The sequence below is a fragment of the Salmo trutta genome, chromosome 22 (genome assembly GCF_901001165.1).
Source record: "Salmo trutta chromosome 22, fSalTru1.1, whole genome shotgun sequence".
In the NCBI taxonomy this organism is placed as follows: domain Eukaryota; kingdom Metazoa; phylum Chordata; class Actinopteri; order Salmoniformes; family Salmonidae; genus Salmo; species Salmo trutta.
This window is the reverse complement of record NC_042978.1, coordinates 46788058-46855496: the sequence shown is the minus strand read 5'-3', so window position 1 is coordinate 46855496 and position 67439 is coordinate 46788058. Positions and strand designations below refer to the sequence as shown.

Below are 67439 nucleotides of genomic sequence, written 5' to 3'. Positions count from 1 at the left end.
ACTCTGCTATATCTACTTTTGGAGCTAACTAGTGCTCTCAAATCATATCGACAGCAGATGGGAGATGTATTCATAACATTTCCAACTTAGCTAGCTAACATACATTTTGAGAACAAGTTATTGTGAAGACAGACGCTGGGAGACGAGAAGCAAGTACAGGGAGTGAACATTTCATAAATAAACGACATGAAGGACAGACATAAAGGGGCAATCAACAACTGAAGGAGTCCAGGTGAGTCCAATGAGCACTGATGCGCGTAATGATGGTGACAGGTGTGCGTAATGACGGGCCGGCTGAGGCGTGGGAGCCCAACGAGCCAGCTGAGGTGTCGGAGCACGTCGAGTCGGCTGAGGCGTGGGAGCCCGACGATCCTGCTGAGGCGTGGGAGCCCAACGAGCCGGCTGAGGCGTGGGAGCCCGACGAGCCGGGTGAGGTGTGGGAGCCCGACGATCCTGCTGAGGCGTGGGAGCCCAACGAGTCGGCTGAGGCGTGGGAGCCCGACGAGCCGGCTGAGGCGTGGGAGCCCAACGAGCCAGCTGAGGCGTGGGAGCCCAACGAGCCGGCTGAGGCGTGGGAGCCCAACGAGCCAGCTGAGGCGTGGGAGCCCAACGAGTCGGCTGAGGCGTGGGAGCCTGACGAGCCGGCTGAGGCGTGGGAGCCCTACGAGCCAGCTGAGGCGTGGGAGCCCAACGAGCCGGCTGAGGCGTGGGAGCCCAACGAGCCAGCAAAGGCGTGGGAGCCCGACGAGCCGGCTGAGGCGTGGGAGCCCAACGAGTCGGCTGAGGTGTGGGAGCCCGACGAGCCGGCTGAGGCGTGGGAGCCCGACGATCCTGCTGAGGCGTGGGAGCCCGACGAGCCGGCTGAGGCATGACGTTGGATGGGAGCCTGCCGAGCCAACCGAGACAAGGAAACTTTTGGAGAGAAAAGAAAGAAGGGATACTGGTCTGTAGTTGTTGACATCGGAGGGATTGAGTGTAGGTTTTTTTAGAAGGGGTGCAACTCTCGCTCTCTTGAAGACGGAAGGGACGTAGCCAGCAGTAAAGGATGAGTTGATGAGCGAGGTGAGGTAAGGGAGAAGGTCTCCGGAAATGGTCTGGAGAAGAGAGGAGGGGATAGGGTCAAGCGGGCAGGTTGTTGGGCGGCCGGCCGTCACAAGACGCGAGATTTCATCTGGAGAGAGAGGGGAGAAAGAGGTCAAAGCACAGGGTAGGGCAGTGTGAGCAGGACCAGCGGTGTCGTTTGAGGATCGGATGTCGTCGACCTTCTTTTCAAAATGGTTGACGAAGTCATCCGCAGAGAGGGAGGGAGGGAGGATTCAGGAGAGAGGAGAAGGTGGCAAAGAGCTTCCTAGGGTTAGAGGCAGATGCTTGGAATTTAGAGTGGTAGAAAGTGGCTTTAGCAGCAGAAACAGAAGAGGAAAATGTAGAGAGGAGGGAGTGAAAGAATGCCAGGTCCGCAGGGAGGCGAGTTTTCCTCCATTTCCGCTTGGCTGCCCGGAGCCCTGTTCTGTGAGCTCGCAATGAGTCGTCGAGCCACGGAGCAGGAGGGGAGGACCGAGCCGGCCTGGAGGATAGGGGACATAGAGAGTCAAAGGATGCAGAAAGGGAGGAGAGGAGGGTTGAGGATCATCAAAGGTTAGTGCTGCATTTAGAGTGTTAGTGTCACGGAATTCGTCGTGGTGTTGAAGGGAAGACCAAAATGCAGCGGGTATGTGGATACTCATTCTTTTAATGGAAAAATGAGAAGCATCCACAGGAAAAACAAAACAATAAACAGTACTCACGACTAGACAGTGTAGCAGGCTCAATAAACGCAGTGCTCACAAACAATTACCCACAAACACATAGACAAACACACCCTACTAATATAGGACTCCCAATCAAAGGCAACTCAACACACCTGCCTTCAATTGGGAGTCCAATCCCAATTAACTCTACATAGAAAACAAACCTAGAACCTATACCCACAACTAATTAACTAAACCTAGAAATACATAAACACAGAGCAGTGCCCAAAACCCCCGGAATACATAAATAAAACAACCTACTAACTACACCACCACCCCAAACCATATAAAACAAATACCCTCTGCCACATCCTGACCAAACTCCAACAACAAATAACCCTTAACTGGTCAGGATGTGACAGTTAGAGTGTTTAGAGTGTTTTCTATCCAAATCTACTAATTATATGCATATTCTAGTTTCTGGCCAGGAGTAGAAACCAGATTAAATTGGGTACGTTTTTTATCCGGCCGTGAAAATACTGCCCCCTATCCCAAAGAAGTTAAAAGGCAGTAAATAACTATGGCAATAGGGGACGAAAACAAGCAGATATGAGGCAATCCGGGTAATTTCGATTAGGATATTAATGTGCTAGCTTGGACGGACGTAACGTTAGTCAATATAACTCCAGCGGACGGCCGCTGGAGACTCCGGACTGCGGACCGCCGCTGGAGACTCTGGACTGCGGACCGCCGCTGGAGGCTCCGGACTGGGGAATGTCGCTGGAGGCTCCGGACTGGGGAACGTCGCTGGAGGCTCCGGACTGCGAACCGCCGCTGGAGACTCCGGACTGCGGACTGCAGACCGCCGCTGGAGACTCCGGACTGCGGACTGCCGCTGGAGACTCCGGACTGCGGACCGCCGCTGGAGGCTCCGGACTGTGGGCCGTCTCAGGAGGTTCCGGACTGTGGGCCGTCTCAGGAGGTTCCGGACTGTGGGCCGTCTCAGAAGGTTCCGGACTGTGGGCCGTCTCAGGAGGTTCCGGACTGTGGGCCGTCTCAGGAGGTTCCGGACTGTGGGCCGTCTCAGGAGGTTCCGGACTGTGGGCCGTCTCAGGAGGTTCCGGACTGTGAAACGTCGCCGGAAGCTCTGGACTGGGAACTGTCGCCGGAAGCTCTGGACTGGGAACTGCCGCCGGAAGCTCTGGACTGGGAAGGCGCACTGGAGGCCTGATGCGTGGGGCTGGCACAGGTGACACCAGACTGGTAACACGCACCTCAGGGTGAGTACGGAGAGCAGGAACAGGACACACCGGACTGGGCAGGCGCACTGAAGGCCTAGTGCGTGGAGCCGGGACAGGTGGCACCAGACTGGTGACACGCATTTCAGGGTGAATGCGAGGAGCAGGCACAGGACGTACTGGGCTGTTGAGGCGTACTGGAGACCTGGTGCGTATAGCCGGTATCAATTGTTCCGGAACTTCAACACACTTCTCAGGATGAGTTCGGGGAGCTGACTCAGGTGGCACCAAACTGACAACACGTTCCATTGGGAAAAATTCGTGCATCATCCACCAACTCAACAACTCTCCCATTTCTCTCTTCTACCGGATTGGCTCTGGTTCACTCCTCGGCTCCGCCGACTGCTCCATGTGCCCCCCCCCCAATATTTTCTTGGGGTTTCTGTGGCCTTCCTTCATGACTTCGTAGCTGTCTCTCCTTCGCAGCTTCCGCCTGCTTCCCTGGCAGGCTCTTTTCTCCTGCCACTATTTCATCCCAAGCCCCGGATATACTCCTCCTAATCTCCTCATAAGACCAGGATGCCATTTCCTCCTGGGTAAACTGCTTGGTCCTGTGTTGGTGGGTAGTTCTGTCATGGCGTTCGTCAGAAGGAGTGGACCAAAGCGAAGCGTGGTAAGTGCTCATGATTTATTAAACAAAGAAACACTCAAACAAAAAATAACAAAACGAAAAGCCAACAGTTCCGTCAGGTACAAAAACAAAACAGAAAACAACTACCCACAAACACAGGTGGGAAAAAGGCTGCCTAAGTATGATTCCCAATCAGAGACAACGATAGACAGCTGCCTCTGATTGGAAGCCATACTCGGCCAAAACAAAGAAATAGAATGCATAGAATGCCCACCCCACACCCTGACCTAACCAAATAGAGAAAAAACACGGCTCTCTAAGGTCAGGGCGTGACATTATTAGAGTGAGTCACAGGAAGTCACATTGAGATTAAAATATATTTTACAATAGAGCCCTGTACACATTACAATAAAAACAGAATATTAAAACAACATACACATGTGTATAAAATAATATAATTCAGCACAATAAAAAATAAACATTTAATAAAAGCAATCAACTGCAACTACGTAGAGGTCCTCAAACAATAATTAAACTGCCTGAGTGACATCAGAACATCTAACTGCAGTGAACTCTGCAGATTGTTCCACAAATTAGGGGCAAAAAAACAAAACACAGATGTTCCCAAATCTGTGTTTTATCCATTCCTGTGAATGGTTTATCCATTCCTGTGAACGGGTTTGATAACTTATGATTCTTAACTTTATTAATGATGTTACATATGGATGGAGTTTCTGTCAGATTGCTTTGTAAATAAATTAAAGAGAATGCATGCAGCTCATCATTTATGCAGCAGCATACAATACATTTTTGGACTCACCTTGTTGTGCTGTGCTCACTTGAACAGGAAGGTGGCGCAGCGGTCCTTCGTGGGCAAATTTTGTCATCAAAGTCTGGCATTCTCTGGATTTATGGTGCTTTCAAAACAACTGGAGGCCGGACTTGCAATCCCAAGTTGGATGACCGTTCGAAATGTATTTTCCAAGTTGGAGCTCGTTTATTCCCGACTTCCCAGTTGTCTTGAACTCACTGACGTCAAAGTTTTCGCAGTTCCGAGTTAAGTTATTTTGACAGCATGGCCAATGTTGAATGTTTATCATTTTATACTTGGAAAAGAGCTCCTTAATGGCAGATTTGGGAACCACACAGCCACTGTCACTGATTCCTTCCAAACCACTCGTTGAATTTGCGATTTCCAACTTGTTGTGTAATGTTTATGTCCAATGGCCGATGAGCACCGATACATTTAATCTATCATTTCTCTTCATTATTTCTCTTGACAAGGATAAAAAACCTTTATTAAAAAAGGATTAATTACCTTTGTCAGTAGATTGTCAACTTGATTCATGATGACTGCTAGCTAAAATGTTGAAAGTATGATGTTAACATGATCAGTCCAATCAAAGCTACGGTAGATATAACGTGAAATGATGTCATTTTATCTGTGGCGAATGATCTTGAGCCTTCTTGGATGGGCACTTCTAATGTAACTCTATGGCAGCACCCAAAGGTCTAGAAATTTCGAGGTCTCCTCTTAGACTTTGCCTTGACGTAGTGTCCCCATGAGTGACAGAACACTGAGCCAATCACGGCGCAACGGTCCATATTTTCTGCTGGCTTGCCCCACCACCACAGAAAGCACTGAGCTGGGCTGAAACACCTGCATTTTGGAGCTGCCTTACTCAAGAAAAAATAAAAGAGCCCATGTTTGTATGCGGCTTTATTAACTCAATGATATATATCATTTTTATATTGCCCTTTTTTTTAAGGTATCTGTGACCAACAGATGCATGTCTGTATTCCCAGTCCATAGATTAAGGCCTCAATTGACTGATTTCCTTGTATGAACTGTAAAATCTTTGAAATTGTTGCATGTTGTGTTTATATTTTTCGTCAGTGTAAATGATACAGTATCTGTCACCTCCTCAGTCACACCTGGACTTCATTACTACCTTGATTACTTACCCTAACCCTTTCATTCTAGCCTGAGCGCTAACCCTCATTCTGGCTTTCACCAGCCGTCTTTCATACTAGCCTGAGAGCTAACCCTCATTCTGGCTTTCACCAGCCGCCTTTCATACTAGCCTGAGAGCTAACCCTGAATGTGGCTTTCACTAGCTGTCTTTCATTCTAGCCTGAGCGCTAACCCTCATTCTGGCTTTCACCAGCTGTCTTTCATTCTAGCCTGAGAGCTAACCCTCATTCTGGCTTTCACCAGCCACCTTTCATACTAGCCTGAGAGCTAACCCTCATTCTGGCTTTCACCAGCCACCTTTCATACTAGCCTGAGAGCTAACCCTCATTCTGGCTTTCACCAGCCACCTTTCATACTAGCCTGAGAGCTAACCCTCATTCTGGCTTTCACCAGCCACCTTTCATACTAGCCTGAGAGCTAACCCTCATTCTGGCCTTCACCAGCAGCCTTTCATACTAGCCTTATCAAGAATTCATCAGACGCCATGTTGAAGTTTCCTCACCAACAGTATTTATGTTTGGGCCTCAGGAATGGGGGACTTTCTAGGGGTCAACAAAAGAGTTCTGCTGTGGTAGATGTTCAGAGTGTAAGTGAGTCCGGTCAGGAAGGATGTGAGCCATGGTAGTCAGTGCAGGCAGCCAACAGGCGTCTATAGTGTTGTTTCCAGTCACACAGACAGACAACCTGTCTGTCTCCCTCTATCCTCATGACAACCTGTCTGTCTCCCTCTATCTTCATGACAACCTGTCTGTCTCCCTCTATCCTCATGACAACCTGTCTGTCTCCCTGTATCCTCATGACAACCTGTCTGTCCCCCTGTATCTTCATGACAACCTGTCTGTCTCCTTGTATCCTCATGACAACCTGTCTGTCTCACTGTATCCTCATGACAACCTGTCTGTCTCCCTGTATCCTCATGACAACCTGTCTGTCCCCCTGTATCTTCATGACAACCTGTCTGTCTCCCTGTATACTCATGACAACCTGTCTGTCTCCCTGTATCCTCATGACAACATGTCTGTCTCTCTGTATCCTCATGACAACCTGTCTGTCTCCCTGTATCCTAATGACAACCTGTCTGTCTCCCTCTATCCTCATGACAACCTGTCTGTCTCCCTCTATCCTCATGACAACCTGTCTGTCTCCCTCTATCCTCATGACAACATGTCTGTCTCTCTGTATCCTCATGACAACCTGTCTGTCTCTCTGTATCCTCATGACAACCTGTCTGTCTCCCTGTATCCTCATGACAACCTGTCTGTCTCCCTGTTTCTTCATGACAACCTGTCTGTCTCCCTGTATCCTCTCAAGCTGTGCATATCCTTTAATACAATTACAGAAACACAGTAGTGGGTTAGTCAAATTCTACACACTGTTATAACAAAACCCAACTCAATGAAATGCACTTGAAATAGAGGTCGACTTGACATAGTACATTTGTCAACTGTTAGCTTACAATATTATGACTAATTCATAGATTATGCACCCCACTATTCATGACAACAAATGCTTGATGTGGTGTTAGCCAGACATTTCAAAGGAGTGAAATAAACATTTCAACACCAGCTCAGTATCTGTGAGTCTCTGCCCAGGGCAGAGGCTGTTATTAATGTGAGCTTCCTGCTACCTCATTCTTTGTTTCCTGTTGCAGCCCGGGCTTTGGGCTCTGGCCCCTGCTCATAGACACCCTTATCTGTCTGACCGACACAATAGGATAGAGTCCAGATATCTAAAAGAGGGAGGGAGGGAGAGAGAGGGAGAAAGTTTCCAATTTGGAAATCCCAGAGTAGCCTATTCATGCCCAGGCAGTGTCATAACGATGAATTCCGGTCTTTGGCCGTTGTTGTAGCGTGGGTTGGTGTATATATATATGCACAGAGTACCAGAGAGCAGTATCATTTCATCCACTGGATAAGACTAGAAACATATCCTTTGGAGATTTACCTGCAAAAGAGCATCACATTTTAAACTTACAATGGTAAGTACTGTTGAGAGAATTGGTTTATGCCTTAAAATAATGATGCACCAGTTAGTTTATAGCCAATGCATTTCTCAGTCTGTAAAGTATGGCTTGATGTTGTCTCCACAGGACATCTGCTCTGCATCACAACAAGCCAGAAGCCCCAGCTCATGGATCACCCTCTTCCTCCTGTACTCAAGTAAGAAACACATTTCAGAAGATCTATGCATTTCTAAAATCCCACTCATGTAAACTCATTCATGTGTCAATATTGACCTTTTTTCTATATGTCATTCCTCAGTTGTCACCATGTGCACTAGAGTAGAGGGCTGGTCCTACCATCACTCCAACAAAACTATGAACTGGGACACTGCTAGAAAGTGGTGCACGGAGCACTACACTGACATGGTGGCCATCCAGAACCGTGAAGAGATCTCCCACCTTAACAGCATCCTGCCCAGGCAGACCAACTATTACTGGATAGGGATCCGTAAGGTGGACGACGTGTGGACCTGGGTGGGGACCAATAAGACCCTGACTAAAGAGGCAGAAAACTGGGCAGACGGGGAACCCAACAACGGGGGGAACAACGAGGATTGTGTGGAGATGTACATCCAGAGAGAGGCGGACAAAGGGAAGTGGAACGATGAGTCGTGTATGAAGAAGAAGACGGCTCTGTGCTTCACAGCCTCGTGTCAGAGCGACTCATGTTACCATGGAGAGTGTGTGGAGACCATCAACAGCCACTGCTGTAAATGCTTTGAGGGCTTCTACGGAGAACAGTGTGAACACGGTAAGCAAGCCCAGGACGATATAGTCCAATAATCTAATACAGGCAGTATGAAACCATCTGTATTGTGCTATCACATTCAAAGTTCTCTTAATTGTAACTCTTTACCTGTTTTCCTTTGTCGACAGTTGTTGAATGTAAGATGGAGGAGGTCCCTGCTAAAGCCAGTGTCAGTTGCTCTCACCCCAATGGGAATTTCTCCTTTGACTCGACGTGTCAGTATTCCTGTGAAGAGGGGTACCGGCTGAGCAGCTCCGGGCCTGTGAGATGCACAGCCTCAGAATCATGGTCAGAACAGCCTCCCACCTGTGAATGTAAGTATATCCTCTCATAAACCTTATAAATAAGGTGTTCTTGAAGGACTAATAAGAGAATAGAATAACAGCTACCATTTGTTGTAAACTTTTCATTTGTACTTTCTTTGAATTACTTCAGTGTCTTGCTGTTGATCTTCATACCAGTATGACAGCTTAGACCTCCTGTAATTCAGTTGTTGTGTATCTTGAGTAATTTCTTCATCGTGACACATTTAGTCATGTATTGCGATCTGCCCTCTCCTCCTCAGTGGTCTTATGTAGTGAGCTGAATGAACCTGGGAAGGGTTCATTCAGCTCACTACATAAAAGGACAAACTTTTTTGCATTTTTAAAATAGACCTGAATTAAACCATTGTCTATATTGACAAGAGTTATTAAACCAATGTCTTTATTGACAAGATAGACATATGACCACTCTAACAATGGAAATACATGTCCTCGAAGATGCAAGGCAGGCGGGAGGAGGCGAGAATGTTGAAGTATTACATTTTCTCCTTCTTCATTGGCAGATTGCTCCCAACTCATAGAATCCCACCCAGGTGACTACTTGGAACTGGTGGAGGCCTTCAATGGCAATCCCCCTGCTAAAAGGGCTATATGCATGACGAGTCCCCCATCTATTTCTATGACAACAACAGGCACAACTCCAATATTAAGTCATTTTTCTCAAAGTTGCTGAAATGCGACGTGCGTCCACTTATATCAGTGCATCCGTAAAACAACATGAATTTATTTTACTAGGCAAGTCAGTTAAGAACAATTTCTTATTTACAATGACGGCCTACAACCGGACAACACTGGGCCAGTTGTGTGCCGCCCAGGGACTGCAGTGATGGCTCTTGCACTGAGATGCAGTGCCTTAGACCACGGAACCACTCGGGAGCCCCGGACTACCAGGGCCATAAACATAACAATTACGAAACTTCTATTCTATCAAATAAGCCTCACGTAGCAAATTAGCAATGACATTTTTTTGTTGACCAAATTCGACACCATCTCATTGACCTTCATACATAAATTCAGGGGCTTATTTTCACGGACAGATTTTGGGCTGAGCAAAACCTCTCACTTCGCCTCTTCTTCTCTGTTTCAACTCAGTCAATTTACACATTTACACACGATATTAAAACAGTATAGACTGAGTTTAAATGGAAAGAGGTGAAGTGAGAGGTTTTACTCAGCCCGAGTGCACAAAATATTAAGAACACCTGTTCTTTCCTTGACAAAGACTGACCAGGTGAATCCAGGTGAAAGCTATGATCACTTATTGATGTCACTTGTTAAATCAACTTCAATCAGTGTAGATGAAGGGGAGGAGACAGATTAAATAAGGATTTTTAAGGCTTAAGACAACTGGATTGTGTCTGTGTGCCATTCAGAGGGTGAATGGGCAAGACAAAATATTTAAGTGCCTTTGAATGGGGTATGGTAGTGGGTGCCGGGCGCACCGGTTTGAATGTGTCAAGAACTGCAATGCTGCTGGGTTTTTCACACTCAACAGTTTCCCGTGTATCAAGAATGGTCCACCACCCAAAGGACATCCAGCCAACTTGACACAATTATGGGAAGCATTGGAGTCAACATGAGCCAGCATCCCTGTGGAATGCTTTCAACACCTTGTAGAGTCCATGTCTGACGAAATGAGTCTGTTCCTAATGAAACCTCTGGGGGGGTAACTCAATATGTGAATATATATATATATATATATTTATATACCATTTAGCAGATGCTTTAATCCAAAGCGAGTTGCAGTCATGCGGGTATCCATTTTACCTATAGGTCTTATCTCCTTATGGATGTCCGCCACACACATGAGCATTTTCATGATTTCCTTCACAACTGTTTGTTACCTTTTGTGGTATTTTTATATACTAACCACTGTGTGTCCTTCTCTCAGCTGTCCAGTGCCCCTCTCCTGTGGTTCCTCTGCGGGGTCAGGTCAGCTGTGAGGCCCCCTCACATCCTTGGGGCTCTGTCTGCAACTTCAGCTGTGATGAGGGTTATGATCACCAGGGGGCCCAAAACATGCAGTGTTCACGGTCAGGGAAGTGGAGCGCTGACACACCTACCTGCACAGGTATGTTATAACCTCTGTTACTCTCTCTGTGAGACACAATCAAACTGAATATTCTGTGAGACAACCAAACTGGATATTCGCTGCTCATCAGGACAAAGTATGTCTTATGTAGCGGTTATAAAGGCTTTATGAATGCATAATGAATGCATATCCTACATAAGGGGGCTACCAAAATACAAATATTTTTGAGAGGGTAGTAGTCAGTGATGTGACCGATCAGTTGATTCAGATTGTTTGACTGTTTTCCTCTGTTGTTTCTTGTTTCCTCCAGCCACACCTGAGCCTCCATTGAACCCCACTATCCTAGGCCTGGCAGCAGGGGGCGCTGTGTCATTATCTGTCCTGTCTCTGGCCGCATGGCTCCTCAAACGAATCAGACAGAAAGGTAAACACAGAAGTCCCTTATCTTCTCCACTCACAGTCATTTGCTAGGAATAAGAAAGTCATAAGAAATTCAAAAATATCCCTGTTTCATACCACAGATTTGATTCATAATTACTATTTCTTACTTGATAATACTCATCAATGTGCTCTTCATTGCCTCCTTCCAGCTAACAAGTTTGATCTGAACAGCACCTCAGACATTGAGGAATTTTTACAGACCTACAGGAACAGCATCGACAGCCTCATATAGAGACCAACAACAATAACAGCAGGAACAACAGCAGGAACAACTGCAGGAACAGGCTGGCTCTGTTTTCAAAGAAGATCTGCTGGTCACGCCTGGATCACAGTTCCTCAGTATTGTAATGTAGTAGGTTAGATAGCCTTGAATCGTCTGACTGGGAGAGAGGTGCTACGTTGAGTATACAGAATCATCTGTTCTCATGATGGTCCTACAGAAAATGTCTTTTTTCTCCCTAAGGGAGTTTTGTATTGAACAGATTGTTCACCACTGGCTGGTAGATGACCACAAGCGGACCAATTTCTTATGATACTGATTTTGACAGCTACTTTATACAAACTACAAAAAGTTGTATATTGTATTCCCCTGTATAATTATTTGTATTATCATAAATGTATTTTTATGATTTTACAAAACTGTGAAATCAATGCCTTTCAGTATTTAAGTTATATTTATTTTTAAATCACAGTCTGTGTGTTACAGAATTACATTTGATGTTGAAAAAGTGTATTTTTAAATATAATAAACGCTTCAAACATTGTCAATAATGTTCTTATTTTTTCCATTATTTTCTTTCCGGTGCTTTTTATAATAGCTGCAAATAAATAGTCCATGGCTTTCTGAGTTCAAATGTACCAACAGAGAGCAAAATTACTTCAAATACACCAGTAGAATAAGAATAGGTAGAGAGGGCTTCGCTAAGCCCCGCGCCCCCCTTGGTTACTTTAGCAACCTCTGACATTTTCCCAGGAAGCCCAAATCCCCATTCAACCACTGGAAAAATCCCCTCAGAATGATCTATATCTGTGTTTCTAATAAGCAATAAAATAAACACAGACTACCCCTTGCGAATCAGGAAACTCTTGGCTATGTTGTGTTAGACTTTGCTAAGCTCACCGCCCCACTTGGTTACTTTAGCAACCTCTGACATATTCCCAGGAAGCCCAAATCCTCATTCAACCACTGGAAAAATCCCCTCAGAATGACCTCAATCTATGTTTCTAATAAACAATAAAATAACACAGACTAACCTTTGCAAATCAGGAAACTCTTGAGTATGTTGTGTCAGACTGTCATTACAATTGCTTCACAGAAACCTGGTAAAATGATGTTTGTAGTGTAGCTAGCCACTAAATGGCTCTGAATTCACCTTCAGCATGCAGTGAAAGCTGTAACCACACAGAGCACAGTACGAAGATAGGCAGAAACTGCTTCTGCTATAGAAATACCTGATAACACTCATAGGCGATGTCATGGCAATGTTGGCTAGCTAAGCTCATACGTAGAAACACATCATCGGGTCTAACGGTCTTCGCGCCAGTGGTGGAAAAAGTATTTGTCATACTTGAGTAAAAGTAAAGATACCTTAATAGAAAATGACTCAAGTAAAAGTGAAAGTCACCGAGTAAATTACTTGTAAATGTCTAACAGTATTTGGTTTTAAATATACTTAAGTATCAAAAGTATTAATGTAATTGCTAAAATACACTGTATCAAAGTAAAAGTACAAGTATAAATCATTTAAAATTCCTTATATTAAGCAAAGCAGACAAACACATTTTCTTATTTACAGACAGCCAGGGGCTCAATCCAACACTCAGACATCCTTTACAAAGGAAGCATGTGCTTAGCGAGTCCACCAGATCAGAGGCAGTAGGGATGACCAGGGATGTTCTCTGTTTAGCGAGTCTGCCAGATCAGAGGCAGTAGGGATGACCAGGGATGTTCTCTGTTTAGTGAGTCTGCCAGATCAGAGGCAGTAGGGATGACCAGGGATGTTCTCTGTTTAGTGAGTCCGCCAGATCAGAGGCAGTAGGGATGATCAGGGATGTTCTCTGTTTAGTGAGTCCGCCAGATCAGAGGCAGTAGGGATGACCAGGGATGTTCTCTGTTTAGTGAGTCCGCCAGATCAGAGGCAGTAGGGATGATCAGGGATGTTCTCTGTTTAGTGAGTCCGCCAGATCAGAGGCAGTAGGGATGACCAGGGATGTTCTCTGTTTAGTGAGTCCACCAGATCAGAGGCAGTAGGGATGACCAGGGTTGTTCTCTTGATAAGTCTGTGAATTGGACCATTTTCTGTCCTGCTAAGCATTCAAAATGTAACGAGTACTTTTGGGTGTCAGGGAAAATGTATGGAGTAATAAGTACAACATTTTCTTTAGGAATGTAGTGGAGTAAAAGTCAAAGTTGTCAAAAATATAAATAGTAAAGTAAAGTACAGATACCACAAAAAACTACTTAAGTACTTGAAAGTATTTTTGCTTAAGTACTTTACACGACTGCTTCTCGCATCGAACTGAGCATGTGTAGGCCATCAAAATCAAAGGCGCTTCTTCAATATAAAGTTGTTTTTGATGAAAATGAAAACGTCAGTTTGTAACTTTTCACAAGGTTGGAGTAATAACATCATCATCTACTTATTTTTAAGTCTCTCATTGACTTTTCAAACTCCGGTCTGGTCTGCTTAGTCTGTTTCGCAAGCGTTCCTGGAAGTCTCGCGATGTTGCGCCTCTGGGTTTAGAAACTCTGTGCTATAACCACTTTTGGAGCTAACTTGTGCTCTCAAATCATTTCCTGATGTTGACAGCAGATGGGAGTTGTATTCATAACATTGCTAACTTAGCTAGCTAACATACATTTTGAGAACAAGTTATATTATATTAATTGGCTAGCTAGCGTTAGCAACGTTTGGTGGTCAATGAGACTGAGAGCTAGGAAACCAGCAGATAATGTAACAAAAGTATAATTTAGGATTTGAAAAAAATACTCCATCAACAGGCTCTGCGTTTCAGGAATCACAGTATCAAGTACTCCTGCTGCACTGTTCAGTTATTTAGCCATTTAAACATGATTTCTTTTAAATAAAAATAGCCCTAACTGGCTTTCATGGGATTTAAACTTGAGCTCAACTTGTCTGAGGTGTTGGACTCAATGACATTTCTTATCCATTGGAGTGCTGCAATTGGTTACCCCAAATTCATAACGTTTCAGGCAAAGGGCCCAGCGTTCTGTAGCTTCGTACAAACCATCCTGATCTCGCGAACTTACAACCAAATGTAAGCTCATGAGGTCTGGATGGTTCATACAAGGCTAAGGGTTCCGGTCTGGAAGCACAGTTTAGACTGCTCCTAAAGTTTTGCTTCGGTACTGCAGTTTAACTGACGCTCGGCCCAGAAAGAATTTCCATAGACGGCCACACAGAGAAGTCAGATTTTAAAATTGCTAATAAGACACTAGTCATCACCTTTATGCACAAAACATCCAATGAATTAATCAAATAATTGTCGCTGAGACCGATTTGTTTTTCATCACTCACAGCCAAAGATGAATATAAAATGTTATATTCATCCAATGTCTGCCATGTTTTTGGATGATGTCGTTGCTTGCGCTGCTCCCTGTGCGCTCTGAATGCAGGTGCGCATGTGATACTGGTCCATATAATTCGGATGCAACCCGGATATAGACTGTCCATGAATCACCATATGTGAACATGAGTAGATTACCTTGAAAATAACAGTTGGACATCTTGGATGCATTCTCCAGTCCTTATTATGCCTCAGAGGCTTCAGGTTGTCAAGGGCTCGCCTTTTTTTAATTCTTGACATTTTTTATTTAACCAGGCATGTCAGCTATGAACAAATTCTTATTTACGACGACGGCCTTCCCCGGGCCAAACCGGGCGACCCTGGGCCAATTGTGCATCACCCTATGGGACTCCCAATCACGGCCGGGTGTGATGCAGCCTGAATGTATTCACAAAGCATCTCAGAGTAAGATGGACCGGTGGGACCTGATACTAGATCAGCACTCCTGCTCTGAGATACTTTGTGGATACGAGAGGGAGGGGGTCACCTATCAACACTGCAACACAATGGTACGCTCCATGCTGTCAGCACAGCCGCTTGTTCCTGTCTGGTGGGAGACTGGAGACTGACTCTGGTCTTTAGAGGGGTCGTGTCTGGGTCATTCCCACATGTGGTACCATGACCTCATGACCTCAGGCCCTTATATATATATATATATATATATATAAGCTGTATGTTCTTGTTATGAACAGTTATGTAACTCTATTTCTCAGCTCATTATTTCAACATTTATTTATTTTCTTCTCTCATCCAGTCTTCATTCTATTTTAAATAATGTAAACATAATGTACTGTGTAGAAGAAAATATGAAATGACCCTCACCACATTTGTCCCTCTCCAAATACAACTTATCTAACCCCTTTAGACAGCAGGTATTTGATGGGATCATATCCCCCACTGTGAAACCCCACTTCACTGCAGACCAGGACCATTGTGTTCCTCCCTGAACTTTTGCTAACCTCTCTGTCAGCACGTGGCAATCCGTATTGATCCCCCACATTTTTAGCAAAAACAAAACAGGGCTTGCCTGTTTGCATGTTATTTTTGCATTAATAGATGTCACATATCAGTTTGCAAACAATGTAAATATATATATATATATATATATATATATATATATATATCATTGAGTTAATAAAGCTGCATTCAAACATGGTGTTATGAATCAAGTTGACAATCTACTCGCAAACACTTTTTAATCTTTGTCATTTGAAGAGAAATAATGAAGAGAAATTATAGATAAAACGTATCGGTGCTCATCAGCCATTGGATATTGCACAACAAGTTGGAAAATCGCAAATTCAACAATAAGTGGTTTGGAAGGAATGAGTGACAGTAGCTAACTGCAAGCATTGCAAAGCAATCACTAGCCTCCTATTCATTGGAGTCTGGGATGAAGAGGCTCTTTTCCAAGTTTAAAATGATAAACATTCAACATTGGCCATGCTGTCAATGAAGCATGATTTGTGCCACGCTCAAAACAACTGTTAACTCGGAACAGCGAAAAATTTTGACTTCAGTGAGTTCAAGACAACTGGGAAGTCGGGAATAAACGAGCTCCAACTGGGAAAATAAGTTTTGAACTTTCTTCCGACTGGGAATTGTAAATCCAGCCTCTTTATAGAGCTACGACTTGAAGATCAATGACGTCATCATATCTCGACCTTGTTTTTTTCCGAGTTCCCAGTTGTATTGAAAGCAACATAAATCCAGAGAATGCCAGACTTTGATGACAAAATTTGCCCAGGAAGGACCGCCGCGTCACCTTCCTGTTGAAGTGAGCACAGCACAACAAGGTGAGTCCAAAAATGTATTGCATGCTGCTGCATAAATTATGTAATATTCCAGAGAGATATGTGTACGGTAGCTAAGAAAGAAATACTAAGTGTATGTTGTGTAGTACTGCAAGATGTTAGTAGCCCATGTGCCTCACCCTAATAATTTGGTCTATTCACCCCTCTATTTGCTATTCTGACTTGGTGGTGCCCATGTAGCCTATAACCTGTTTTAGAGAAATGTAATCATTGAATATTGTATGAGCTTTCATTGTCTGCTTATATGCCCCTTTATTTATCCTACTGCTCTGACTTGGTGTACAGGGAGAACACTGTAAGAATGGCCCATATTCTGAATTCTGTCGCTGTACATTTTAAAAGTGCTAAACAAATAGTTATATTGACTACTTCCGTCCTAGCTCGCTCATTAATGTCTTAAAGAGATTGCCTCTTATCCCCTTGTCATCATCCCCTATTGCCATAGTTGATGCATCTCAATTGTCATTAGAAACCACATTTGTTTAAGCAAGTCAGTCATAAATCTATGTTTCTTTAAAAGGCAGTAAATGAGACTGAATTAACTGTTTCGCTGCCAGACAAGGCTCTGCTGATAGCCAGGTGTAGCAGTGGTAAGGTGTTTGGACTCCCGTTGGGACAGCTTTATGTAGGCCCTAACAGTTTGTGGACACCGTCTGTCACCATTATAGTGCAATTAATGTATTGTTTAGAAACAGATCTCATCTTTAGTTAACCTCTCTGTCAGCATCGTGAGGGGACAGAAACAGATCTCATCTTTAGCTAACCTCTCTGTCAGCATCATGAGGGGACAGAAACAGATCTCATCTTTCATTTCCTGAAACTGGGACAAGTAAAACAAAACTCTACCTGGAATCCCTTGCACTTCCCAGAACTTTTTACTGCTACTAACAGTCATTCAGTCAATCATGAATCATACCCCATTCATTGTAATGTAAAATAAACATTTAGTGAATGATAAAGCATCCGGGTATTCTATGTTAATTTGGGAATCAATGGTAAAAGGACTCCATGTGGTACATTGACTGCAGATAGGAATTCATATAGGAGGCTTTGCCAAATTGTTATGAAAGCCAAACTGAGCTCCATTCCAAACCCAGGTTAGCCCAACACCACAGCCTGAGTGCCAGAGAAGGAGACCGACACATGGTAAGTATGAGATGGGAGCTCTCTCTTGCTCTGTCTTATATCGGCCGTCCTTACCATTCACTGTTGTATTGTAGATAGAATTATGTCTAGATAACCACAGTGTGTGATTTTTACTGTTTATGGACAAACACAGGCAGTTCATGGACCCTTCTTCAGACAGACACAGGTAGTAACAATGATGTGGATGCTGATCATAGTCCTAGGTATGTGTGGAGGACGTGCCATGGGCTGGACATATCATTTCTCAAAAGAGACCATGAACTGGACCATGGCAAGAGAGTGGTGTTGGAGTAACAACCACACAGACATGGTAGTCATCCAAAACCAGGAAGAGAATAATTACCTCCGCGACGTCTTGCCTGATAGAACTGGGTCTCCGTATTACTGGATCGGAATCAAGAATATCACTGGAAACTGGAAATGGGTCGGAACTAACGGAACGTGGGTTGGGAATTATTCCTGGGCACCCAACGAACCCAATAACAAACTGGGTGAGGAGTGTGTTGAGATGTACGTCAACAAAGGGAACAGGGAGAATAACGGGAAGTGGAACGATGATAAGTGCTCAAATCTCAAATACCCGCTATGCTACAGAGGTGAGAGACTCAACCATTCTTTTCGGGTTTTTTTTAAAGGCCACCAGTAAATCATTTGATGAAAGCCGTGTTGAGATTGTGATATATATTACATGATGTATATTTATATCACAGACCAATGCAACCAAACATCATGCAAGGGACAAGGGAGATGCTTGGAGACCATCAACAACTTTACCTGCGTGTATGAACCTGGGTTTGAGGGACACGGTTGCCAAACAGGTGAGGGGAATCTGGAAGCTGCTGTTCCCACTGTGTCACACCTCTCCTTTAACCTATGACCTTTTCTAATGAGGGTCGCTTTGGCTACAACATCTGCTTCCTCAATTTCCTGAGTAGTACTTCATTTACACATCAGGCATTATGACAGGTCCCTACTGTACCCCGCTGTTGTGCTGAAACCTTTCTTTGCCCCTAAAGCTAAGGGATGTGACCCCTTATGTCTACCTGATGGGTTTGTGAACTGCTCTGCTGTCAACTTTACTGTCAACTCTACCTGCCGGTTGAGCTGTGAGAAGGGGAGCCTCCTGCTGGGATCCCCAGAAGTCAGCTGTAGCACGGACAGGGTCTGGACTGGGGTCTGGGGCGATGACATCTGGAGCAGGATCTGGGTCTGGAGCGGACAAAGGCCAGTTTGTGCAAGTAATTAAATCCCCTGATACCATCTCTCATCATGTACTACGGGTTACAGAACAAAGTTATGGTGCTAGGTTAGGCTAGGCTAGCTACACCCCTGGTGTCTCGGAGAAGTGAAGCTGCTGATGGGAATGAGCTAAATCTTGTGCAACTCATCACTTCTCAGAACACTGAGACTTTTTTTCTGTACATTGGACCCTGTCCAAATAAAGTAACTCAATAATACAAGTCAAGGTAGGCTGTTTAGAGTTTGATATTACTGTATATACTGCATATATACTGTAGCAAAGGGCGGGGGGGGATCACCTATCAACACTGCAACACAATGGTACGCTCCATGCTATCAGCACAGCCGCTTGTTCCTGTCTGGTGGGAGACTGGAGACTGACTCTGGTCTTTACAGGGGTCGTGTCTGGGTCATTTCCACATGCGGTAGCATGTTGGACTGTAGCTGCTGGTTGACTGTGTGTTTCCTCAGGTTATCAGCCTGTCCTAATGGTTGTAACTGCTGGATGGATGCTCACAATGTCCTGTTGCATCTGCTGTTGTTTCAATCACAGAAAAAGTAAGTTCCAGTTGTTTATAAAGATTTTAAAAAAGATAAGAAAGTATTTTGGAATATATAAAAATGGGTCGTTCTTCAATTACGGGGACATTTGAGCATGGCATTTTGAGAAAAATAATTACTTTATTTTTCTAGATGTATTTTTATTGAAATGTGCTTTTATTTATTTGAACTTTTATTAAACTGTTTGGGTACATCTTCCCATTATAAATCAATTTAAATGGTAGCTTAATTACTATATATATTTAGGAGTAGTAACACCACCAATGATGATATCACCAATGATGGTAACACCAATGAGACATTTTAGATAAATTGAGGATTTTCTGAAATGGCCATCAAACCTTTACTAAAGTGATGCGATTAATCATTTTGCTCACAATGTTATTTCCCTTCATCTAAATTGACTAACACCTTTGATTTAGACACACCAAATTGTCATCTTACATTTTTTGGTCATTCAGCAGACACTCGTATCCAGAGTGACTCACAGTAGTGCAATGCATATATTTTCATACTGGTCCCCCTTGGGAATCAAACCCACAACCCTGGTGTTTCAAGCACTATACTCTAACCAACTGTGTCACACGGAATCAATGGAATTTTCAAATTGATGACATACTTAAAAGGGTGTGATTAGTTAATAATGTTGTTTAATATAGACCCCCTTCCCCCTGATAACAGTTTGCCACTGGAGAGAATTTATTTTACCAGGTAAGTTGACTGAGAACACTTTCTCATTTACAGCAACAACCTGGGGAATAGTTACAAGGGTGAGGAGGGAGATAAATGAGCCAATTGTAAGCTGGGGATGATTAGGTGGCCATGATGGTATGAGTGCCAGATTGGGAATTTAGCCAGGACACCAGGGTTAACACCCCTACTCTTACGATAAGTGCCATAGGATCTTTAATGACCTCAGAGAGTCAGGACACCCGTTTAACATCCCATCCAAAAAACAGCACCCTACACAGGGCACTGCCGTCCAACACCAGCTCCAGCAGCATCTGGTCTCCCATCCAGGGACTGACCAGGACCAACCCTGCTTAGCTTCAAAAACAAGCCAGCAGTGAGATGCAAGGTGGTAGGCTGCTGGCATACCAGCAGAATGCTCAGGGTCCTTGTATATATTTTTTTAAATCAGTGATTTTTCAAGGCGGAAACATCAATGACATAAAACAGAGGGACACACATAATAATAGTTCAAATATATATATAATATTTAAATAGCCTTTTTTGTTTTTATTGATCTATGAAATATATTAGATAGACATAGATCTAAACCCCCAGAACATGTCACTACACCTCTACACATCACCAGTGGGACAAGCCAATTTGCTATCCTCCTGTAGTTTTTACAATGCATTCACATAGATGAGCTGCGGTATAAAGGATTTAGCTACACGTTTGACTTTTAAATAAAACTATTATTTGTCATGTTTTTGGTCATTTTAAAGTGTTTTTATGTAGGGTCTCCCGAGTGGCACAGCGGTTTAAGGCACAGCATCGCCGTGACCGGGAGACCCATGAGGCGGCACACAATTGGGGCAGCGTCGTCTTGGTCAGGGGAGGGTTTGGCCGCCTGGGGTTTCCTTGTCCCATCGCGCTGTAGCAACTCCTTGTGGTGGGCCGGGCGCCTACAAGCTGACTTCGGTCGCAAGCTGGACTGTGTTTCCACCGACACATTGGTGCAGCTGGATTCTGGGTTAAGTGAGCAGTGTGTCAAGAAGCAGTGCGGCTTGGTTTGGTTGTGTTTCGGAAGAGGCATGGCTCTCGACCTTTGCCTCTCCCGAGTTTGTAGGGGAGTTGCAGCGATGGGACAAGACTGTAATTAACAATTGGGTAGAAAAAGGGGTAAAAGTATATTTAAAAAACTGTTTTTACATGGTGCCAAAGTCAAGGGACAGCATTTCAAGCAATTCAATTATTTATTATATTTTTTTTATTCTCTTTTTATCTTTTTTTAGGAAAGAAGCATGCCCAACTACGGTAAGAGATGCTGGCTTCTCACCCAGGCCATGTGCTGGCTTCTCACCCAGGCCATGTGCTGGCTTCTCACCCAGGCCATGTGCTGGCTTCTCACCCAGGCCATGTGCTGGCTTCTCACCCAGGCCATGTGCTGGCTTCTCAACCAGACCATGTGCTGGCTTCTCACCCAGACCATGTGCTGTCTAAGTGCAGTAATTGTATGTTGTTGTTTTTGATTGATATCTTGACTTTTACTCCTATCCTGAAGGGAACCAGATGAGGGTGTGACGTCATCCAACGAGACAGGGGACAACTGATGGACCGCCGAGACTTCATTAATTATGTCATAATCTACCTATTATATCAACATACTGTGTGGATTAGTCCACATCAAACATAGGATGTTGTAAATCGTTAGAATTATGTTACTGTATGTTATGTGAATTCTACAAGCTCAACAGCTTTGTGTAAGAAAAATAAATAAAACTATTTTAGCTCACTTGATTTTGGGCTTCAGAGTGTATATGGGGTAAATCATTGTGCATGGGAACAACATCATTTTTCTTCACACTTTAAGCACTGGGCGTGAGTGTGTATGCGTTCCTATAAGGAAGTCACAATAAAAAATATATTTTCTTAACCTTTTACTGCAGTGGGCTAAATCAGGGTCACACAGAGTGTTTCTGGGTAGTCTTAAACAAATCTACTTTGAAACAGAAGTATACGCCTCACACACGGGTATGTTATGGACTTAAACAAAACAAGACACCTGTACCATGTTTAAATGTATTCCATTTTGAGTTTGCATCCCAATATTACACTTTATATACATCATAGAAGACTGAAATATAACAAAAACTTATGTTTTGTTTATTAATTATGAAATAATGAAGAATATATGAATAATTTTCCACCCATGAGGCCACTAGAGGGCGCTTTGGTCATTTGACTGCAGGAAAGGGTTTACAACATATCAACCGTGATAAGACCACTTTTTCACAGTAGACAGTTTGATGATCAGATTAGTAAATGCAGCATATTGCAAAGTCTGGTGTTGACTCATTCTGAAAGGAAATTGCATCTCTTGCACAGTCCATTTCGATGGGTGTGATGACATGGAAAACAGCACATTTTATTAGCCTCCCCAAATCTTGATGAAAAGGTAGGTTATTTTATGATTATTCCTGTACAATTGCAAATTATTACACATTACTGTATCGTAACATTCAGTCAAATTGTACAATCCAGTTTGATTATTGTTTAGTGTTGATATATTGGTTACGTTTTCCAGATGCTTCCGTGGTCCAACTATCTCAGACAGAGCCTATATAATAGGTTGCTGGTGATTCTATTGATGACAATCTACCATGGTAAGACAGAGCAACCTGATGTTTACAACTGCCTGACTATCAGACAGAAATGTTCTCTTGCCTTTAATAACCAAAACCGTTAAAATCAAATCAAAGAATTACAAAAGTGTAATGTTACTAATTCCAGCATTGCTATGCAGGTAGAAGAGCAACGTAAACAGTGAACTAAGCTCATGAGGTGTTCATAAAATTATATTCTTCAGGAATCAATGAGTATATATCAGTAATTTAAAAGTACCAAAATAAAATGTAGCAACTGTATATTGCCCCTTCAAAATGGAAAGTATTGCCTCTGTTTTCATTGGCCCTCAGACTTAACAGGTGAGACAGGAGGTGTACAGGCCTGGACATACAACTACAGCGTCAATCAGAATCTGGACTGGGATTCGGCCCGCCAGTGGTGCAGGCAGCACTACACGGACATGGTGGCCATCCAGAACCAGGAGGAGATCGTCTATCTCAACACCATGCTCCCTAGGAACTCACAATACTACTGGATCGGCCTCCGCAAGGTTGGTTTCCGTCCTGTTACTTTATTAACAGGAGTGTACTGTAGACTGACAAATTAGTCTGTCTGTCATACCACAAGAGGTTCATCTAGCAGAAAATGTGTCGCTGATTTATTAATGTACTAATCTCTATTATTTTTTAAATGCATCGCTATTTTATTTACATTGCGGCTGCATATCTTTTATTTTTATATTGTATTATTGAATAAATTATGTCAATCAATCAGGTGAATGAGATGTGGACCTGGATGGGGACTAACAAGACCCTGACCAAAGAGGCGGAGAACTGGGCCGCCGGGGAGCCCAACAACGTAGGGGACGGACAGGACTGTGTGGAGATCTACATCAAAAGAGGAAAGGATGAAGCCAAGTGGAACGATGAGAGATGCACAAAAAAGAAGGGAGCCCTCTGCTACACAGGTAGAAGAGTGTGTGTGTGTGTGTGTGTGTGTGTGTGTGTGTGTGTGTGTGTGTGTGTGTGTGTGTGTGTGTGTGTGTGTGTGTGTGTGTGTGTGTGTGTGTATTTTGTTTAAGTCCTCTATTTGTCTACTCCCCTGTGTGTGTAGCGTCTTGCTCAGAGCATTGCTGCAGCACCCATGCAGAGTGTTTAGAAAACATAGGGAACTACACTTGCCAGTGTGACCCTGGCTTCAAGGGGCCCCGGTGCCAGGAAGGTGAGTTAACCTGTACAATACATTCATAAGGTCTTAACCATTCTTATTCATCTACGGGAATAATTCCATGGTTTTCTGTATAGAGGTGAACCAAAAACAGTTAACTGAGTTCAACTTCAATGACATGTTAGTATTCAGTATGTTTGTTTGTTGTCATTGATAATCTAGTCTCTCTGCCTCTCTCTGTCAGCCGTAGCGTGTGACACTGTGTCGGACCCAGACCAGGGTTCAGTGAACTGTGACCATCCACATGGGCTGTTTGCCTTCAACTCCTCTTGCCAGTTCCACTGTGCCCGGGGATACCAGCTGCTGGGGGCATCACAACTGCTCTGCCAGGCCACAGGGTTCTGGGACCACCCTGCCGCTCAGTGCCAAGGTATGGGAGAGCAGGAGGGTATAGCACGATGTAGTGGGGCGGCAGGTAGCCTAGTGGTTAACGCGTTGAGCCAGTGACTGGAAGGTTCCAAGATCAAATCCCCGAGCTGACAAGGTAAAAATCTGTCGTTCTGCCCCTGAACAAGGCAGTTAACCCACTGTTCCCTGGTAGGCTGTCATTGTAAATAAGAATTTGTTCTTAACTGACTTGCCTAGTTAAATAAATGACAAAATACTACAGTACCCATAATGCTCTGCAACTATATACAGTTTAATCTTACTAAAGACATTCCTAAAGCTAACACTATTGGGGCCCGCATCCTTATTTAAACAGAGGGCTCCCTGACTAATCCAAATTCACATAATGTTGTGTTGAGGCTGCTCATAACCCAGCATTTTAGGCTTGAGACAGATTTTTTGCCCTATTGAGATTAAACAACATTTCTCTTATTGCCCCCTTCAGTCAAACAGTGTCCATCGCTGGACAGTGGTCCTCATAGAGGGACTATGAACTGCAGTAACCCCATCGCCCTGCACAGTTATAACTCCACCTGTGAATTCAGCTGTGATTTGGGGTTTGACCTAATAGGACCAGACAGGATTCAGTGTGACCACACAGGACAGTGGACAGGCAACGTCTCCACCTGCACAGGTATTTATCACTGTCACCATGGGACAGTAGCTACTAGTACACCTGTTGAATGGCAGGTCAAAGTGAGAGAAAAGAAATGTCAAGAATTGCAACAAAAGTACTATGTCTCCTCCCAGTCCTTCACTTGACCGCACCCACTGTTCATCTCCACTATTTAAAATGTTGAACTGTTGTGAAATAGTTGTGTTCTTTGGGAAATGTGACCTGATGAAATACTTTCAAACTGTCACTTTTTCTGTAACATCCTGTTCTGCCACAGAACCCAGAACACTGAACACTGAACACTGAACTCAGAACACAGAACACAGAACACTGAACACTGAACCCTGGCTGTTACGGTGCTGTCCAAAATCCTTTTCTCTGATTGAGCCCCACTTTATCTGAACCATGTTGTCAGCCATGTTGTCAGCCATGCAGTATGTAGCCCATGCTATTTATGACAGTCCCTAACGTTTTTTTTTGTTAAACGAAAGACTGTCCCTAACTTCTTTACATTACATTGGATGGGTTGGGAGTTGGTTGGCGGCTCCTAGAGTCTGAATGTCTTTTGCTGTCGCTCCAATCTCACTCTTTACCCTCTTGCCTTTGGAGAGTGCCAACGAACTGTGAAGTGGAGGTCTTCATGCGTCCAAAAAGTTGGACCCATTCCGAAAAGGTATGACCAGATATGCATAAATAAAACAATTAAAAACAGAGACCCGTTCCAAAAACAACCGTGGAAAAAAGACCTGGTTCGGAAACCCGAGAGACCCATTCAGATCCGAGAATAGAAAGAGAGAGAGAACGAAACAACCAACAGGGCGCTGCCAGCGATATTGGCGAAATTACCCACAGTTATGTATCCTTAAAAATTGCCTATAGCAAATTACAACAACAAAAACCTAGGCTATTTGTTGTGTTTCGATGTGTAGACTAGCATACGCAAAACCTTATATTCGTTGTTTTATTGTCTATTGTTCAGCTGTCAGAGAGTTGAGCACTAAATTGCATCAGGGCAATGTATGTGTATAAATCTAGACGCGTCCACATGAGATTCCTATAAAAACATATATATTATGGCAGACGAGCGTAGTGCTAGCCCTAGAGAGACCTGGAGAAAGATAGAGAGATGCTAACACCATCAACATGGATTTCTTTTATACTTGTCAGATAGGCTACTACTGCTCTACCGATATAGGCGTACAGAAGGAGGCTAAGCTTTACATTTTCTATCAGAATATATATGTAGTAGGCCTAAAACATTCCTCCTCACCTCAAGTTCAACTGGCTTCACTGGCCTGCTGTAGCTAAAGCTAATAATAAACATACTCGTAGCACCCCGTCTTACCGGCCTGTTCAACAGCGTTTAGGAAATATATATTAACTTTCAACAGTGTTATCAAACCCATCAAAGTTTTGTGATTATTGGTGTCATAAAAAATATATATATTATCATGTTTGACATTTCAGTGGAAATACGACTAATATCAGCTTTTTGAAAAGGGGTTTAGCAAAAAAATACGTCCCGTATTATCGGCATACGGTACCTAGTTATTGGCCACCTTACTATTTTGTTGAATTACTATATATATATATATATATATATATATATATATATATATAATCTGTTTACTATATATATATATATCTGTTTAATTTTGTTCAAAAAAGAGACACCAACCTCGTATCCGAAGTGTTTACTAGTTGGCTAGCCTTCCAGTAAAAAACAAAATGACTTGCCTGTCAACTTTTCATTGAGTAGCCCCTCCTGTAGACTCTTAAAAATGGTTCTTCACCAACGTCTTCTTCAGTGTTGTAACCTAATAATGTCTCACAATTAGTTTTACAGATGAATCAACTCGAGGTGATTTAATCCTCCAACCGCTAAAGAGTGTCCGAAGTTAGGGGGGGAAATTATCTACCACACCAAACCTTCACAAAAGCTGATTATCTTTTTTAGGGTAATATCAAAAGTAACTCAAGTCATTGTTTATAGGGAAAATACGAACAAGTTGCTATTATTGCGATATTAAATGAAGTTTAGCATCTTGCCCTCACTGGGTTTTCATTTTCATGGTTTGAGTGTGAGTAGTATATTAGGACCTACTGGTGATTCTATTATATTGAATTTGACCAACGAAAATGTCTCAACTGAATTCCACCTTTAAAAACGTTTTGAACAAGCTAGGCCTATATTGCAGCTCTTACCAACAAAGGTGATTGTCTTACCCAACAAATAACACTTAAACTAAATAAGCACTAAATTAAAAAGACTTTAGCCAACTAAAATGTCTCAACAAAATGTAACACTTTTTGCATAGGCTATTTAAAGAACTGGTTTAGATTATTAAATAGGCCTACAATAATAATGATTTACAATAATTTATCATAAATATGAAAATAAATGAAATGAAAGGTAGAAAATTGCATCAAACCTGCATAGCAAGTTGCACACAGTTCAGTTGGCCATGCTAATGTTCTGCTCATCTTTGTCCACTACAATATTAAAACTCGTCCTACGAGGACATTCCTCTTGTCGCCTTCTTTTCACTATACTCTTTCTCCTATAACTTTTGTTTTACTTAAAGGTGTGCTATGTAGAAATCTCTCTGCCATTTCCTGGTTGCTAAAATTATAATAGTTTGCCTAATTTCAGTTTATGTGACAAAACAAACAAGTATAGTGTAAATAATCATTGTACCATCTAAACCGCTGTGAAATATATTTTATATAACCACATTTTTTACATTTTAATCCGTTTGAAGTTGGTGTACAAAACGAAAGCAGATCAGGTGTGCTGAATGTAAGCAATCGCTGAACTGACGAATTAACAAAGTAGCTCATTGTGGTGCGTTGTTGGGACCAAATCTTGCAGTACCAGCAGCACTCCAGGAACCAACCCTCATCTACAGCTTCTACAATCATCATCATCGTTGCCTCATCTCTATAGAGCAGGGATGGGCAACTTTAATGGGGTAGGGGGCCACAAAAAAAAAAAACGGAACTCATTAAGAGGGGCCGCAGTGGCTTGTGGGTCTCCGGTTTTCCTTGCCTTATTAGATGACATTGCTTTAGATATCAGTCTCCTTTTGAACATAAATAGACTGTATGCACAGCGTACATAGTAACTCTAAAGTAGTTCCCACAGTGTGTAACTCATACTGTAAACTGAGTGCACAAAACATTAGGAACAAGAAGGATTGTTAAGCCTCATACACAAGCCAATTGAGACATGGCTTGTGTATGAGTGCCATTCAGAGGGTGAATGGGCAAGACAAAATATTTAAGTGCTTTTCAACAGGGTATGGTAGTAGGTGCCAGGCGCACAGGTTTGTGTCAAGAACTGCAACGCTGTTGGGTTTTTCATCGCTCTACAGTTTCCCGTGTGTATCAAGAATGGTCCATCACCCAAAAGGCCTCCAGCCAATGGCAGGACAGTGGTCGAAAGCAGGTCATTGATGAAAGAGGACAAAGGAGGCTGACACAAATTGTGAGTCTACAGTATGTCATGGGCTACAGTTAGTCAACTGACAGTTCAGAACAACATTGGCACCCAAAGACCCATAAAATAATACACAACTCCTTGTATCTTGGCACAAAGGGGGTATGGCAGCTGATGACCTTACAGAGTTCCACTTCTTTCAGCAAAGAACAAGAAACTGTGGTTGCAGTGGGCTAAGGATGAAAACATTAGACACAGTAGAATGTAAAAACATTTCCTGGTCTGATGAATCTCGGTTCCTGCTGTTTCACGCTGATGGGAGGACTAGGGTATGGAGAAAACCACGAGTACATGCATCCATCATGCCGCGTGTCAACATTGCAGGCCGGTGTGATGGTGTGGGATGAGTTTTCATGTTACACATTGGGCCTCTTGATAAAAGTGGAGCAACGTTTGAATGCCATACGATAGCTAAACATCATTGCCAATCAGCGGCATCCCTTCATGTCAGCAGTGCATCCATCTGCAAATAGATTTTTCAGCAGGATAGTGGCCCATTCCACAAGGCTAGGGTTGTCCAAGAATGGTTCCACGAACATGACAGTGACTTCCGCTTACTGCAGTGGCCTGCCTAGTCACCAGATCTCAACCCAATTGAGGATCTGTGGTATGAGCTGGAACAAGCTATTCAGAGTAGAGATCCACTGCCAGCCAACTTGACACATTAAATTAGAAAGAATCCTCAGCAATCTACACACAATACCCCATTATGACACAATACCCCATTATGACACAATACCCCATTATGACACAATACCCCATTATGACACAATACCCCAATGTGACACAATACCCCATTATGACACAATACCCCATTATTTCACAATACCCCATTATGACACAATACCCATTATGACACAATACCCATTATGACACAATACCCCATAATGACACAATACCCCGGTGTGACACAATACCCCAGTGTGACACAATACCCCATTATGACACAATACCCCATTATGACACAATACCCATTATGACACAATACCCCATAATGACACAATACCCCGGTGTGACACAATACCCCATTATGACACAATATCTCTTTTTGACACAATACCCCATAATGACACAATACCCCATTAGTACCGCATTATGACACAATACCCCATTATGACACAGTACCTCATTATGACAAAGCGAAAACAGTTTTCTTTCTTCATTTTAAGCAAATGTATAAAAAAACTGAAATACCTTATTTACATCAGTATTCAGACCCTTTGCTATGAGACTCGAAATTGAGCTCAGGTGCATCCTGTTTCCATTGATCATCCTTGAGATGTTCTACAACTTTGATTGCTTAAATAAAGGTTAAATAAAGGTAAAGAATAAAATAAATTGGAGTCCACCTGTGGTAAATTTCCAGAAGGACAACCATCTCTGCAGCACTCCACCAATCAGACCTTCATGGTTGAGTGGCCAGACGGAAGCCACTCCTCAGTAAAAGGCACATGACAGCCCACTTGGAGTTTGCCAAAAGGCACCTAAAGACTCTCAAACCAATAGAAAAACATTCTCTGGTCTGACGAAACCAAGATTGAACTATTTGGCCTGAATGCCAAGCGTCACGTCTGGAGGAAACTTGGCACCATCCTTATGGTGAAGCATGGTGGTGGCAGGATCATGCTGTGGGGATGTTTTTCAGCGGCAGGGACTTGGAGACTAGTCTGGATCGAGGGAAAGATTAACGGAGCAAAGTACAGAGAGATCCTTGATGAAAACGTGCTCCAGAGCACTCAGGACCTCAGCCTGGGGAGAGGTTTACCTTCCAACAGGAGAACGACCCTAAGCACACAGCCAATACAACACAGGAGTGGCTTCGGGACAAGTCTCTGAATGTCCTTGAGTGGCCCAGCCAGAGAATGGACTTGAGCCCGATCGAACATCTCTGGAGAGACCTGATAATAGCTGTGCAGCAACACTCCCCATCCAACCTGACAGAGCTTGAGAGGATCTGCAAAGAATGAGAGAAACTCCCCAAATACATGTGTGCCAAGCTTGTAGCATCATACCCAAGAAAACTCGAGGCTGTAATCGCTGCCAAAGGTGCTTCAACAAAGTACTGAGTAAACGGTCTGAATACTTATGTAAATGTGATATTTCAGTTTTTATTTTTTTTATAAATCAGCAAAAATTTCTAAACCTGTTTTTGCTTTGTCATTATAGGGTATTGTGTGTAGATTGATGAATGAAAAAAAATATATTTTATTTTAGAATAAGACTGTAACGTACCAAAATGTGGAAAAGTCAAGGGGTGTGAATACTTTCTGAAGGCACTGTATATCTATGGTTATGAATACTTATGACATACTTTGATCAATGCTTGTATCAACCTATGGTACATTATCAGCTTATGGAAGACTACTGGCCTTGATAAACTCAGTGCCTTCTGGGAATGTTCTGTGGAAACAGACCATAAATCTTACCTTGGTTGTGTTCCCCTGCTCAGACACGCATCAACCAATGGTTGTGTGCCACGTCATCGACTGTGCCGTCAGGCACCAGATCGCTATAACATATGTGATTAGCTAAGTGGTTCCTATTTATAACTTGTCAGAAATGACCCGTTGATCAACACGCCCATTGCAGCTTAAGGCTTTTAGCTAGGTTTTTTAATCCCGTTTATTTTGTTGTAACGTTTGAGTCACGGAAATATCGGATGAGAAGACATGGCATGATACGTAGAAGTGAAGGAAATGACCTTTAAAACGTGGAATCTTTCTCTCCACCCCGCAGCGCGTGATGTTCCCCAATGATGAAAGGGGGACATGAGTGACAAAGTTTGGGAAACACTGGGTGTTACTTTGTAAGATCTGGCGTCAATGACGCCTGAATAGGGGAACACAACCATAATATTTTATTATCCTACCTGTATCCTACTACAGTGGTGAGGTGTGGCCCCCTGTCCCCTCCTGCCATGGGGAACATGTCCTGTGTGGACCCCCTGGGGGCCTCCTCCTTCACCTCCTCCTGTGGGTTCTCCTGTGAGGAGGGCTACCTGCTGAGAGGAGACATCAACCTCACCTGTTTATCTACTGGACAATGGACCAACCACACACCTGCATGTGAACGTGAGCTATACCAAGACAACTAGAGAGAGTTTCAATGCGATAAGGAACATTATTTATTAAAAAGAATACATTATGAATGAGTTCAGCTATGGCTCCACCTGTACCCTGGAGTGTGAGAAGGGTTTTGTTCTGGTAGGAACTAACTCCACCCATTGCCCCTCACTGGGTTACTGGAGCCACGCCCTTCCTGTCTGTCAGGGTAAGACCAGGGGTGTTCAGGTAGAAATGTGTGGTGTAGAACACATGTGATTGTCATGTATGATTTGGAACTGTGTCAGATCTATTAACTTCATTTCTATCTGGAACATTCTGAATTGTTCCACCTCACTGAATCAATCCAAAGGGTTAGAACGGAGAACCTAAACTATTGTGGTTAGCTGAAGGATTAGGAACAGTATATCTGGCATGGGGGGGCTCCCGAGTGGCGCAGCAGTGTCTAAGGCACTGCATCTCAGTGCTAGAGGTGTCACTACAGACCCTGGTTTGATTCCAGGCTGTATCACAACCGGCCGTGTTTGGGAGTCCCATAGGGCGGCGAACAATTGGCCCAGCATCGTCCGGGTTTGGGTTTGGCCAGGGTGGACCGTCATTGTAAATAAAATAAACTGTTTTTAACTGACTTTCCTAGTTAAATAAAGGTAAATAAAATAAAATATCAGAGTATAATAGGAATAGATCAATATAAATGTGTAATTATAATAGGATTATCTTGGGCCTGTGTGTCACAACCTGAGTCCTCTTTATATCCCTCCAGCTCTGCAGTGCGACGTCTTAACCTCTCCCCCGCATGGCTCCATGAACTGCTCTGACCTCTATGGTCAGTTCCACTACGGGTCCCAGTGTCTGTTCTCCTGTGAGGAGGGGTTCCTGCTGAACGGGTTGGCTGATACAGAGTGCACCTCCCTGGGCACATGGAGCAGGAGAGCCCCCCTCTGTCTGGGTAACTCACCACATCTTAGTTCAAACCATAGCTAGGTTGAAGATACCCAGGTTAAGACAATGTAATGACTCCATGTGGAAGCTTTAGAAAATTAACAGAGTCATTGGACCAGCGTCGTTGCTGAGCAGCATCGCTGATCCCTTAGTTTGAATTCTTCCTCATTTATGCAAAGAGTTCTGGGATATTAGAATTCTTGTCTTAACCTTTTATCTTCAACCTAGAACCATTGTCTCTCTGTCATTTAGGAAAACCTTTGTTATTTTCAACCTAGAACCATAGTCTGTCTGTCATCTATTTTCGGAAATTGTGTCAGATCAGACATATTCATTTACATTTCTCTCTGAACAACAAGGGTTCCAACGTAGAAGCCTAAAATGACTTGTGGTTAGTCAATGTGCTATTGGTTAAGTAAAGGATTCACAGAATGTGTCTGGTGTCACTCATATCCGACTTCTCTCTGTGCCCCTCCAGCTCAGCAGTGCGACGTCTTAACCTCTCCCTCGCATGGCTCCATGAACTGCTCTGACCTCTATGGTCAGTTCCACTACGGGTCCCAGTGTCTGTTCTCCTGTGAGGAGGGGTTCCTGCTGAACGGGTTGGCTGATACAGAGTGCACCTCCCTGGGCACATGGAGCAGGAGAGCCCCCCTCTGTCTGGGTAACTCACCACATCTTCAAACCATGCTGGATACATACCCCCATCTACTGGGCCGAGAATGAAGCTTTTGAAATACATAATAGGGACAGATTATTCTCATAATGCACATTTAGTCAAAATATCTATTGTTACAGAGGTACGTGACTTACAGCATTACTATTCATTTAGCTTTCTATGGATCAGGATGTGAATGTAGTGTGTTTCTCTGCATCTTCTCTTATCTGTATCCTACTACCAGGGTCTTGTAGGTTACTTTGTAAATGTAATCTGTTAGTTACTAGTTACCTGGACAAAATTGTAATCAGTAACGTATTGATTACCCAACCTCAGTAACATAATCAGATTTATTTCGGTTACTTTTGGATGACTATCCCCTTAAAACCTGTTGAGGACAGACGTTCCGCTAGCGGGACCCCGTTCCGCCAGCGGGACCTCTCGCCAACAGCCAATGGAACAGCAGGGCGCGAAATACAAAACAACAAAAATCTAATAATTCAAATTTCTCAAACAATCAACTACTTTACACCATTTTAAAGATAACCTTCTCGTTAATCCAACCACATTGTCCGATTTCAAAAAGGCTTTACGGCGAAAGCAAAAAATTAGATTATGTTAGGACATCACCTTGACAAGAAAAACCACACAGCCATTTTCCAAGCAAGGAGAGGCATCACAAAAACCAGAAATACAGCTAAAATTAATCACTAACCTTTGACGATCTTCATCAGATGACACTCCCAGGACTCAATGTTACACAATACATGTATGTTTTGTTCGATAAAGTTCATATTTATATCCAAAAACTCCATTTTACATTGGGGCGTGATGTTCAGAAAATGTTTTGCCTCCAAAACCTCCGCTGAATGAGCACATCAATTTACAAAACCACTCATCATAAACGTTGATAAAATTTACAACAGTTATTGAAAGAATTATAGATACACTTCTCCTTAGTGCAACCGCTGTGTCAGATATCAAAATAGCTTTACGGCGAAAGCACATTGTTCAGTATTCTGAGTACAGAGCTCAGCCATCAAAGCAAGCTATACAGTTACCCGCCAAGTTCTGGAGTCAACAAAACTCAGAAATAGTATTATAAATCTTCACTTATCTTTGCTGATCTTCGTCGGAATGCACTCCCAGGACTCCCACTTCCACAAGAAATGTTTGTTTTGTTCGATAAACTCCATATTTATGTCCAAATACCTCCTTTTGTTCGCGCGTTCAGATCACTATCCAAAGGTAAAATGCGCCAGCGCAAAACAAAAAGTTCCATTACCGTTCGTAGAAACATGTCAAACGATGTTTACAATCAATCCTTAGGGTCTTTTATCATAAATATTCGATAATATTCCAACCGGACAATAGCGTATTCATTACAGAGGAAAAAGAAGGAACGGCGCGCCTGCGTGCCTGCACAGTAAACAACTCAGTGGTCTCAGGCAGTCCACTTGTTGAGTCAGCTCTTATTCTCTACCCAGTAACAGTAGAAGCATGAAACAAGGTTTTAAAGACTGTTGACATCTAGTGGAAGCCTTAGGAAGTGCAAAATGACCCCACAGACACTGTAGTTTAGATAGGCAATCACTTGAAAAACTACAAACCTCAGATTTCCCACTTCCTGATTGGATTTTTCTCAGGTTTTTGCCTGCCATATGAGTTCTGTTATACTCATAGACATCATTCAAACAGTTTTAGAAACTTCAGAGTGTTTTCTATCCAAATCTACTAATAATATGCAAATATTTGACTCTGGGCCTGAGTAGCAGGCAGTTTATTCTGGGCACGCTTTTCATCCGAACGTGAAAGGACTGCCCCCTATCCCAAACAGGCTAAGAGGCATTAGAAGAGGTCAAAAAGGATCCATCAAACACATTTGGTGTATCATCGTAGAGGTCTCTGATTGGTGGTCATAATTTGGTGTGCCATCATAGAGGTCTCTGATTGGTGGTTATCATTTGGTGTGTCATCATAGACATCTCTGATTGGTGGTCATAATTTGGTGTGTCATCATAGAGGTCTCTGACTTGTGGTCAGACTTGCTCAGGAAGAACAAACAAACTTAAACTTGTGCTTTTTTTCAATGCTGAATTGAATGTCCTTGAGAAAACAGAAAGGTGTTTTAATGTATTTTTTGGCAAACATATTTCAATCATCTAGTTTTTCAAAAGTACAGTGTCTGTAATCTGATTATAATATTTTTGCTGGTAATGTAACTGAGTAGTTTGTTTTTTTATAATCCGATTACATGTCATTTCTTACTCCCCAACCCTGCCTACTACAGTGGTGAGGTGTGGCACCTTGTCCCCTCCTGCCATGGGGAACATGTCCTGTGTGGACCCCCTGGGGGCCTCCTCCTTCACCTCCTCCTGTGGGTTCTCCTGTGAGGAGGGCTACCTGCTGAGAGGAGACATCAACCTCACCTGTTTATCTACTGGACAATGGACCAACCACACACCTGCATGTGAACGTGAGCTATACCAAGACAACTAGAGAGAGTTTCAATGCGATAAGGAACATTATTTATTAAAAAGAATATATTATGAATGAGTTCAGCTATGGCTCCACCTGTACCCTGGAGTGTGAGAAGGGTTTTGTTCTGGTAGGAACTAACTCCACCCATTGCCCCTCACTGGGTTACTGGAGCCACGCCCTTCCTGTCTGTCAGGGTAAGACCAGGGGTGTTCAGGTAGAAATGTGTGGTGTAGAACACATGTGATTGTCATGTATGATTTGGAACTGTGTCGGATCTATTCTTATCACTTCTATCTTGAACATTCTGAATTGTTCCACCTCACTGAATCAATCCAAAGGGTTAGAACGGAGAACCTAAACTATTGTGGTTAGCTGAAGGATTAGGAACAGTATATCTGGCATGGGGGGGCTCCCGAGTGGCGCAGCAGTGTCTAAGGCACTGCATCTCAGTGCTAGAGGTGTCACTACAGACCCTGGTTTGATTCCAGGCTGTATCACAACCGGCCGTGATTGGGAGTCCCATAGGGCGGCGAACAATTGGCCCAGCATCGTCCGGGTTTGGGTTTGGCCAGGGTGGACCGTCATTGTAAATAAAATAAACTGTTTTTAACTGACTTTCCTAGTTAAATAAAGGTAAATAAAATAAAATATCAGAGTATAATAGGAATAGATAAATATAAATGTGTAATTATAATAGGATTATCTTGGGCCTGTGTGTCACAACCTGAGTCCTCTTTATATCCCTCCAGCTCAGCAGTGCGACGTCTTAACCTCTCCCTCGCATGGCTCCATGAACTGCTCTGACCTCTATGGTCAGTTCCACTACGGGTCCCAGTGTCTGTTCTCCTGTGAGGAGGGGTTCCTGCTGAACGGGTTGGCTGATACAGAGTGCACCTCCCTGGGCACATGGAGCAGGAGAGCCCCCCTCTGTCTGGGTAACTCACCACATCTTAGTTCAAACCATAGCTAGGTTGAAGATACCCAGGTTAAGACAATGTAATGACTCCATGTGGAAGCTTTAGAAAATAAACTGATTTATGGGACCAGCGTCGTTGCTAAGGAGCATTGCTGATCCCTTAGTTTGAATTCTTCCTCATTTATGCAAAGAGTTCTGGGATATTAGAATCCTTGTCTTAACCTTTTATCTTCAACCTAGAACCATTGTCTCTCTGTCATTTAGGAAAACCTTTGTTATTTTCAACCTAGAACCATAGTCTGTCTGTCATCTATTTTCGGAAATTGTGTCAGATCAGACATATTCATTTACATTTCTCTCTGAACCACAAGGGTTCCAACGTAGAAGTCTAAAATGACTTGTGGTTAGTCAATGTGCTATTGGTTAAGTAAAGGATTCACAGAATGTGTCTGGTGTCACTCATATCCGACTTCTCTCTGTGCCCCTCCAGCTCAGCAGTGCGACGTCTTAACCTCTCCCTCGCATGGCTCCATGAACTGCTCTGACCTCTATGGTCAGTTCCACTACGGGTCCCAGTGTCTGTTCTCCTGTGAGGAGGGGTTCCTGCTGAACGGGTTGGCTGATACAGAGTGCACCTCCCTGGGCACATGGAGCAGGAGAGCCCCCCTATGTCTGGGTAACTCACCACATCTTCAAACCATGCTGGATACATACCCCCATCTACTGGGCCGAGAATGAAGCTTTTGAAATAAATAATAGGGACAGATTATTCTCATAATGCACATTTAGTCAAAATATCTATTGTTACAGAGGTACGTGACTTACAGCATTACTATTCATTTAGCTTTCTATGGATCAGGATGTGAATGTAGTGTGTTTCTCTGCATCTTCTCTTATCTGTATCCTACTACCAGGGTCTTGTAGGTTACTTTGTAAATGTAATCTGTTAGTTACTAGTTACCTGGACAAAATTGTAATCAGTAACGTATTGATTACCCAACCTCAGTAACATAATCAGATTTATTTCGGTTACTTTTGGATGACTATCCCCTTAAAACCTGTTGAGGACAGACGTTCCGCTAGCGGGACCCCGTTCCGCCAGCGGGACCTCTCGCCAACAGCCAATGGAACAGCAGGGCGCGAAATACAAAACAACAAAAATCTAATAATTCAAATTTCTCAAACAATCAACTACTTTACACCATTTTAAAGATAACCTTCTCGTTAATCCAACCACATTGTCCGATTTCAAAAAGGCTTTACGGCGAAAGCAAAACATTAGATTATGTTAGGACATCACCTTGACAAGAAAAACCACACAGCCATTTTCCAAGCAAGGAGAGGCATCACAAAAACCAGAAATACAGCTAAAATTAATCACTAACCTTTGACGATCTTCATCAGATGACACTCCCAGGACTCAATGTTACACAATACATGTATGTTTTGTTCGATAAAGTTCATATTTATATCCAAAAACTCCATTTTACATTGGGGCGTGATGTTCAGAAAATGTTTTGCCTCCAAAACCTCCGCTGAATGAGCACATCAATTTACAAAACAACTCATCATAAACGTTGATAAAATTTACAACAGTTATTGAAAGAATTATAGATACACTTCTCCTTAGTGCAACCGCTGTGTCAGATATCAAAATAGCTTTACGGCGAAAGCACATTGTTCAATATTCTGAGTACAGAGCTCAGCCATCAAAGCAAGCTATACAGTTACCCGCCAAGTTCTGGAGTCAACAAAACTCAGAAATAGTATTATAAATCTTCACTTATCTTTGCTGATCTTCGTCGGAATGCACTCCCAGGACTCCCACTTCCACAAGAAATGTTTGTTTTGTTCGATAAACTCCATATTTATGTCCAAATACCTCCTTTTGTTCGCGCGTTCAGATCACTATCCAAAGGTAAAATGCGCGAGCGCAAAACAAAAAGTTCCATTACCGTTCGTAGAAACCTGTCAAACGATGTTTACAATCAATCCTTAGGGTCTTTTATCATAAATATTCAATAATATTCCAACCGGACAATAGCGTATTCATTACAGAGGAAAAAGAAGGAACGGCGCGCCTGCGTGCCTGCACAGTAAACAACTCAGTGGTCTCAGGCAGTCCACTTGTTGAGTCAGCTCTTATTCTCTACCCAGTAACAGTAGAAGCATGAAACAAGGTTTTAAAGACTGTTGACATCTAGTGGAAGCCTTAGGAAGTGCAAAATGACCCCACAGACACTGTAGTTTAGATAGGCAATCACTTGAAAAACTACAAACCTCAGATTTCCCACTTCCTGATTGGATTTTTCTCAGGTTTTTGCCTGCCATATGAGTTCTGTTATACTCATAGACATCATTCAAACAGTTTTAGAAACTTCAGAGTGTTTTCTATCCAAATCTACTAATAATATGCAAATATTTGACTCTGGGCCTGAGTAGCAGGCAGTTTATTCTGGGCACGCTTTTCATCCGAACGTGAAAGGACTGCCCCATATCCCAAACAGGCTAAGAGGCATTAGAAGAGGTCAAAAAGGATCCATCAAACACATTTGGTGTATCATCGTAGAGGTCTCTGATTGGTGGTTATCATTTGGTGTGTCATCATAGAGGTCTCTGATTGGTGGTTATCATTTGGTGTGTCATCATAGAGGTCTCTGATTGGTGGTCATAATTTGGTGTGCCATCATAGAGGTCTCTGACTTGTGGTCAGACTCGCTCAGGAAGAACAAACAAACTTAAACTTGTGCCTTTTTTCAATGCTGAATTCAATGTCCTTGAGAAAACAGAAAGGTGTTTTAATGTATTTTTTGGCAAACATATTTTAATCATCTAGTTTTTCAAAAGTACAGTGTCTGTAATCTGATTATAATATTTTTGCTGGTAATGTAACTGAGTAGTTTGTTTTTTTATAATCCGATTACATGTCATGTCTTACTCCCCAACCCTGCCTACTACAGTGGTGAGGTGTGGCCCCTTGTCCCCTCCTGCCATGGGGAACATGTCCTGTGTGGACCCCCTGGGGGCCTCCTCCTTCACCTCCTCCTGTGGGTTCTCCTGTGAGGAGGGCTACCTGCTGAGAGGAGACATCAACCTCACCTGTTTATCTACTGGACAATGGACCAACCACACACCTGCATGTGAACGTGAGCTATACCAAGACAACTAGAGAGAGTTTCAATGCGATAAGGAACATTATTTATTAAAAAGAATACATTATGAATGAGTTCAGCTATGGCTCCACCTGTACCCTGGAGTGTGAGAAGGGTTTTGTTCTGGTAGGAACTAACTCCACCCATTGCCCCTCACTGGGTTACTGGAGACACGCCCTTCCTGTCTGTCAGGGTAAGACCAGGGGTGTTCAGGTAGAAATGTGTGGTGTAGAACACATGTGATTGTCATGTATGATTTGGAACTGTGTCAGATCTATTCTTATCACTTCTATCTTGAACATTCTGAATTGTTCCACCTCACTGAATCAATCCAAAGGGTTAGAACGGAGAACCTAAACTATTGTGGTTAGCTGAAGGATTAGGAACAGTATATCTGGCATGGGGGGGCTCCCGAGTGGCGCAGCAGTGTCTAAGGCACTGCATCTCAGTGCTAGAGGTGTCACTACAGACCCTGGTTTGATTCCAGGCTGTATCACAACCGGCCGTGATTGGGAGTCCCATAGGGCGGCGCACAATTGGCCCAGCATCGTCCGGGTTAGGGTTTGGCCAGGGTGGACCGTCATTGTAAATAAAATAAACTGTTTTTAACTGACTTTCCTAGTTAAATAAAGGTAAATGAAATAAAATATCAGAGTATAATAGGAATAGATAAATATAAATGTGTAATTATAATAGCATTATCTTGGGCCTGTGTGTCACAACCTGTCTCCTCTTTATATCCCTCCAGCTCTGCAGTGCGACGTCTTAACCACTCCCCCGCATGGCTCCATGAACTGCTCTGACCTCTATGGTCAATTCCACTACGGGTCCCAGTGTCTGTTCTCCTGTGAGGAGGGGTTCCTGCTGAACGGGTTGGCTGATACAGAGTGCACCTCCCTGGGCACATGGAGCAGGAGAGCCCCCCTCTGTCTGGGTAACTCACCACATCTTAGTTCAAACCATAGCTAGGTTAAAGATACCCAGGTTAGGACAATGTAATGACTCCATGTGGAAGCTTTAGAAAATAAACTGATCAGCATCGCTGATCTCTTAGTTTAGAGTTCTTCCTCATTTATGCAAAGAGTTCTGGGATATTAGAATCCTTGTCTTAACCTTTTATCTTCAACCTAGAACCATTGTCTCTCTGTCATTTAGGAAAACCTTTGTTATTTTCAACCTAGAACCATAGTCTGTCTGTCATCTATTTTCGGAAATTGTGTCAGATCAGACATATTCATTTACATTTCTCTCTGAACCACAAGGGTTCCAACTTAGAAGCCTAAAATGACTTGTGGTTAGTCAATGTGCTATTGGTTAAGTAAAGGATTCACAGAATGTGTCTGGTGTCACTCATATCCGACTTCTCTCTGTGCCCCTCCAGCGCACAGAGAGAAGTCGGTGGTCATCATTTGGTGTGTCATCATAGAGGTCTCTGATTGGTGGTTATCATTTGGTGTGTCATCATAGAGGTCTCTGATTGGTGTCCATCATTTGGTGTGTCATCATAGAGGTCTCTGATTGGTGGTTATCATTTGGTGTGCCATCATAGAGGTCTCTGATTGGTGGTTATCATTTGGTGTGCCATCATAGAGGTCTCTGATTGGTGGTCATCATTTGGTGTGTCATCATAGAGGTCTCTGATTGGTGTCCATCATTTGGTGTGTCATCATAGAGGTCTCTGATTGGTGGTTATCATTTGGTGTGTCATCATAGAGGTCTCTGATTGGTGGTCATCATTTGGTGTGTCATCATAGAGGTCTCTGATTGGTGGTTATCATTTGGTGTGTCATCATAGAGGTCTCTGATTGGTGGTCATCATTTGGTGTGTCATCATAGAGGTCTCTGATTGGTGGTTATCATTTGGTGTGTCATCATAGAGGCCTCTGATTGGTGGTCATCATTTGGTGTGTCATCACAGAGGTCTCTGATTGGTGGTTATCATTTGGTGTGCCATCATAGAGGTCTCTGATTGGTGGTCATCATTTGGTGTGTCATCATAGAGGTCTCTGATTGGTGGTTATCATTTGGTGTGTCATCATAGAGGTCTCTGATTGGTGGTCATCATTTGGTGTGTCATCATAGAGGTCTCTGATTGGTGGTTATCATTTGGTGTGTCATCATAGAGGTCTCTGATTGGTGGTCATCATTTGGTGTGTCATCATAGAGGTCTCTGATTGGTGGTTATCATTTGGTGTGTCATCATAGAGGCCTCTGATTGGTGGTCATCATTTGGTGTGTCATCACAGAGGTCTCTGATTGGTGGTTATCATTTGGTGTGTCATCATAGAGGTCTCTGATTGGTGGTTATTATTAGGTGTGCCATCATAGAGGCCTCTGATTGGTGGTTATCATTTGGTGTGTCATCATAGAAGTCTCTGATTGGTGGTCATAATTTGGTGTGCCATCATAGAGGTCTCTGACTTGTGGTCAGACTCGCTCAGGAAGAACAAACAAACTTAAACTTCTGCCTTTTTTCAATGCTGAATTGAATGTCCTTGAGAAAACAGAAAGGTGTTTTAATGTATTTTTTGTCAAACATATTTTAATCATCTAGCTTTTCAACAGATTATTCTCATAATGCACATTTAGTCAAAATATCTATCGTTACAGAGGTACGTGACTTACACAATTTCTGCCCATTTAGCTTTCTATGGATCAGGATGTGAATGTAGTGTAGGGGTGGGCATCCCTGTTCCTGGAGTGCCGCAGGTTCTGCAGGATTTTTTTCCCAATTACGCACGGCACCACACCAGACCAACAGAGCTAATCGATCAGTTCAGTGATTGCCTAAATTCAACACACCTGGTCTTCCAGGTCAGTTAAAACATAAACAGGAAGTTCCCGCTGCACACCAGTATCAAGGTTGCCTTCCGCTGATGCCGTTTTTCTCTGCTCCTCAGTACGTCACTGCCCCCTGCTGGTGGAGCCATGGAGAGGCTGGATGAACTGCACCCACCCCTATTCACCCTTCAGTTACAGCTCCCACTGCCTCCTTCAATGCAATGAGGGATTCCTGCTAACTGGAGCTCCCACAATGCATTGCAACGCATTGGGAGTCTGGAGCCAAGACTTGCCGTCCTGTCAAGGTGACTGAGGAATATATAAAAATATGATTTATTTATTTATTTATTTATTGATTGATTGAATGATTGATTGATTGATTAAACCCCTACAGTGGTCCAGTGTGAGAACCTATTGCACAGACTGCCATCTCCCCCACCCACTCCATCCTCAACCCCACCACCAACCCTGGGACCCTCCATGAACTGCTCACACTCCCTAGGGGAGTTTAGCTTCAGCTCTCTGTGCCTCTTCACCTGCAGCAAAGGTTACTATCTGAACGGAACAGAAGAGCTGTCCTGCACCTCAGAGGGACAATGGAGTGACCTTGTGCCCTCTTGCCAAAGAAACATCACCTCTGTCCAAGGTTGTACTGACTATTTGTTTACATCAAATATGATATACAATATCGTTTACATTATATACGCTGAATTCAATTGAATAGTAGTACATTTAAATCAAATCATAATTTCCCCAGATTTTTTTCATCTCATGTGACTACAGCATAGCATTCATCCTTACAGGGTGACCTCTTGGTTTATCTGCTCTATTCTGACCCTGTGGGGACTGTGGTTGTTCTACAGAGTTAGAGATAGTGACTGTGGTTGTTCTACAGAGTCAGAGATAGTGACTGTGGTTGTTCTACAGAGTTAGAGATAGTGACTGTGGTTGTTCTACAGAGTCAGAGATAGTGACTGTGGTTGATCTATAGAGTCAGGGATAGTGCCTGTTTGATCTATAGAGTCAGGGATAGTGACTGGTTGATCTATAGAGTCAAGGATAGTGACTGTGGTTGTTGTGTTATAAAGAGTCCTCTAGGATGCTGGTCTATGCAGTGGTGGGAGCTGCCTCTGCTGCTGGGCTGTTACTACTGCTGGGACTGGGCATGCTGGTCGCAAAGAAGCTCAGCAAGAAAGGTAAGAGTAATGGATTAAAGACATGTATTTCATACTGTATGTATAACCTCGTCACCAGGCTATTGCACCAGAGCTTGGGGAGGAAATGTATTGTTTGAAACACTATTTCAAACGGGGGATAATGTTTATGGTAATGACTAAAAGATTCCACCCTGAAACGTATAACTGAGTGATTATACGACTGTAATTCTCTAATGTGTGTGCATAGGACAAGTTAAGACTTTACTATTTAGCAATGTAAGTGAGACATTTAAGGAAAAGAGGAACTGTTAACAGACAACTTGTGACCACTGTGAAACTGATAACAGGAAAGAGGTCTCCCCACCCAGGGAGGGGAGAAACCGTTGGGCTTGCAGTAGATTATGTAACATGTTGCAGGATATGATAAGCAAGGTATGTGTTGGAGAAAACTTGTAAACAGCATTGACAGTGTTAGAGAAGAGGAGGGGCATTTATATGACCAAATGTGAGGTATAAAAGGCTATGTGCATTGTATAATTTTCAGAGCTCTCTGAATAAAGAACTAACCTTTTTGCAGAATTCTGGGACTTTGTCTAATTCTTCTATTAACCAGGGCCTTACAAACTCTGGAGAATTGGTCAAAGCTATAGTGATCGTTATCATCACTGGGATTGAAAATTCTCGTGACAACGGGCCATCTTTCTTTCATCTATAATGTCTTACTGTGTTAGAAGCAGTGGTCCTATAGTAGTATTAATATATAAGTATAGTACTGTTGTAGTAGTATGTAAGTATACTGATAGTATAGTTAAAGCCTGTTCCATAATAATAATCCCTGTTTCTGGTCCGTCACAGGTGACTTCAACTTTGAAAACTCGTTATGGGAGGAAAGAGAGAACCCTGCTTTTGAAATTTCTTAAAAAATAATGTGCTTAATGACATTGTACTGTAAAACAACATTTTGCATAACGAGTTGGATATTGAATTAAACAAGTTCATTGTTTTCAATGTATTTAAAGCCATCACTGTTCCTTTTATACAATTTTTTCTATACTTATTTTTGTGTATGGGCTGTTAAAGCTAAAATGTGTAACTTTTGGGTGACCCGACCAGATTCACATAGAAATGTGAGTTATAGATATGTAATTATTGAAAATAAGTCTAAGAAGCGGTAGATCTGTTCTATGTATACTATTTCTATGCTTCCCAATCTTATGTTTCGTTTTTGCATCTTTTACTTTCGGGTTTTTGTACACCAGCTTCAAACAGCTGAAAATGCTATATTTTTTGGCTATTGAAAATATATTTCACAGCGATTTAGATGGTACAATGATTCTCTACACTTTTTTGTGTTTTGTGTAAATTAAGAAAACTATTAGAATTTTAGCAACTAGGAAATGGCGGAGTGATTTCTGCATATTTCACCTTTAATGGATGTTAGATATGGAGGATTTTAATTTGACCAGTATTGTCGCAGCAAAATAATCTTGCATCAACAGGATTTCAACATTTAGTCCATTCACACTTTTCCATGATGTAATGTTGCTTGATCAGTGGTTAGGCTATTAGCTGGCCAAAATTGGGCTACATTACAGTGCAATAATGTTAATATAATCGTGTGTTAGTGGTTTTCAGTGAATTTGTGTAAATCCTGCAGTGCAGAAAAATTGTCAGCGACAACATATTGATCAAATGAAGATCCCATATCTGTATGTAGCTTGCAGTCAAACTCATTTCTATGTTTCTCATCATGTTCACTTGGACAAATGTTGAATTCAATATATTGAGATCAATAGAATGTGCAATGCTGTAAAAAAGTATTTTCTCCATTTCTTTTGTATTGAATGTTATCAGCTCTTCAACCAAAATATAATATTAGAGAAAGGGAAACTGAGTTTACGAATAACAAAAATATATATATACTTATTTTATTTATTTAATTAACAAAATTATGCCACACCCAATTCCCCTGTGTGAAAAGTAATTTCCCCCTGTACACTCAATAACTGGTTGTGCCCCCTTTAGCTGCAATGACTCCAACCAAACACTTCCTGTAGTTGTTGATCAGTCTCTGTCATGGGCGTCGTAAGGATTGGACATCTTCTTTCTTTATTAAAGAAAACACTTAAACAAAATAAACTGATTACAAAAACAGTCCAGTAAGGTGCACAGACTATACTGGAAACAACCACCCACAAAACACAAGTGAAAACCAACCCAACTAAATATGGCCTCCAATTAGAGACAACGACAACCAGCTGCCTCTAATTGGAGGTCATTGCCAAAACACAACATAGAAATAGAAAACTAGATATACACATAGAAATAGAAAATATAGAACATAAACCAAAAACACCGAACCCCACAAAACAAACACCCCCTGCCACGCCCTGACCAAACTACAATGATAAATAACCTCTTTTACTGGTCAGGACGTGACAGTCTCTCACGTCGATGTGAAGGAATTTTGCAATTATTGTGTTATTTGTTCACTCAGGTTCCCTTCATCTAATATTAGGTTTTGGTTGAAGATCTGATAACATTCAGTATAAAAAATTTGCAAAAGTAGAGAAAATTATGCCCACCTCACCCCCTCTTACACTGCCTCGCTGACCACCTCACCCCCCTGTCACCCTGCCTCACTGTCCACCTCACTCCCCTCTCACCCTGCCTCACTGTCCACCTCACCCCCCCTCACCCTGCCGCCCTGTCCACCTCACCCCCCTCTCACCCTGCCTCACTGTCCACCTCACCTCCCTCTCACCCTGCTTCCCTGTCCACCTCACCCCCTCTCACCCTTCCTCCCTGTCCACCTCACCCCCCTCTCACCCTGCCTCACTGTCCACCTCACCCCCCTCTCACCCTGCTTCCCTGTCCACCTCACCCCCCTCTCACCCTGCTTCCCTGTCCACCTCACCCCTTCTCACCCTGCCTCCCTGTCCACCTCAGCCCCCTCTCACCCTCTGCATCACTGACCACCCCACCCCTTCACTCCCCCCCCCCCCCCCCCCCCCCGCACCCCCTCCTTGCCCATCTCACCCCTTTCTAACCCCACTCTCTCTGAAGGCTGGAGGGTTGCCAGGTGACCACAAAGTGTCAACCTGGCATGTAGTGTCCTGCCTGTCTGACAGGTGATCCATCAATGCCCACCCCACCCCTTCGCTCCCCCATCTCAAAGCCCACCCCACCCCTTCGCTCCCCCACCTCAATGCCCACCCCACCCCTTCGCTCCCCCACCTCAATGCCCACCCCACCCCTTCGCTCCCCCACCTCAATGCCCACCCCACCCCTTCGCTCTCCCACCTCAATGCCCACCCCACCCCTTCACTCCCCCGCCCCCCCCCCACCCCCCCGCATCCCCCCTTGCCCATCTCACCCCTTTCTAACCCCACTCTCTCTGAAGGCTGGAGGGTTGCCAGGTGACCACAAAGTGTCAACCTGGCATGTAGTGTCCTGCCTGTCTGACAGGTGATCCATCATCTAAACATCGATAGTATTGTCAGGGTTGGAGTCAACTCCCTTCCAACTCCATCTATGTCATAATGTGGACTGAAACGGAGTGCTCTCATGAACAAGCCAACATAACCCTTAATTATGACTGTGTTAGGTGATTTGGGGATATTAGCAAGCTAGGAGCAATACAGCCATTCTCTGTAGTATTTATAGAGACTATGGCATTGTTTGGGCCTTTGGATAGCCTTGACATGAGACACCCCTGATCACAATATGAGTTTTAATCAGTGTTGGGGGCAGTAAACTACATGCAGTTCAACTAGTAATTTAACTACATTAGCTTGTTGGCAGTTGAACTAAATTTAAACGTTGGTAGTGTTTTCAGTTGTTGATGATTTTTTGGGGCATGTAGTGGTGTAGCTAACTGCTGGAACTACACACTACATTTGTGCACCCAACAAAAATATAATATGGGTGAAGTAGGCAATAATTTCCTCCTTTTTTTGCATCAGACATGCCTAATTCTCAATTGAAACACAGCTTTTGTGTTTAATAGGATAAATTACACATTCTGACACCAGAGTGATCTATCCTTGTCACGGTTGTTGTTGGTTAAGGAGGACCAAAACGCAGCAGGAATGTTGATGCTCATCTTGTGTATTTATTTACAAACTAAGTGAACACCAAAACGAAAAACGAAACAGTCTTGAAAGGCTCACTCGGCAAAACAAGAAACAATCTCCCACAATTAAACAGACAAACACACCCAACTAATATAGGACTTCCAATCAAAGGCAACACCACACAGCTGCCTTCAATTGGAAGTCCACCCCAATTAACCAAACATAGACATACAACTAACTAGATCAACATAGAAATACGTAAACAAGGAACAGTGCCCAAAAACCCCGGAATACTTAAATCAAATGCCCTTTTTAGAAAAACACCACCCCTAACCACATAAAACAAATACCCTCTGCCACGTCCTGACCAAACTACAATACCAATTAACCCTTATACTGGCCAGGACGTGACAATCCTTGCAATTTGTAGTCTATGACATTCCCAGCCTGGTCTCATAGATTAAACGTAAACAAGTAAAGTAAATCCGGGACACTCAAAATGAGTATGATATGTTAGGTTTGGTATGGTTACATGAGACAGGTGGTTACTTAAGGTAAAAACAAAAGGAAGGCGATTGGTCGGGGTGGATGGATGGGTGTATAACGCAAACGTCTGGCAACCCAAAGGCGTGTTCGAATCTCATCACGGACAACTTTAGCTAATTCGCAACTTTTCAACTAATTTTTAGCTACTTAGCATGGTAGCTAACCCTAACATTACATCTTTAACCTAACTCCTAACCTTAAACTTAACCCGAACCTTAACCTCTAGCCAAGCTAACATTAGCCAGCTAGCTGATGTTAGCATTAGCCACTTAGCTTACATTAACCACGACAAATTGGAATTCGTAACATATCATACGTTTGCATGTTCATAATATATTGTACGTTTTGCTCATTTGTAATGTAAACTACGGATTGTAATTCGTAACATATCATGCGAAATGTGTGATGGACATCCCCAAATGAATACATACCATACAAAAACGTAACATATCATACTAAATGGAGTGTATATAACAAGTTATATAATAGAGATAGCCTGAGGTCATTGGAGAGCCCTCCAATCAGAGCTGCTTCCGGTCACAACTTGCAGACTTGTTTACGCTGCTGTGCGTTTTTGTTGCCGTTTTTACTTTGCTACCTGACGGTTTTTACTTTTTCATTACCGTATATTTTTACTTTTTCCCTCACTCAACTTTTTTTTTTTTCCTTCAACTTTCCTACCCCGGAGGTTTTATCTGGACATGGTTCGTCAGGACTTCAAACAGCCGAAGCTAAGTAACATTAACATGATGCCTTCTAATTGCAGTCGTTGTACTCATAATATACAGGAGAACGATCGCCTTACGGCAAGGATAGCTGTGCTGCAAGCCCAGCTTCAGACGCAATCGTTAGGCAAGGGTCATTTCAGTGTAGGAAAGGATGAAACAGCGTCTGTGCCACCAGCAAGTACAGATAGTAACGTTAGTATAAACCCCCTCGCACGGTCCCCGCAGCCGGACATCTTTCTCATGGCTTCTGGAGGGAAACGCTGTAGGAATGCTCAACCGGTGTCGCTTATTCAGCCGACAGAAACTTTCAACCGGTTCTCCCCATTAAGCGAGTCGGAGTCGGAGGCCGAGACTTCTCTGGTCTCTGCTCCTCCCGTTGTGGGGTCTGAGACGCCGACGGCTCCCACCATTAGCTCTGACAAATTGAAAACCCTAGTCATTGGCGACTCCATTACCCGCAGTATTAGACTTAAAACTAATCCATTACCCGCAGTATTAGACTTAAAACTAATCATCCAGCGATCATACACTGTTTACCAGGGGGCAGGGCTACCGACGTTAAGGCTAATCTAAAGACGGTGCTGGCTAAAGCTAAAACTGGCGAGTGTAGAGAGTATAGAGATATTGTTATCCACGTCGGCACCAACGATGTTAGGATGAAACAGTCAGAGGTCACCAAGCGCAACATAGCTTCAGCATGTAAATCAGCTAGAAAGATGTGTCGGCATCGATTAATTGTCTCTGGCCCCCTCCCAGTTAGGGGGAGTGATGAGCTCTACAGCAGAGTCTCACAACTCAATCGCTGGATGAAAACTGTTTTCTGCCCCTCCCAAAAGATAGAATTTGTAGATAACTGGCCCTCTTTCTGGGATTCACCCACAAACAGGACCAAGCCTGGCCTGCTGAGGAGTGACGGACTCCATCCTAGCTGGAGGGGTGCTCTCATCTTATCTACGAACATAGACAGGGCTCTAACTCCTCTAGCTCCACAATGAAATAGGGTGCAGGCCAGGCAACAGGCTGTTAGCCAGCCTGCCAGCTTAGTGGAGTCTGCCACTAGCACAGTTAGCGTAGTCAGCTCAGCTTTCCCCATTGAGACCGTGTCTGTGCCTCGATCTTGGTTGGGCAAAATTAAAAATGGCGGTGTTCGCTTCAGTAATCTTACTAGTATAAAGACCTCCTCCATTCCTGCCATTATTGAAAGAGATTGTGATACTTCACATCTCAAAATTGGGTTACTTAATGTTAGATCCCTCACTTCCAAGGCAGTTATAGTCAATGAACTAATCACTGATCATAATCTTGATGTGATTGGCCTGACTGAAACATGGCTTAAGCCTGATGAATTTACTGTGTTAAATGAGGCCTCACCCCCTGGTTACACTAGTGACCAAACCCCCCGTGCATCCGGCAAAGGCGGAGGTGTTGCTAACATTTACGATAGCAAATTTCAATTTACAAAAAAAAAAACAATGACGTTTTCGTCTTTTGAGCTTCTAGTCATGAAATCTATGCAGCCTACTCAATCACTTTTTATAGCTACTGTTTACAGGCCTCCTGGGCCATATGCAGTGTTCCTTACTGAGTTCCCTGAATTCCTATCGGATCTTGTAGTCATAGCAGATAATATTCTAATTTTTGGTGACTTTAACATTCACATGGAAAAGTCCACAGACCCACTCCAAAAGGCTTTCGGAGCCATCATCGACTCAGTGGGTTTTGTCCAACATGTCTCTGGACCTACTCACTGCCACAGTCATACTCTGGACCTAGTTTTGTCCCATGGAATAAATGTTGTGGATCTTAATGTTTTTCCTCATAATCCTGGATTATCGGACCACCATTTTATTGCGTTTACAATTGCAACAAATAATCTGCTCAGACCCCAACCAAGGAAGATTAAAAGTCGTGCTATAAATTCTCAGACAACCCAAAGATTCCTTGATGCCCTTCCAGACTCCCTCTGCCTACCCAAGGACGTCAGAGGACAAGAATCAGTTAACCACCTAACCGAGGAACTCAATTCAACCTTGCGCAATACCCTAGATGCAGTTGCACCCCTAAAAATTAAAAACATCTGTCATAAGAAACTAGCTCCCTGGTATACAGAAAATACACGAGCTCTGAAGCAAGCTTCCAGAAAATTGGAACGGAAATGGCGCCACACTAAACTGGAAGTCTTCCGACTAGCTTGGAAAGACAGTACCGCGCAGTATCGAAGAGCCCTCACTGCTGCACGATCATCCTATTTTTCCAACTTAATTGAGGAAAATAAGAACAATCCGAAATTTCTTTTTGACACTGTCGCAAAGCTAACTAAAAAGCAGCATTCGCAAATGGAGGATGGCTTTCACTTCAGCAGTAATAAATTTATGAACTTCTTTGAGGAAAAGATCATGATCATTAGAAAGCAAATTACGGACTCCTCTTTAAATCTGGGTATTCCTCCAGGGCTTCATTGTCCAGAGTCTGCACAACTCTGCCAGGACCTAGGATCAAGGGAGATACTAAAGTGTTTTAGTACTATATCTCTTGACATAATGATGAAAATAATCATGGCCTCCAAACCCACAAGCTGCAAACTGGACCCTATTCCTACTAAACTACTGAAAGAGCTGCTTCCTGTGCTTGGCCCTCCTATGTTGAACATAATAAACGGCTCTCTATCCACCGGATGTGTACCAAGCTCACTAAAAGTGCCAGTAATAAAGCCTCTCTTGAAAAAGCCGAATCTTGACCCAGAAATTATAAAAAACTATCGGCCTATATCGAATCTTCCATTCCTCTCAAAAATTTTAGAAAAAGTTGTTGCGCAGCAACTCACTGCCTTCCTGAAGACAAACAATGTATACGAAACGCTTCAGTCTGGTTTTAGACCCCATCATAGCACTGAGACTGCACTTGTGAAGGTGGTAAATGACCTTTTAATGACGTCAGACCGAGGCTCTGCATCTGTCCTCATGCTCCTAGATCTTAGTGCCGCTTTTGATACCATCGATCACCACATTCTTTTGGAGAGATTGGAAACCCAAATTGGTCTACATGGACAAGTTCTGGCCTGGTTTAGATCTTATCTGTCGGAAAGATATCAGTTTGTCTCTGTGAATGGTTCGTCCTCTGACAAATCAATTGTAAATTTCGGTGTTCCTCAAGGTTCCGTTCTAGGACCACTATTGTTTTCACTATATATTTTACCTCTTGGGGATGTCATTCGAAAACATAATGTTAAATTTCACTGCTATGCGGACGACACACAGCTATACATTTCAATGAAACATGGTGAAGCCCCAAAATTGCCCTCGCTAGAAGCCTGTGTTTCAGACATAAGGAAGTGGATGGCTGCAAATTTTCTACTTTTAAACTCGGACAAAACAGAGATGCTTGTCCTAGGTCCCAAGAAACAAAGAGATCTTCTGTTGAATCTGACAATTAATCTGGATGGTTGTACAGTCGTCTCAAATAAAACTGTGAAGGACCTCGGCGTTACTCTGGACCCTGATCTCTCCTTTGAAGAACATATCAAGACTGCTTCAAGGACAGCTTTTTTCCATCTACGTAACATTGCAAAAATCAGAAACTTTCTGTCCAAAAATGACGCAGAAAAATTAATCCATGCTTTTGTTACTTCTAGGCTCGACTACTGCAATGCTCTACTTTCCGGCTACCCGGATAAAGCACTAAACAAACTTCAGTTAGTGCTAAATACGGCTGCTAGAATCCTGACTAGAACCAAAAAATTTGATCATATTACTCCAGTGCTAGCCTCCCTACACTGGCTTCCTGTTAAGGCAAGGGCTGATTTCAAGGTTTTACTGCTAACCTACAAAGCATTACATGGGCTTGCTCCTACCTATCTTTCCGATTTGGTCCTGCCGTACATACCTACACGTACGCTACGGTCACAAGACGCAGGCCTCCTAATTGTCCCTAGAATTTCTAAGCAAACGGCTGGAGGTAGGGCTTTCTCCTATAGAGCTCAATTTTTATGGAATGGTCTGCCTACCCATGTGAGAGACGCAGACTCAGTCTCAACCTTTAAGTCTTTACTGAAGACTTATCTCTTCAGTAGATCCTATGATTAAGTATAGTCTGGCCCAGGAGTGTGAAGGTGAACGGAAAGGCTGGAGCAACGAACCGCCCTTGCTGTCTCTGCCTTGTCGGTTCCCCTCTTCCCACTGGGATTCTCTGCCTCTAACCCTTTTACAGGGGCTGAGTCACTGACTTACTGGTGTTCTTCCATGCCGTCCATGGGAGGGGTGCGTCACTTGAGTAGGTTGAGCCACTGACGTGGTCTTCCTGTCTGGGTTGGCGCCCCCCCTTGGGTTGTGCCGTGGCGGACATCTTTGTGGGCTATACTCGGCCTTGTCTTCGGACGGTAAGTTGGTGGTTGTAGATATCCCTCTAGTGGTGTGGGGGCTGTGCTTTGGCAAAGTGGGTGGGGTTATATCCTGCCTGTTTGGCCCTGTCCGGGGGTATCATCGGATGGGGCCACAGTGTCTTCTGATCCCTCCTGTCTCAGCCTCCAGTATTTATGCTGCAGTAGTTTATGTGTCGGGGGGCTAGGGTCAGTCTGTTACATCTGGAGTATTCTTGTCTTGTCCGGTGTCCTGTGTGAATGTAAATATGCTCTCTCTAATTCTCTTTCTCTCTTTCTTTCTTTCTCTCGGAGGACCTGAGCCCTAGGACCATGCCTCAGGACTACCTGGCATGATGACTCCTTGCTGTCCCCAGTCCACCTGGCCATGCTGCTGCTCCAGTTTCAACTGTTCTGCCTGCGGCTACGGAACCCTGACCTGTTCACCGGACGTGCTTGTTGCACCCTCGACAATTACTATGATTATTATTATTTGACCATGCTGGTCATTTACGAACATTTTAACATCTTTACCATGTTCTGTTATAATATCCACCCGGCACAGCCAGAAGAGGACTGGCCACCCCTCATAGCCTGGTTCCTCTCTAGGTTTCTTCCTAGGTTTTTGGCCTTTCTCAGGAGTTTTTCCTAGGGAGTTTTTCCCAGCCACCGTGCTTCTTTCACATGCATTGCTTGCTGTTTGGGGTTTTAGGCTGGGTTTCTGTACAGCACTTTGAGATTTCAGCTGATGTACGAAGGGCTATATAAATAAATTTGATTTGATTTGATTTGATTTATACAAAATGCTCTGAGACCAGGTTGACATTTCAGATCTAGAAATTATCATCATTTTTCAAAGTAAGTAACGTTCAGTAAACTATATTTTCCATAATGGCAGCTTTAGCGTAGCTTAAATTCTTCCAATGTGAAGTAATTTGTAGCTTGGTAACAGTGGAGGCTGCTGAGCGGAGAACGGCTCATGATAACGGCTGGAACGGAGCAAATGAAAACTAGCCAGCTGAGGAGTTCCGTCAGCCACTCGTGGGCTGTTCCTGAGCTATCCAGCTGAAGTGTCTCCTGGGCTACAACTCACCTATCCTGACCCGTTTTACTGCCGATGCGGAGCCCCATCGGGTCTTCACGACTGGACCACCGACGTTATCTGCCCGAGGGAGTTATCCAACTGGCCCCTCCGTCACGACGTAACCTGATCGCCCATCTGCGGCCGGCTAATCGTTAGCTGTCTTTTCGGCTGCGATCTGAATAGGTCTATCGGACACTTTTCTTGGGCCACTATAACTAACTATTTTGCCAACTTGGACAGGTCCCCCCTTCCACACGGAACCCCACTAACCCACAGACGGAAACGCACGAGGTGGCTAAAAACAGACCTCCCTCCCATCTTCCACCAGCTTGCTACCTATGGCCCGGCTAGCTGTCTGAATCTCACTGGACCCTCTGATCACTCGGCTAAGCATGCTTCTCCTTAATGTCAATATGCCTTGTCCATTGCTGTTCTGGTTAGTGTTTATTGGCTTATTTCACTGTAGAGCCTCTAGCCCTGCTCATTATACCTTATCCAACCTCTCAGTTCCTCCACCCACACATGCTATGACATCTTCTGGTTTCAATGATGTTTCTAGAGACAATATCTCTCTCATAATCACTAAATGCCTAGGTTTACCTCCTCTGTACTCACATCCCACCATACCTTTGTCTGTACATTATACCTTGAAGCTATTTTATCGCCCCCAGAAACCTGCTCCTTTTTCTCTCTATTCTGGACGTCACAGACGACCAATTCTTATAGCTTTTAGCCGTACCCTCATACTTATTCTTCTCTGCTCCTCTGGGGATGTAGAGGTGAATCCAGGCCCTGCAGTGCCTGGCTCCACTCCTACTCCCCAGGCGCTCTCTTTTGATGACTTCTGTAACCGTAATAGCCTTGGTTTCATGCATGTTAACATTAGAAGCCTCCTCCCTAAGTTTGTTTTATTCACTGCTTTAGCACACTCTGCCAACCCGGATGTCCTAGCTGTGTCTGAATCTTGGCTTAGGAAGTCCACCAAAAACTGTGAAATCATCATCCCTAACTACAACGTTTTCAGACAAGATAGAACGACCAAAGGGGGCGGTGTTGCAATCTACTGCAGAGATAGCCTGCAGAGTTCTGTCCTGCTATCCAGGTCTGTACCCAAACAATTTGAACTTCTACTTCTAAAAATCCATCTCTCCAAAAACAAGTCTCTCACCGTTGCCGCCTGCTATAGACCCCCCTCGGCCCCTAGCTGTGCTCTGGACACCATATGTGAACTGATTGCCCCCCATCTATCTTCAGAGCTCGTGCTACTAGGCGACCTAAACTGGGACATGCTTAACACCCCAGCCATTCTACAATCCAAGCTTGATGCCCTCAATCTCACACAAATTATTAATGAACCCACCAGGTACAACCCCAAAGCCGCAAACTCTGGCACCCTCATAGATATCATCCTAACCAATGTGCCCTCTAATTACACCTCTGCTGTTTTCAACCAAGATCTCAGCGATCACTGCCTCATTGCCTGCACCCGTAATGGGTCAGCGGTCAAACGACCTCCACTCATCACTGTCAAACGCTCCCTGAAACATTTCAACGAGCAAGCCTTTCTAATCGACCTGGCCCTGGTATCCTGGAAGGATATTGACCTCATCCCGTCAGTAGAGGATGCCTGGTTATATTTTAAAAATGCCTTCCTCTCCATCTTAAATAAGCATGCCCCTTTGAAGAAATTTAGAACCAGGAACAGATATAGCCCTTGGTTCTCCCCAGACCTGACTGCCCTTAACCAACACAAAAATATCCTGTGGCGTTCTGCATTAGCATCGAACTGCCCCCGCGATATGCAACTTTTTAGGGAAGTTAGAAACCAATACACACAGGCAGTTAGAAACGCCAAGGCTAGCTTTTTCAAACAAAAATTTGCTTCGTGCAACTCCAACTCTAAAAAGTTCTGGGACATTGTAAAGTCCATGGAGAATAAGAACACCTCCTCCCAACTGCCCACTGCACTGAGGATAGGAAACTCTGTCACCACCGATAAGCCCACTATAATTGAGAATTTCAATAAGCATTTTTCTACGGCTGGCCATGCTTTCCACCTAACTACCCCTACTGCATTCAACAGCACTGCACCCCCCACAGCTACTCGCCCAAACCTCCCCCATTTCTCCTTCTCCCAAATCCATTCAGCTGATGTTCTGAAAGAGCTGCAAAATCTGGACCCCTACAAATCAGCTGGGCTTGACAATCTGGACCCTTTCTTTCTAAAATTATCTGCCGAAATTATTGCAACCCCTATTACTAGCCTGTTCAACCTCTCTTTCGTGTCGTCTGAGATTCCCATAGATTGGAAAGCAGCTGCTGTCATCCCCCTCTTCAAAGGAGGTGACACTCTTGACCCAAATTGCTACAGACCTATATCCATCCTACCCTGCCTTTCTAAGGTCTTCGAAAGCCAAGTCAACAAACAGATTACCGACTATTTCGAATCCCACCGCACCCTCTCCGCTATGCAATCTGGTTTCAGAGCTGGTCATGGGTGCACCTCAGCCACGCTCAAGGTCCTAAACGACATCGTAACCGCCATCGATAAGAAACAATACTGTGCTGCCGTATTCATTGACCTGGCCAAAGCTTTTGACTCTGTTAATCACCACATCCTCATCAGCAGACTTAGTAGCCTTGGTTTCTCAAACGATTGCGTCGCCTGGTTCACCAACTACTTCTCTGACAGAGTTCAGTGTGTCAAATCGGAGGGCCTACTGTCTGGACCTCTGGCAGTCTCTATGGGGGTACCACAGGGTTCAATTCTTGGGCCAACTCTTTTCTCTGTATACATAAATGATGTCGCTCTTGCTGCTGGTGAATCTCTGATCCACCTCTACGCAGACGACCCCATTCTGTATACTTCTGGCCCTTCTTTGGACACTGTGTTAACAACCCTCCAGACGAGCTTCAATGCCATTCAACTCTCCTTCCGTGGCCTCCAACTGCTCCTAAACACAAGTAAAACTAAATGCATGCTCTTCAACCGATCGCTGCCTGCACCTGCCCGCCCATCCAGCATAACTTCTCTGGACGGTTCTAACTTAGAATTTGTGGACAACTACAAATACCTAGGTGTCTGGTTAGACTGTAAACTCTCCTTCCAGACTCACATCAATCATCTCCAATCCAAAGTGAAATCTAGAATTGGCTTCCTATTTCGCAACAAAGCATCCTTCACTCATGCTGCCAAACATACCCTCGTAAAACTGACCATCCTACCAATCCTCGACTTCGGCGATATCATTTACAAAATAGCCTCCAATACCCTACTCAACAAGCTGGATGCAGTCTATCACAGTGCCATCCGTTTTGTCACCAAAGCCCCATATACAACCCACCACTGCGATCTGTATGCTCTCGTTGGCTGGCCTTCACTTCATAATCGTCGCCAAACACATTGGCTCCAGGTCATCTACAAGACCCTGCTAGGTAAAGTCCCCCCTTATCTCCGCTCACTGGTCACCATAGCAGCACCCACCTGTAGCACGCGCTCCAGCAGGTATATCTCTCTGGTCACCCCTAAAGCCAACTCCTCCTTTGGTCGTCTCTCCTTCCAGTTCTCTGCTGCCAACGACTGGAACGAACTACAAAAATCTCTGAAATTGGAAACACTTATCTCCCTCACTAGCTTTAAGCACCAGCTGTCAGAGCAGCTCACAGATCACTGCACCTGTACATAGCCCATCTATAATTTAGCCCAAACTACTACCTCTTCCCCTACTGTATTTATTTATTTTATTTATTTTGCTCCTTTGCACCATATTATTTATATTTGAACTTTGAACTTTCTTCAAACTACAAATCTACCATTCCAGTGTTTTTCTTGCTATATTGTATTTACTCTGCCACCATGGCATTTTTTTGCTTTTACCTCCCTTATCTCACATCATTTGCTCACATTGTATATAGTCTTATTTTTTTTCTACTGTATTATTGACTGTATGTTGTTTACTCCATGTGTAACTCTGTGTTGTTGTATGTTGTCGAACTGCTTTGCTTTATCTTGGCCAGGTCGCAATTGTAAATGAGAACTTGTTCTCAACTTGCCTACCTGGTTAAATAAAGGTGAAATAAATAAAAAATAAAAAATGTGTTTTATACCATTCCACTGATTCCGGTTCAGTTATTACCACAAACCATGTGTTTGATGTATTTTATACCATTCCACTGATTCCGGTTCAGTTATTACCACAAACCATGTGTTTGATTTATTTTATACCATTCCACTGATTCCGGTTCAGTTATTACCACAAACCATGTGTTTGATGTGTTTTCTACCATTCCACTGATTCCGGTTCAGTTATTACCACAAGCCCGTTCTCCCCAATTAAGGTGTCACCAACCTCCGGTGCTTGGTAAAGTATAGTATATTTTCAGAGTAGCTTCCCCAAAACTGGATCCAATGTTGTGTCTCCATACATGTTTTGTTGGACATCATATTGTATACTTGGTCCACAATGGCCATATCATATGGTCTGCTTCTAGCTGAAGGTGAACTAAGAAATGGTTCGTTCGAGATTCTTCTACAAAGCGAGCGCATCTGTCTCCACGCTGAAACAGCTTGAAGCCAATTATAGTGGTTAAAAGACAGAGGGTTTGTGCCCCACGGTTGGCACGGGAGGTGCAATAAATAACCGATTCGCTGACAGGAAGCCGTTTGGCTACCGTCAGAATAATAATGAGGTTATTGCTACCCGCTGTGACCGTATGATATCCATTTGATTATTTTTCCTCATCTCACGGGATGTTGCTGGCAACCGGGCCAGTGTGCAGCGGAGAAACACGTGTACGCGCACGAACGCACACACACACATTCGATCACATGTTCTACTCCAGGGTTCTCCAACCCCATTTCCTGAAGAGCTACCAGGAGGTTCTCACTCCTGTTCTACTCTATGGTCTGGACTGGTTGGCAGTTGAATGCCACTGGTGACAGACCGTTAGATTGTTCCTGACCATTGACTTGCACCAGAGCCGGCTCAGGCCCAAACCACACTTTTTTTTTTGTGGATGTACATTTTAAAGTTAATTTCCTGCAATTCTACACATTTTGTCATGGGACGTAGAGAAAATGTTGCAGTTTTAAAGCAAGTTCTCTACAGTTCACATTTTGCCATTTTTTTGGTAGAATTTTATAACAAATTTGATGCAATTCTACTTATGTTGCCATGGAGCACATATTGCTTTTCTTTGCAATTTTAAAGCTAATTTCCTGCAATTTTACACATTTTGCCATGACTTATGCCATATTAATGATATCTGAGTGAGAGTGACTAACAAAATCATTGAGGGCCCTCTGGAGGACAGGCCCTCAATGGGGGGGGGGGGGGGGTCGGGGCCCCCTTGCGACCGCTTATGCCTGGAACCGGCCCTGACTTGCACTCTCTGCTCCCTGAGGTCTGATTTCAGGGGAACATGAGACTGGACGGTGTGTAGAGAGGGTTCACGGCGGGGTAAAGGAGACACAATATGCATCATATCTGTGTGGCACACCACACATTCTCCCCTGACACAGCTTTCCAACCCCTCTGTCGTCTCCCCGGTACATAGCCTCCCCTACCCAGGAACAGTGCATTCCAGCTGGGCACAGAACCTGGGTGGTCTCCCTTTAGGCCTGCTGGAGGAAGGAAGGCAGAAAAATGCAGGTAGGGCCATTTGACAGAGGGGAGCCCAATGTGAGACAGGCGGTGGAGGATGTGATTCTTTACCTGCATCTGACTCATTCTGCTGTCATAACCCAGTTTGATTATCCATCCCCCTTCATCTTCCACCTGACAGGGAGACAGAGGGAGAGAGATGGGAGACCGAGGTAGAAAGAGTGAGAGAGACGGGAGACAGAGAGAGAGACAGGTAGACAGAGGGAGATGGGAGACAGAGGTAGACGGGGGAGACAGAGGGAGACAGAGAGAGGGAGATGGGAGACAGATGGAGGGAGATGGACGGTAGACTGGGGAGACAGAGGGAGATGGGGAGAGGGAGGGAGACAGAGAGAGGGAGATGGCAGATAGAGGGAGGGAGATGGAAGGGAGACGGGAGACGGGTAGACAGGGGTAGACAGAGGTAGATAGGGGGAGACTGGGGTAGACATGGGTAGACAGAGGTAGACTGGGGTAGACATGGGTAGACAGAGGTAGACAGGAGTAGACAGGGGTAGACAGGGATAGACAGAGGTAGACAGAGGTAGACTGGGGTAGACATGGGTAGACAGAGGTAGACAGGGGTAGACAGGGGTAGACATGGGTAGATAGGGATAGACAGGGGTAGACAGAGGTAGACAGGGGGAGACAGAAGGAGGGACAGTGGGAGAAAGAGGAAGGGAGATGGCCTCAGTGGCCTGCTCACAGAGATCGGACAGATGAGCACTGTGGACAGACTGGCCCAGGACTCACCCTTCGTCTGCTATACCTCAGTGTGCTATAACTCAGTCTGCTATACCTCAATCTGCTATACCTCAGTCTACTATAACTCAGTCTGCTATACCTCAGCCTGCTATACCTCAGTCTGCTATACCTCAGTCTGCTATAACTCAGTCTGCTATACCTCAGCCTGCTATAACTCAGCCTGCTATACCTCAGCCTGCTATACCTCAGCCTGCTATACCTCAGTCTGCTATACCTCAGTCTGCTATAACTCAGCCTGCTATACCTCAGTCTGCTATAACTCAGCCTGCTATAACTCAGCCTGCTATACCGCAGTCTGCTATAACTCAGCCTGCTATACTTCAGTCTGCTATACCTCAGTCTGCTATTCTTCAGTCTGCTATAACTCAGTCTGCTATAACTCAGTCTGCTATACCTCAGTCTGCTATACCTCAGTCTGCTATACCTCAGTCTGCTATAACCCAGTCTGCTATAACTCAGTCTGCTAATACTCAGTCTGCTATAACTCAGTCTGCTATAACTCAGTCTGCTATATATCTCAGTCTGCTATATATCTCAGTCTGTTATATCTCAGTCTGCTATAACTCAGTCTGCTATAACTCAGTATTCTATATATCTCAGTCTGCTATATAACTCAGTCTGCTATAACTCAGTCTGCTATATCTCAGTCTGCTATATATCTCAGTCTGCTATACCTTAGTCCGCTATATCTCAGTCTGCAATACCTCAGTCTGCTATATCTCAGTCTGTTATACCTCAGTCTGCTATACCTCAGTCTGCTATATCTCAGTCTGCTATATCTCAGTCTGCTATACCTCAGTCTGCTATAACTCAGTCTGCTATATAACTCAGTCTGCTATATCTCAGTCTGCTATATCTCAGTCTGCTATATCTCAGTCTGCTATACCTCAGTCTGCTATATATCTCAGTCTGCTATACTTCAGTCTGCTATACCTCAGTCTGTTATACCTCAGTCTGCTATACCTCAGTCTGCTATATCTCAGTCTGCGATACCTCAGTCTGCTATATCTCAGTCTGCTATATTTCAGTCTGCTATTCCTCAGTCTGCTATACCTCAGTCTGCTATAACTCAGTCTGCTATATCTCAGTCTGCTATATCTCAGTCTGCTATACCTCAGTCTGCTATACCTCAGTCTGCTATACTTCAGTCTGCTATACCACAGTCTGCTATACCTCAGTCTGCTATATATCTCAGTCTGCTATACTTCAGTCTGCTATACCTCAGTCTGTTATACCTCAGTCTGCTATAACTCAGTCTGCTATATCTCAGTCTGCTATACCTCAGTCTGCTATAACTCAGTCTGCTATATATCTCAGTCTGCTATATATCTCAGTCTGCTATACCTCAGTCTGCTATAACTCAGTCTGCTATATAACTCAGTCTGCTATATAGCTCAGTCTGCTATACCTCAGTCTGCTATACCTCAGTCTGCTATATATCTCAGTCTGCTATACCTCAGTCTGCTATAACTCAGTCTGCTATATATCTCAGTCTGCTATAACTAGTCTGCTATATCTCAGTCTGCTATATATCAGTCTGCTATTTCTCAGTCTGCTATACCCCAGTCTGCTATATCTCAGTCTGCTATATCTCAGTCTGCTTTATAACTCAGTCTGCTATAACTCAGTCTGCTATACCTCAGTCTGCTATAACTCAGTCTGCTATAACTCAGTCTGCTATATATCTCAGTCTGCTATACCTCAGTCTGCTATACCTCAGTCTGCTATATCTCAGTCTGCTATACCCCAGTCTGCTATATCTCAGTCTGCTATAACTCAGTCTGCTATAACTCAGTCTGCTATACCTTAATCTGCTATAACTCAGTCTGCTATAACTTCTCTTCACCATAGATCATTTAGGAGCGTATTCAGTCATAGTAGGACTATATGACAACTGAGAAATAAACGTTATTACTGTATCCATTTATTCCAAGGTTATTCGTATTGGGCACAAATACTGTAGATCACACACACAAAATGTAATAAATACAAATAATAGCCAAGATAGTTATTTACAGTTATACAATACATTCTTTTCTGAACTTCACGTAAAACACACACTTGTACAGAGGGTCCACTTGGAATTGAGTCCGTCCTCAGCTGTACAGTGTGGGGTCGCTGTGCCCGTGGAGGGGAGAGTCTGGACGGAGGGTGTGAGGGAGAAGTCCCCTTCTCCTGGATCTGAGCCTCCAGACTCAGGTGAAGTAGGAGTCTTGCATGGAGTAAAGGTGGTCGATAGGCGTGGCCAGGGATGAGTCACACAAAGACAGGCAGTCTCCGTCGCCTAGGTTACAGAGAGGGTTCCCATCCATCTCCACATAAAGGTCCTTGCAGCCTGGGGGGGGAGGAGTAGGGGAGAGTGAAGAAGGGGGTGGGAGAGAGAGGGGGGAGAGGGAGAAAGAAAAGTGGATAGAGAGGGGAGATAGAGTGAAGGGGATGAGACAGAGAAAACGGGGATAGAGGGGAGATAGAGTGAAGGGGAAGAGACAGAGAGAGAGAGAGAGAGAGAGGGAAAGAGACAGAGAGAGTGAGGGAAAGATTGGGGAGAGGGGAGAGAGAGTGGGGGAAAGAGAGAGAGGGGGATAGAGAGAGAAGGGGGAGAGAGAGAGGAAGCAAGAAAGGGGGGAGAGAGAGAGAGAAGGAAGAGAGAGAGGGTATACAGAACAGGGGGAGAGCGAGAGAGAGAGGGAGAGAAGGGGTATAGAGAGAGAGAGCAAGAGCGAGAGAGAGAAAGAGAGAGGGTGGGTATAGAGAGAGGACGATAGAGAAAGAGAGAGAGGTATAGAGGGGAGAGAGAGAGACAGGGGAGAGGGGGTATAGAGAGAGAAGGGGGAGAGAGGGGGTATAGAAAGAGAGAGAGGGGTATAGAGAGGGGATAGTGAGAGAGAGGGTATAGAGAGAGAGAGATTGAGAGAAAGGGGGAGAGAGAGAGGGGGGAGAGAGAGAGGGGGGAGAGAGAGAGAGAGGGTACAGCGATATAGAGAGGGGGGTATAGAAAGATTGAGAGAGAGAGAGGGGAGAGAGTGGGAGAGAGAGGGGAGAGAGAGGGTGAGAGAGAGGGGAGGAGAAAGAGATAGGGGGTATAGCGATGGAGAGAGGGGGTATAGAGAGCGGGAGAGAGAGGGGAGAGAGAGAGGGGGGGGAGAGAGGGGGGAGAAAGATACTTTTGTTAATTATCTAATTCACTTGCTTTGGCAATGTTAACATATGTTTCCCATGCCAATAAAGCCCTTAAATTGAATTGAATTGAGAGAGAGAGAACAGGGGTATAGAGAGAGAGAGAAATTCAACATACCAATAAGGATCTGGCAAAAAATACTTGAATCAGTTATGGAACCCATTGCCCTTTATGTTTTTGAGGTCCGGGGTCCACTCACCAACCAAGAATTCACAAAACTGGACAAACACCAAATTGAGACTGCAGGCAGTATTCTGCTAAAATATCCTCTGTGTACAACGTAAAACACCAAATAATGCATGCAGAGCAGAATCAGGCCGAAACCCGCTAATTATTGAAATACAGAAAAGAGCGGTTACATTCAACAACCACCTAAAAGGAAGCGATTCCCTTGAGAGATGAACCTGGAGAAGAGTCCCCTAAGCAAGCTGGTCCTGGGGGGCTCAGATCACAAACACAAACAGACCCCACAGAGTCATCACCTACAGAGAGATGAACCTGGAGAAGAGTCCCCTAAGCAAGCTGGTCCTGGGGGGCTCAGATCACAAACACAAACAGACCCCACAGAGTCATCACCTACAGAGAGATGAACCTGGAGAAGAGTCCTCTAAGCAAGCTGGTCCTAGGGCTCAGATCACAAACACAAACAGACCCCACAGAGTCATCACCTACAGAGAGATGAACCTGGAGAAGAGTCCTCTAAGCAAGCTGGTCCTAGGGCTCAGATCACAAACACAAACAGACCCCACAGAGTCATCACCTACAGAGAGATGAACCTGGAGAAGAGTCCTCTAAGCAAGCTGGTCCTAGGGCTCAGATCACAAACACAAACAGACCCCACAGAGCCCCAGGACAGCAACACAATTAGACCCAACCAAATCATGAGAAAACAAAAAGATAATTACTTGACACATTGGAAAGAATACATTTTTTAAAAAACAGAGCAAACTAGAATGCTATTTGGCTCTAAACAGAGAGTACACTGACTGACCCAAACTTAAGGAAAGCTTTAACTATGTACAGACTCAGTGAGCATAGCCTTGCTATTGAGAAAGGCCGCCGTAGGCAGACCTGGCTCTCAAGAGAAGACAGGCTATGTGCACACTGCCCACAAAATGAGATGGAAACTGAACTGCACTTCCTAGCCTCCTGCCAAATGTATGACCATATTAGAGACACATATCTCCCTCAGATTACACAGACCCACAAAGAATTAGAAAACAAACCCAATTTTGATAAACTCCCACATTTATTGTGTGAAATACCACAGTGTGCCATCACAGCAGCAAGATGTGTGACCTGTTGCCACAAGAAAAGGTAAACCAGTGAAGAACAAACACCATTGTAAATACAACCCATGTTTATGTTTATTTATCTGCCCTTTTGTACTTTAACTATTTGCACATAATATGACATTTGAAATGTCTTTATTATTTTGGAATTTTTGTGAGTGTAATGTTTACTGTTAATTTTTATTGAGAGAGAGAGAGAGAGGAGGGGTATAGAGAGAGAGAGGAGCGGGTATATATATATATATAGAGAGAGAGCGAGAGAGAGCGAGAGGGTATAGAGAGAATGGAGGGGCCATCATAGTGTGTGTTGCTTTGACATGTAAGTTCTACAGTTTTCACTGTACTATAGTAGAGGAGTATTGCTTGTATTTACCGTAGGGGTGCATGTGGTCCCCGGGCATCTGTGGAGGGGTGAGTCCCTGTCTAAAGGGGTCCATGTCATATTCCTGCACCCCCAAGGAGGTGGCCTGGGCCAGGGCCTGCATCTGCTGGAGGCTGGGGTGGTGGTGCTGGGGGTGGTGGTACAAACTCAGAGGGTTCAGGTCAGAGGTCAAACTACCACAGGAGGGCGCTGTGGAGCACAGGAATCACAGGAATCACAGGATAGGTCAATCTCAACAAATCAACAATTACACTACATAAGCTTACCCTGTGTGTGTGTGTGTGTGTGTGTGTGCGTGCGTGCCTGTCTGTCTGTGTGTGTGTGCGTGCGTGCGTGCGTGCGTGTGCGTGCGTGTGTGTGTGTGCGTGCGTGTGTGTCTGTGTGTGTGTCTGTGTGTGTGTGTGTGTGTGTGTGTGTGTGTGTGTGTGTGTAACATAACCCTATTACGTGGAACCAACGTGGAACAGAAGTTGAATTGAGGCCTGAGCCTAGTGGGCGGTACAGTACAGTAGCCTACCAGTGTGATGTGCTGGCGGTACAGTACAGTAGCCTACCAGTGTGATGTGCTGGCGGTACAGTACAGTAGCCTACCAGTGTGATGTGCTGGCTGTTCATGCTGCTCTTGTTGCTGCTGCTGTTGCTGCCTTCTGGCCAGTTTCTTCATCTACAATATCAACAGAAATATACTTTAATTACATATACAGTTACATCTACAATATCAACAGATATCATTTAATTACATATACAGTTACATCTACAATATCAACAGAAATATACTTTAATTACATATACAGTTACATCTACAATATCAACAGAAATATACTTTAATTACATATACAGTTACATCTACAATATCAACAGAAATATACTTTAATTACATATACAGTTACATCTACAATATCAACAGAAATAACAGTACTTTAATACATATACAGTTACATCTACAATATCAACAGAAATATACTTTAATTACATATACAGTTACATCTACAATATCAACAGATATCATTTAATTACATATACAGTTACATCTACAATATCAACAGATATCATTTAATTACATATACAGTTACATTTACAATATTAACAGATATCATTTAATTACATATACAGTTACATCTACAATATAAACAGATATCATTTAATTACATATACAGTTACATCTACAATATCAACAGATATCATTTAATTACATATACAGTTACATCTACAATATCAACAGAAATATACTTTAATTACATATACAGTTACATCTACAATATCAACAGAAATATACTTTAATTACATATACAGTTACATCTACAATATCAACAGAAATATACTTTAATTACATATACAGTTACATCTACAATATCAACAGAAATATACTTTAATTACATATACAGTTACATCTACAATATCAACAGATATCATTTAATTACATATACAGTTACATCTACAATATCAACAGATATCATTTAATTACATATACAGTTACATTTACAATATTAACAGATATCATTTAATTACATATACAGTTACATCTACAATATAAACAGATATCATTTAATTACATATACAGTTACATCTACAATATCAACAGATATCATTTAATTACATATACAGTTACATTTACAATATTAACAGATATCATTTAATTACATATACAGTTACATCTACAATATCAACAGATATCATTTAATTACATATACAGTTACATCTACAATATAAACAGATATCATTTAATTACATATACAGTTACATCTACAATAT

At 43.5% G+C, this 67439-nt stretch overlaps 4 protein-coding genes across 10 annotated transcripts in view; 3 read left to right on the top strand and 1 right to left on the bottom strand.

Annotated features, from left to right (window-relative positions):
* The first annotated feature begins 7414 nt into the window (after positions 1-7414).
* LOC115158849 (L-selectin-like) lies at positions 7415-11888 on the top strand. Its single transcript, XM_029708229.1, has 7 exons — positions 7415-7549; positions 7661-7730; positions 7833-8324; positions 8450-8635; positions 10536-10715; positions 10987-11100; positions 11267-11888. The coding sequence occupies exons 1-7, from the start codon at positions 7547-7549 to the stop codon at positions 11347-11349; spliced, it is 1128 nt and encodes a 375-aa protein (XP_029564089.1). The 5' UTR covers positions 7415-7546; the 3' UTR covers positions 11350-11888.
* A 4357-nt stretch (positions 11889-16245) lies between these two features.
* On the top strand, positions 16246-22090 carry LOC115158851 (L-selectin). 2 transcript variants are annotated; one of them, XM_029708231.1, is made up of 9 exons: positions 16246-16501; positions 17617-17665; positions 17799-18261; positions 18376-18483; positions 18682-18903; positions 19376-19462; positions 20147-20176; positions 21430-21451; positions 21699-22090. In XM_029708231.1, the coding sequence occupies exons 2-9, from the start codon at positions 17663-17665 to the stop codon at positions 21745-21747; spliced, it is 984 nt and encodes a 327-aa protein (XP_029564091.1). In that variant the 5' UTR covers positions 16246-16501; positions 17617-17662; the 3' UTR covers positions 21748-22090. The 2 variants fall into 2 exon arrangements, with proteins under 2 accessions (XP_029564091.1, XP_029564092.1); XM_029708232.1 differs by lacking the exons at positions 16246-16501; positions 20147-20176 and having other exon boundaries at positions 17179-17665; positions 21699-21934.
* A 385-nt stretch (positions 22091-22475) lies between these two features.
* Positions 22476-44652, top strand: selp (selectin P). Of its 6 annotated transcripts, XM_029708197.1 has the most exons (19): positions 22480-22592; positions 22722-22800; positions 23113-23312; positions 23537-23729; positions 23876-23983; positions 24174-24359; positions 24822-25010; positions 31377-31562; positions 32317-32502; positions 32974-33159; positions 35444-35629; positions 36384-36569; positions 37041-37226; positions 39511-39696; positions 40451-40636; positions 42603-42788; positions 42878-43129; positions 43572-43679; positions 44496-44652. In XM_029708197.1, exons 2-19 carry the CDS (start codon positions 22722-22724, stop codon positions 44558-44560), a joined length of 3054 nt encoding a protein of 1017 aa, XP_029564057.1. In that variant the 5' UTR covers positions 22480-22592; the 3' UTR covers positions 44561-44652. The 6 variants fall into 6 exon arrangements, with proteins under 6 accessions (XP_029564061.1, XP_029564062.1, XP_029564057.1 ...); XM_029708199.1 differs by lacking the exon at positions 37041-37226; XM_029708200.1 differs by lacking the exon at positions 24822-25010 and having other exon boundaries at positions 22482-22592.
* An 18091-nt stretch (positions 44653-62743) lies between these two features.
* The window catches only part of lmx1a (LIM homeobox transcription factor 1, alpha), a 27071-nt gene continuing 22375 nt past the window's right edge, over positions 62744-67439 (bottom strand). The window contains exons 7-9 of the mRNA XM_029708230.1: positions 66279-66351; positions 65679-65876; positions 62744-63170 (exon numbers count right to left, since the gene is read on the bottom strand). Of these exons, the coding sequence (XP_029564090.1) occupies positions 63031-63170; positions 65679-65876; positions 66279-66351 (411 nt within the window). The 3' untranslated portion in view covers positions 62744-63030. The remainder of the gene's footprint in view (positions 63171-65678; positions 65877-66278; positions 66352-67439) is intronic.

Coding starts and splice junctions, on each gene's coding strand:
- LOC115158849 (XM_029708229.1), top strand. Junction 8,325..8,449: donor CGGAGAACAGTGTGAACACG/GTAAGCAAGCCC, acceptor CTTTGTCGACAG/TTGTTGAATGTAAGATGGAG. Junction 11,101..11,266: donor CAAACGAATCAGACAGAAAG/GTAAACACAGAA, acceptor GCCTCCTTCCAG/CTAACAAGTTTGATCTGAAC.
- selp (XM_029708197.1), top strand. CDS start 22,722: ATGCTTCCGTGGTCCAACTATCTCAGACAGAGCCTATATAATAGGTTG. Junction 35,630..36,383: donor CCACACACCTGCATGTGAAC/GTGAGCTATACC, acceptor ATATCCCTCCAG/CTCAGCAGTGCGACGTCTTA. Junction 43,130..43,571: donor AAACATCACCTCTGTCCAAG/GTTGTACTGACT, acceptor TGTGTTATAAAG/AGTCCTCTAGGATGCTGGTC.
- LOC115158851 (XM_029708231.1), top strand. Junction 18,262..18,375: donor ATACCCGCTATGCTACAGAG/GTGAGAGACTCA, acceptor TTTATATCACAG/ACCAATGCAACCAAACATCA. Junction 18,484..18,681: donor GGGACACGGTTGCCAAACAG/GTGAGGGGAATC, acceptor TTGCCCCTAAAG/CTAAGGGATGTGACCCCTTA.